Here is a 72,089-nt window from a genome sequence, read left to right as displayed (position 1 = left end):
AGACAGATAGTACTGATTGCTGCCCCAATATGTACCCCACAACCATTTAAAAACTCAAGTTTCAGCATTAGTTTGGACCTGACTCGGAGTCTAATAGGTGAACACGACGATAATGTAGCATGTCATCATATTAAGCGACGCATAACGTAAGCAGACACGGAAGAGTGCGACCTCTCTTGCGGACCCGTGTAGTCCTCAAGGTCATCTGCTCAGTTGATGATGGTAATGCAGTTGCCATGGCTGCCGGCGGCAGGGAAGAAGATCTGAGGCGGCGAAAGACAGTCTGGAGAGCGGATCCCTGCTGTGGTGAACCCTTCCATCGTTGGAGCAACTGAGCTGGGGTGGAACACGGCGCCGCAGGAGCAGGACAAACCACACAAGGTTTTCTTTGACACATATCTGTAACAGAAGTAATTGAGTAAGGGCTTGTTTGAATTTGAGGATTCTAACAATGCAGGGATAGGAAATAGACAGGAATAGGATAGGAATGCACGTGCAAAACAGAGAATTTAAAAACACAGGATTTCTGCCAATCTGGGTGTTTGATTCACAACAATTGGAAGATCACAGGATGCAAAAAAGCATGGTGAGATTAAGTCAAACCACAAGAAAATGTACAGTTATAATGCTATTATGCTACTATCTCTTAGTCTTGTGTTTGATGAATAGGAATATGAAAAGGAGGAGAAGTGGAAATTAGAATTCCTACGGTTTTTCTTTCAAGGAGACACTAAAGGAACAAATCCTACAGTTTTCCTTTGCTCCATTCCTTTGCACCAAATTCATGAAAAGTAGTACCATATGAAACTTTCCAATTCCGATGTTTTTCATTCACTTTTCCTTTCAAGCACTGGTGATTCTAGTAGGCAGGCTTGAGCAAGGAAAATCCTACACTAAAAAAATGTTTTTGTGCTACTTCTATTACTTTGAACCCAGGCCACTGCCATACTAGCTCAACTCCCAGGCCCATCGACAAATGCAGAGCTCAAACGCGTAGAGATAAATAATGATGGCGTTCAAGAGAGTCCATCACTGATAGCTAAGTTGCCTGGTACCTCACTGCTTGTCATATAGTAGGATAAAATAATCGTATTTCCCGTTACTACGAGTGCTCAGTGGACAATATATATAACATGTAGAGTAAAAAAGAGATGCAACAAGTGTACAACCTCTTTGGCGAAGCCATGTCGATCTCAGCGTGATTGGGTTGGCCAGTGAGGATGCTTCGGCTGACTTGGCTGTTGGAGGAGGGGAAGAAGATCTTAGGCGTCTGGAGATGGAGCCCGAGGTACTGCTCCGCTGTGATGGAGGGTTTCGTCGTTGCAGCAGCTCCGGTGAGTTGTACGACGCCGAGGCTGAAGCAGGACAAGAGAGACAACGAACAACGTTAACCTGAGTGGAATTCTAATAGCATCTCCAATACATGATGTAAAATACATAACCACAAAGTGCTAGATGTAAAATACATCAGCCGCTCATCTCTGAACTTAACTATCGAAACTGAATTTAACTGTCGAAACTTAACTTAACTGTTGAAACTGAACTTAACTGTCGAAACTGAATTTTGCTGTCAAAACTGAACGCACTAGCAAGGTGAGGCTACACGTCGGTCGACTGACTTTTTCATCTTTGGTCAGTCGATTTTGCAGCCGTTGGATACGAAATCAAGGGCCTGCGGTTCATCTTCAACCTCCACCCCCCTGAGCCGCCAGCCACCACCAGCCAAACAGCAGCCGCCCGCGGCCGGCGGTGCGCCGCCCCGCCCGCCCCGAAAACACTCCCCACCGCCGGTCCGCCGCCGCCCCGGCCATCCCTCTAGCCCCCCCTCCCCCCCCCCCCGTGCCGAGCTTTTTCTCCGGCGATCCCCACGCCACCGCCCCGCCAACGCCCCGCCACCGCCGGCGACCATCGCCCCCATCCTGAACCCTAAGATAGATAGTGGGGTACCTCTCCGGTGAGCCCCCCTCCCCGCTGCGGCTGGTTCTTCCTTCACCCCGGCGAGCCCCCCCCCCACCCCTTGAAAATCGACGGATCCAAAAGTCGATTCAGTCGACTGAAGTGTAGCTAAATCGGAGTAGCATCGCAAGCAAGAGCAAGAGCGAGAGCAGCAGCGCGAGCAAGAGCAATAGCAAGAGCAGACCAGGCAGGGGACCGAGAGCAAGAGCAGAGCAGCAGCGCGAGCGAGAGCTAAAGCAGCAGCAGCTCCTACTGATGTGGACGTCGCCGCCGAGGGAGCGACGTCGTGGAGGAAGTGCCCGGCGACGCCGCCATGGATGGAGCCGCGCCGTGTCGGCTCGGGAGCGAGCGCCGGCAGCACCGTGAGATCGAATCAAGAAGAAAATGCGGCGATTAGTGTACAACCTCTTTGGTGGCACCGATTAGGCTGCAGCTTCATCTGAGGAAACGGTGATGATGATGCTCTTCCGGTGGTGCAGGTGAAGACGGTGGTGTGGGAATGGAGGTGGCGCGAAAGACGAGGGGAACGTCGGGACAGCTCCTTGGAGGTGGAGGACGGGGTGGCTGAACCGGCGGGACGATGAGATCGACGACGAATCCTCATCCGGTACGGTGGATGAGGGACGTCGAGGTGTTGCTGTGGACGACGTCGTCGGGGAAGAGGCTCCGGCTGGGTGGCGGACGGAGCAGGGTGTGGGGTTTCGTCGTGGGTTTTCGCGGCCTTGGTGTACGAATGGGTGGGCGGATGGGATGGCAGTGGGGAACCATGGCTTAGAGGCGCGCTTGTCCGAAATGTGGGGTAAGTTACGAAAGTACCCCCACCGATTTGAGGCGGTTCTTTCGGTTCAGGGGTACCACGGGCATTTCGCGTGTCGGGATTTCACAGGAGGTGGGAGTTTTCGCGCGCGTTGTAATTTCGGAATAGCAAGGCGTGGGTTGAGATGGAGGGAGTTGTCGGAGCACAATGAGACAAAGATATATCTTAAATATTTCGGGCTAACAAGGCACGGGTTGAAGAGGCGGGAGTTTCGCAGCACGATAGACAGAGACGCTAGCTTGAATTTTCGGCATAACAAGGCGCGGCTTGAAATTTTGGAAGAACAAGCTTAACGTGTACCCAAAAAAGACAATTTGCACCTCAACACGCACAACACACACACAAACACCATTTAGACTAGAGTAAGGTACACGTGCATTGCACGCATGAGATTTGGCAACCAAATTATGAATAAATACCACATTATAGCATGCAAGCTTTGAGTCATATATGCATGATGTAGATGTTCGTTTAATTCTTATAGTTCATTTCATTCAAAATCATCTAGTTTTTATAAGAAAGCTAATCTATTTTAAGATTCATGGAATTGTGCGTCATAAGACATAAAGTAAAAACAAATAATGGCAAATCATGTAGAAAAACATTTGGGCAATTCTGATACGGAAGATTCTAGAACAAATAAGAAGTGCTTGTGTTTTGATGTTTGTGCATTATGCTTAAGTTCAAACATGGAGTCTTCTAGATTATACATGTGGCGAAATCTGGTGGAATCTAGATGATATCCAACGGCCAGTAGTGCTCAAATGTGCCATCTTTGGACCATCGGATTCGCCACATCCAACGACCATCTTTCAAAGTTAAAGTTACCCGCACACAATATAAAAAAATATAAAATATAATATATATATAGGGGTATAGATATAGATATGTGATGCGAAAGCCGCCCATCATCTCCAATTAGAATAGTGTGTCCATGCACGGATGCGACGTGGCCAAATGATGTCTGCCATCGGTATCTCAAATTCAAATCAGTCTGACCTTGTTCAATGTGTATACATTACAACATGCTCGTTTCCAAACCACACCGCGCAGATCTCTTCAAATATTTGAATTCAACTTTACATTGATTATGACCTCACCTATTCTTTTACACCCACACAGTAGTCTTCTCTTTATAATTGTACCACTAACTTTCTCTCGTGCATGCATGCACACACACTACCAGTCGGCATTATCCATCGCACGCATACAATCTTTTTCTTCAGGTCGGTCTCCCATGAAGGCACACACCCACACACATCCCCCTCTCCATCATATCGGGCATTCTTTATCTCTCACGCGTGCATGCGCAATGATCGATGTTCCTCTATGTATGTGTGTATATAGCTAGGTCTTTCATAGTTTTCCACACAAACCGATCAATCGATATATCCAGTGAGGTCTCACCCTCTTTCCCACGTCCACATCGATCAATCTATACCTCTCTATATAGGATTAACATATATAGCTAATACACCCACATTAATTATATATCCAACGTCCCCCTCTCATCATCCATGCCTTCCGCTTCATCTCTCAGACGCGTGCACAATGACGGAGACAGGGGGCAGTAAGGGCCCTGCCCCCCTCCCCCCCAACATCACTATATATCAAGGCTAATATGAATGTGATCATTAGACAATTGCTGCAAAAAATGGTTTAAGTTCATGAATTGACCCTCCTCGTAAAGGATTAGCAATGCTTGGCCCCCTAGCTCATTTGTTTTTCATGGCTCCGCCACTGCGCGCAACAGCGCACGTGTTCGCCCCCTCTCTCTAAATATTGATCTCGCACTTGTGCATTCCTTCATAGTCTCCCTCCACTCGGCCCCTCGCACCATCTTCTAGCCCCCCACCGGATTTTGCCACATGTACAATCTAGCAGACTCCATAGTTGAACTTAAGCATAATGCACAAACCTCAAAACAACAGTGGTTCTTTTTTGTTCTAGAATCTTCCGTATCATAACTGCCCAAACTTTTTTTCTAGTTGAATTGCCATTATTTGTTTTTACTTTATGCTTTACAATGCACAATTCCATGAATCATAAAATAGATTAAGGGCTTCTTTGATTCAAAGGATTCTCAAAGGAATTTTGGAGGATTCTAATCATTAGGAATTTTTCCTATCTTGGTTGTTTGATTCGTAGGATTGTAAACCATAGGAATTTTTCCATATGATTCATTTGCACTAGATTTCATAGGAAACATCCCGTCCACTCAAACCTCTTTGAAAGAATTCTGCGTTTTTTCTATGCACAATCAAACATTCGTACAATCCTGTAGGATTCAAGACGACATTCCACTATAATCCCATGTTTTTCCTATTCCCGTGTTCTTAGCTTTTTTATAAAAACTAATTGATTTTGAATGAGATGAACTATAAGAATTAAACGAAGGGATACATCAGGCATATATGACTCAGAGCTTACATGCTATAGTGTGGTATTTATTCATAATTTGGTTGCAAAATCTGATGCGTGCAATGCACGTGTACCTTACTAGTACTTCGAGTATGTGCAAAACACGTAAATTAGAATACCAATGGCACGCTACACAGTGTCTCTCTTACAGTTCATGAAGCCACGTGGCACATGTGGAGGCGTTGTCGCGACCTCCTTGCGTGGATTGATCATAGTGACGTGCTGCTGGTTCCAGAAGAATGTACTCGTCCTCCCTGAGCCATACTGGCGATACATGCACGCACGCCACGCACGCACTCATTCCCTCGCACGCACACGCGGGTAACGGGCGGACGCAATTTTGTACCAAGATCCACCCCATGTGATAATTTGACGCGTGTAAAGTCGTTCACTTCATTGATGGTCAATTAATACAGCGCATGCAAATTGAGTGGACGTGAGGGCGGAAGAAAGACATTATTACTCCACTGCGCGCATGCGAGTAGTTAAATTGTGGGTTGCTAGTAGTACTTCCATTGGTCTCCTTCGTATTTTGTGCCAATTTTTGACAGTAACATAATATTTACGCATTTGAGCAGTGTAGTACTTGAAATTTATGTTCCGCTAAACTCATCGGGAGCCGTTTCGAGCCTCGAAACCAATACCATCAATTAATCTTTACCTTGTTCCCATCACATTCGAAAGCCTGCTCACACCTACTAGTACGTACCAAACCTGAACGTGTTCCCACTATGCAGGTATTAGTACTAGTGCTAGTACTTAGGTTATAAAAAGGGGAACTACCTAACCGAAAATTACTCTACCTTTCCTCCTCATAAGTGCTTCTTCTTCGTCCATCGTTGCCATGGCCGGTGAGCAGAGCTCTAGGTCGAGAACTACTCGTAACAAGGGAGCGGCAACCAAGGCTGCGAAAAAAAGAGGGCTCGCCGCCACGCAGAGACCTCGAAAGATCTCTCACGGGCAGGCGATGGCTCCCAGGAGCGCCCTAGCCGCGGAGGCGAACATGCCGAGCCGGCGGAGCTGGAGTCGTTATCCCTCGACGGCATGCCCGATCAGCTCAATAAGCAGAAGGAGTTCATCCAAGGCTTGATGGAGTTGCTGAAGGAGAGCCTCGACGACATGCCCGCTGAGCTCAATCAGCAGGGGGAGTTGACCGCCGGCTTGGTGATGTTGCTGAAGAAGAGCATTGCCTCGGAGAAGAAGGAGACCGACGAAATCCTGCGACTTCAGGAGGACAAGGCGAAGCTCTGCCACGAGATCGACCTGTTGAAGGAGAAGAACGCCGGCTGGAAGAAGCTGCATGAGAATAGTAGTTCCTCGATGAAGATGCTGCAGGCCCTCGTCATGGAACAGAAGGAGGAGTTGGCGAAGCTCCGCATCGAGCACCCGGGTGCTGTCAAGGTACGTAATGCGGCCGTGGAACAGATGATGAAGGCTCGCGTCGAGAAATCCTGCGTCATGGACAGAATGAAGAAGATGGCGGAGGAGACGCGCAAGGAGATGGAGGTCGTGGAGGCGATGAAGAAGCAGTTATGACTCCGCGGCGAATTAGATCATTTGGGGTGATAATCTTCCTTCTTCTTTTGCTCTTGTGTTTCATCTTTTGCTTCGGGTGTTTCGCCGCACGTGTCACGCTCTCTGCGAGGCATGAATAGAACAATGTTTTTTTAGGGAATGAATAGAACAACGCTAACAATGAGATGACTAGCAAATTAGATCATTTTTTATCGCCATATGGCACTGGGCTGCCGTGTTTCGTGCTCCTCCATCGCAGTACTACTCCAGTGGAAAACTTGAGTATACCGCACGGTTCTTTGCTCCTCCTCGATCAGGTCGTCGGCGCATTTATATGAGCAGTCAAATCACAAGGCCCCACCTTCCAGCAGTAATGAGCTGTCAAATCACAAAGGCCCTCGCCTCTCGTGAAACCGACCAAGCTAAACTGCCCCGCCCTCTAGCCTTTTAAAAAATGTATACTTTTGTACAGCAGTAGTATCGATGGATTGCGCCATGGAGCAAAACTTGAAATTAAAAAAAAGGTGGTACATATAGAGAGCGCTCGTCGCCAAATTATGCATATAGTACTATTAAAAAGGCTAGTCACAATAATGGTGTCCAGCACAACCCACCCCTCAAATAAAACTAAGAGGGTGCTTGGATACGTTTTAGTCCCATGACTAAAAGTAGTAGGACTAAAACATGCTAGCCTCACCCATGCTTGGATCCAAATACTAAAAAGGCTAAAATCAAGTTAATGAGCATTTATTATCCTCCAAACCCTCCAATCCAGAACTCGCCTGTGTTAAAGGAGAGGAGTTAAATGAGTAGAGAGAGGACTAATCCACATTTTAGTAGGGGTACCCCTGACTAAAAAAATTTAGTCTCAAGACTAGTTTTAGCCCCTCTTTAGTCAGGGGTGCTTGGAACTTTAGCCTCTTAAAGAGACTATTTTTAGTCAGACTAAAATAAGTCCCTTGGATCCAAGCACCCTCTAAGCATCCTGGAATTCTTTGACAAAACTAAGCACCCTGAAATTCTTTGACAACTAAACTGCTGGCTATATGATGTTGACCATATATATTGTACGTATATAATGTGAAGAAACGAGTGGTAGTACTATACCAACTAAAAGATGAAATGTAAGACATACTAGTATGTACGTACTGAAGAGTTAAAGTAACAAGAAGAAACATAACATAGTTCTGCTGGGGGCTCAGCACAACACACCCCTCAAATTAAATTAAGCACACCTGAAATTAAACTTTGCAACTATTTCGGTAGACACTGCATTAGAACCACCATGAGCAACGACACTGCCACCTTACTCGGAGTCCTCGTCCACGTCCTCGACTTCGTCCTTGTCCCTCTTCCTCTTGGCCGATACTTCTTTGCTTGAACCGCACACTTGGCTGTTGCTCTTCATCCAACCCTTGTAGATATTGAAGCAAAGGTAGCCATCCATTGCAGCGTAGTGGATGTGGTCTATATCTATTACATTCCGCTGCCATGCATGACGATGAAACGTGTATGGAGGTTTCTCCAGTTTACCGTACGAAGGATGAACCATGGCTCCTGCCAGGGTCAGCATTGATGGCTGACGAGAGGACACCAACCGATTCTTCTGGAGGTTGAAGGTGTTGCCTACAATGAGGCCTATCCGACGCAGGACTTCTTTGTCGTTACCAAAGTCTACAGTAACGAATTTGACTAGGTTGCTCTCGAGGAAGTCCTTAAAATCCTGGCACTCAACGTCGGCATGGCATATGTGGTAGACCAAGCATAAGTCATGCACGCAAACCTGGATCATGGCGGGCTTCTTCCTCTGTTCGTCCTTTAGATCCTTCTCTCGTCCCAGGACTGTGGTGTACTCAACATCTAGCCCAGCAACCCACTCATCATCTAAGTCTTTGAACATGCGTCTGAAGCGAGAAAGGCATCCTTTCACCGTCGCGGAAGAACGGGTGTAGATGACGTCGAACTCATCGCCGGTGATGGTTCTAACCTTGCACTCACCGCCGATCGTGGAGATTTGGGATGCCATGGATTTGGGAGGAGGGTTAGGATTAGTGGAACTGCCGTAATGTGAATGGACGGGACGACTAGGAGCGAACCGCCGTAGTATTGAAGGACGTGCGGGGACGAGTAGGAGCGAACTGCCAGCGTGCGAACGGCAGGGTAGTGGCTTTCCATTCTCCCATGATACGGGCTTCCGAGAGCCCTTGGATCTGAGATCGAACGGTTGCATGGCGTGATTCTAGACCTATGGGTGAATATCCTAGCCTGGAGGGTTATTCTGCAAATTTTCAGCAACTTAGCATGCGACCGTTTGATCTCAGATCCAAGGGCTGCCAGCAGCCCGTATCATGGTCGCGCCTACCACGACCGTCGCGTCGCTCGCGCGGTCGCGCCCTTGGAGATTTAACACGGTGCGTTAGGCTATCTGATGTTGGCATGTCATACATCGTCATCACTTAGTCACTCATACTACAACAAGGTTGGCTATAAGGTTGGCTATAAGTGTAATTTTTTTACTCCTCTCTATCTCTTTCTTCGTACTCCCTCCGTCCCATAATATAAGAACGTTTTTGACACTAGTGTAGTGCCAAAAACGTTCTTATATTATGGGACACGGGGAGTACTAGTATTTATTGCATTTGCCAAGGAGTGACCTCTTCCAATGAAATGGTGTTGCTAAGTTTGCTTCATTTAATTAGCTATAGACTCAAAATTGTCTTTTCACCTAGGTACACGCGCTTAGCACCGTTTCTTCCTTGGGTCACCAAACTAGTCTCTCTCTTCTTGATTAACTTGCCACATCAGACTTTATGCCTATGTGGCAAGCTTAAGCACCTGTAGGAGCAAGTAAAAGTAAGTACAATAGTGCGCTTTACATGGCATTTTTGCATATGTGGAGGAAAGAGAGGCAAGGAAAAAGTGGAGAAGTGGGCTCTCATGCAAGAGCCAGCCTCTACTACATGGTGGAGCATTGGGAGAGGCACATGTATGGAGGTGGTCGGGAATCGGGAGACTCACGCCGGTCGTAGCGCCGCAGTTAAAATGATAATGGCAAGTCAAATCACAGGGCCCCACCTGTCCAGCAGTAACTCGCTGTCAAATCACACAGCCCTATGTTTGCAGCAGCCTACTCCCTCGTCTTCTCGCGTCTCTGTCGAACCGACTAGGCGGAACTGCCCCGCCTACCGCGCAGGAAAAGCCCCGCCCTCGACTTTTAAATAGTATACAGTATACTAATTTTGTATCCATGGATTGCGCCCGCGCCATGGAGCAAAGCGTCTAGAAAATGGCGGTACACATGTATGGAGTATACAGCACGCCCGTCGCATTCGCGTCGCACCCCAGACAGTCGGTCGGTCTGGCACGCTGCTCTCCGAATGGAACGCGCGTCATATTGCGTTTGCACACACATGTGGGACGGCAATTGAGAACCGACCATAGGCACACTCCCCGGCCCCGCAAGTCAGGTGACTTAATAGAAGAGGGAGACGGGCGATAGTACTAGAGAAGTGTTGTACTACGTTGGTGCCTGGACGATCCCTGCAAGACACGGAAGATCAGTTCGTCCATGCATGTGACCAGACTCCAGCAGACACGCCTGGATTGGCTATCGTCTACATATCGTGCAGGATGTGTTGTACATGGCTGTAGTTGTGGTGAGAAATCTAAAAAAAGGTTTCTTGTCATCTCGCAAAATTAGGTGTCATGTGCTTCGGATCACTGCGAGGGTTAAACAGCGACAACTGAGTTGGGCTAGTCATTGGGGGCACATGCACGAACAGTGACTACTCGGCTGCCATCTAGGTCAAGCCGGCTATGTTAATTAGGACATCTATCGATGGACCCCTTTTCTACGAGTTTATCTTTAATTTGAGCTTTGTTCCTCGTCTAGTTTGTCCGTCGGGATTCATGTTGTCTCCTTTGGGCAGTGAGGTTATGATTTCTTGTCATGTGGTATTTTTTCGTGTTATATGTTATAATCCGGCGCTTCAGATCAAAATGACGACAACTGCGCCTCCAGGCCACGTGCATGAAGACTTCTCGACAGTCATTGACGAGGTCAAGCCGGCTCCAGTAGACAAAAGAAAACTAGTACTACTCCACTATATAGGCAGGAGCCTCCGCGCTTGCTTGCTAGTGTTGCTCTCTTCACACTGTCTCAGCCTCTCCAGATCTAAACACGACAGCGGTGGCCACACTCTCTCTCTCTGCTCACCGCTGGTCACAGATCCAGCCGGATCCTCTCCGCCGGGGAAGGTGAGAAGGTGCAACGTTCACGCGGTCGTCCTCGGCGACGGCTCTTACCCACTGCTGGGCGCGTCCCGATCAGCCTGCCTTGCCGTTCTCTCCCAAGCACCGCTGGTGAGGGAGGGCCTCCGACCCCTTCTTCCTCGCTGCCGTAGTGTGGGCAGATCCGGCCTCCCGCCGCCCACCTAGCGACATCCCGGCAACCATCAGGTATAACTTCCTTCAAAACCGGCCTTGCTCTACTTCCCGAGCTCCTGACGTCGCTGCATTTGTATCTTTTACTATTTCTCAGGCCCCCTCGTAGATAGGATCGATCAGCTGTTCGAAAACCACCTAATTTTTTTTACGTTTAAGAGGTAAAACTAGTTCATGCACTCAAATCTAGTACTACTTGGTTCAAACAAGGAAGAAAGGGGGTGGGGGTGGGGGGATTTGTTACCTGAATCTAGGACTTCGTCGAAAGAGGAAATAATGGGGGCGAAAAGTAGCAGAGACTGGCTATCCAACTGGTCTCTAGGTCTAATAGGGAAATAAAGGGAAACGCAGTACAAACTCAATATAAACCCGATCTATTGGTTGAAAAAGGAAAGAAAGTGGGGACTGGGGGACAAGTCAACAGAGTAAGTCCAGCACTAGATTTGCTAGCCTCACACAGTATAAGGTGGCTATACCGAACAAAAATGGGACCAACCCAGATATCCTGTTCTGATGTTTGTTGCCCCGAGCCACTCTTATGTAATGCCACTAGTAAAATGTAGCAGTCGCACTGTTAAAAGTAAGGACACGTTAAACCAATGTTGTTTTCAATGTAATGCCTCCAGTAATACGAATCAATGGCACTTCTTTACATGTCCTGCTAAAATTTCCCATTAAGATAAGTTGGTTCTTTTCGTTAGAAATGCAACTGTCCTGGTCCGCCTACTCTCCCGTGCCCAAAGTAATGTCGTATTTAACGGTTGTCATAGTTAATCCTAATGCCCACACTAATATCTAGCAATGCCAGTGCTTTAGAGATTGAAGGATCGAGCATCTACAGGGTGCCGTTTGTGAGGGTGTCCTGCCAGAGCGAGCCGGTGGAGTCTTCGTCGACCGAGCCCAACTGCAAGAGGAGAAAAGCAGTTGGCCCGACAATGCTTCCCCGCCATTGTCTCCCTCGCCGTTCACATCGTCTCACGGGGCGGTTGTCTGCCGCCGAGGAATAGGAGGGGCTGCCCCCCCCCCCCCCCGCAGCCCAATAGTCGGGCAGGTTGTGAATTGTTAGGAGGAGCTTAGGGTTGTCAGTATTTGCAGGTTGTGAATTGTGTTTTGTGTTGTGTATTTTGAGAGTACTTTCAGATATGAATGTCTTTTGAATTTCAGATTTGCAGTATTGAGCATATGAAGTATTTTATGAATTCTAGAGATCTATTTTTAGCACTTAAAAAAATGTAGTTTCATAGGAGTATAAAAGTGCAGACAATGTGATTCTCAGAGAAGAAACTGCAAGTTTCAGTTTTAGATAAGAAACTGCAAGTTCAGTTTCAGATAAGAAACTGCAACTTTCAGAGGCAGAGCATTTATATTAACATGGCCTTTTCAAACAGGGTTAGCATCATGTTGGAAGTTTTATTCATGGTCGAAAATGGAACTACCAGCCAGTTAACATCATGCTGATCAACATTCATGCATAGCACATCTTCATATGATGCACAGTCAAAATGCCCACACAATTTCGAGTGTGCGAAACATAGAGAAAACGAGGGACGAAGTTTTAGCAAGTGTTGGACGTGGTTTTGGGCTGCCCCGTCTAGGCCTGCTCCCTGCTCCCTCCTCCCCGCGGCCGACTCTGCTGCCGCGCAGGCCTCACCACCCCACCGTACTCCCATCGCTGGCCTAGCCATCCCTCTACTCACCCACACCTGCTATTATTCTCCGGCGACGGCAGACGAACCAGTAAACCCTCATACATTCGTACTCCCCTCCGCGTGGGAAACAACTGCCGAGTCTTCCCTGCCTCCGTGTCGTTCCCTTCCTAGGCCTCACCGTCGTCCACCGCCCTGGTGCTCTCGGCGCGGCCTGGTCAACGTGGTCAACGACCGACATGCGTCTAAAGTGGACTGTACGTGGAGAGGCCGACAGCTGGGTCCACGGCCGCACGCAAGGAAATGCCTCCTTATTACGTGCAAAATAATGATTCCTCCACCTGACATCAGGGACCCACCGAAAGGGCCTCTGTATTTCCCAAAAAAAACGTTACCACCGCTGACAGCTCGGACCCACCAGCTATATCTTCGCACGCAAGGAAGTGCCTCCTTATTACGCACAAAAAATGAATACTCCCCCTGCTAGCTGGGACCCACCATGCTGGGAGGCTGACTTGAGGGCCTACTAAGTTGACTGGGATGGGGGCCTTTGTCAACTTTAGTCAATATGAACGATTCTAGCTCCAGTGACTGTACGATGTCCATCCAACGGCCGTAGTGCTTCTTCAACCTCTGGTCTTCTTGCTCCAGCCGCCCAAAGCAGCGCCGGTCGTGCCGCATGCTCCTGCCTCCCGTGGCCGGCTGTGCTGCCGCACAGGCCTCACCGCCCCCTACTATTCCCATCGCTGGCCAGGCCCTGCGGCGATGGCAACCTCACACCGCAGCCGAACCAGTGAACCCTCGTACTCCTCTCCGCGCGGGCTTCCACTGCCACGTCTTCCCCGGCTCCGCGTCGTCCCCTTCCTAGGCCTCGCTGTCGTCCACCGCTGTGGTGCTCTCCGCGCGGCGTGGTCAATGTGTTCAAGGAACGACTTCCATTGGAAGAGTACTGTACGTGGAGAGGCTGACAACTGGGTCCACGGCCACAGCCCAGTTTTTTTGTGATTTGCCAAGTAAGTCGCTTTGTCAGGCCTGTTGGGCTGCAAATCTTTCATGACGAGGAGAGCTTTCAATCGGCTGGCCGAGAAAATGGCCCATCAGTAATGAGAAATGGGCTATACATTTTTAAAACACATCAAACCGGCAATTAGTTTCAAATATCTTTTTTTTCATTTCGAGATTTTAAATTACATTAATTTTTATGCATGGAGAATTTGTTGGATTTTATATTGATATACATTTATTTTTAAAATCAGTTTGAATGTGAGTCGAAATTTCGGGATTAAAAACAGTTCGGACCGCACCGAAATATGCAAAATTTTGTATAATTTTTTAACCATGGCCACAATATGGGTTGTAATGCTAACAAAAAGAATATGGGCTCCAAAAAACCATAATAATTAGCAAATGGGCTGTAAATTATTAGAAATAATGGCAGATGGGTTGTATGCTGTTTTCCACAGATTTGAGGCTTTCCTAAAAAAAGGTTGACGCACAAGCAGTGACTATTGGATGGCCATCCAACGGCCGTCGTGCTTCTTCAATCTCTGCTCTTCCTGCTCCAGCCGCTCAAACAAGCGCCGGCGGGACTGCATGCTCCCTCCTCCCCGCGGCCAGCTCTGCTGCCGCGCAGGCCTCACCGCCCCACTGTACTCCCATCGCTGGCCTAGCCATCCTTCTACTCACCCACACCTGCTGTTATTCTCCGGCGACGGCAGACGAACCAGTAAACCCTCATACAGTCGTACTCCCCTCCGCGTGGGAAACAACTGCCGAGTCTTCCCTGCCTCCGTGTCGTTCCCTTCCTAGGCCTCGCCGTCGTCCACCGCCCTGGTGCTCTCGGCGCGGCCTTGTCAACGTGGTCAACGACCGACATGCATCTGAAGTGGACTGTACATGGAGAGGCCGACAGCTGGGTCCACGGCCGCATGCAAGGAAATGCCTCCTTATTACGCGCAAAATAATGATTCCTCCACCTGACATCAGGGACCCACCGAAAGGGCCTCTGTATTTCGCGAAAAAAACGTTACCGCGGCTGATAGCTCGGACCCACCAGCTATAACTTCGCACGCAAGGAAGTGCCTCCTTATTACGCACAAAAAAATGAAGACTCCCTCTGCTAGCTGGGACCCACCATGGTGGGAGGCTGACTTATGGGCCTACTAAGTTGATTGGGACGGGGGCCTTTCTCAACTTTAGTCAATATGAACGATTCTAGCTCCAGTGACCGTACGATGTCCATCCAACGGCCGTAGTGCTTCTTCAACCTCTGGTCTTCTTGCTCCAGCCGCCCAAAGCAGCGCCGGTCGTGCCGCATGCTCCTGCCTCCCGTGGCCGGCTGTGATGCCGCGGAGGCCTCACCGCCCCCTACTATTCCCACCGCTGGCCAGGCCCTGCGACGACGGCAGCCTCACACCGCAGCCGAACCAGTGAACCCTCGTACTCCTCTCCGCGCGGGCTTCCACTGCCGCGTCTTCCCCGGCTCCGCGTCGTCCCCTTGCTAGGCCTCGCCGTCGTCCACCGCCGTGGTGCTCTCCGCGCGGCGTGGTCAACGTGGTCAAGGAACGACTTCCATCGGAAGAGTACTGTACATGGAGAGGCTGACAGCTGGGTCCACGGCCACAGCCCAGTTTTTTTGTGATTTGCCAATTAAGTCGCTGTGTCAGGCCTGTTGGGCTGCAAATCTTTCAAGACGAGGAGAGCTTTCATTCGGCTGGCCGAGAAAATGGCCCATCAGTAATGAGAAATGGGCTGTACATTTTTAAAACACATCAAACCGGCAATTAGTTTCAAATATCTTTTTTTTCATTTTGAGATTTTAAATTACATTAATTTTTATGCGTGGATAATTTGTTGGATTTTATATTGATATACATTTATTTTTAAAATCAGTTTGAATGTGAGTTGAAATTTTGGGATTAAAAACAGTTCGGACCGCTCCGAAATATGCAAAATTTCGTATAATTTTTTAACCGTGGCCACAATATGGGCTGTAATGCTAACAAAAAGAATATGGCCTCCAAAAAAACCTTAATAATCAGCAAATGGGCTGTAAATTATTAGAAATAATGGCAGATGGGTTGTATGCTGTTTTCCACAGATTTCAGGCTTTCCTAAAAAAAAGTTGACGCACAAGCAGTGACTGTCGGATGGCCATCCAACGGCCGTCGTGCTTCTTCAATCTCTGCTCTTCCTGCTCCAGCCGCTCAAACAAGCGCCGGCGGGACTGCCTGCTCCCTCCTCCCCGCGGCCGGCTCTGCTGCCGTGCAGGCCTCACCGCCCCACCGCACTCCCATCGCTGGCCTAGCCATCCCTCTACTCACCCACACCTGCTATTATTCTTCGGCGACGGCAGACGAACCAGTAAACCCTCGTACAGTCGTACTCCCCTCCGCGTGGGAAACAACTGCCCAGTCTTTCCTGCCTCCGTGTCGTTACCTTCCTAGGCCTCGCCGTCGTCCACCGCCCTGGTGCTCTCGGCGCGGCCTGGTCAACGTGGTCAACCACCGACATGCATCTGAAGTGGACTGTACGTGGAGAGGCCGACAGCTGGGTCCACGGCCGCACGCAAGGAAATGCCTCCTTATTATGCGCAAAATAATGATTCCTCCACCTGACATCAGGGACCCACCGAAAGGGCCTCTGTATTTCGTGAAAAAAACGTTACCGCCGTTGACAGCTCGGACCCACCAGCTATATCTTCGCACGCAAGGAAGTGCCTCCTTATTACACACAAAAAATGAATACTCCCCCTGCTAGCTGGGAACCACCATGGTGGGAGGCTGACTTGTGGGCCTACTAAGTTGACTGGGATGGGGGCCTTTGTCAACTTTAGTCAATATGAATGATTCTAGCTCCAGTGACTGTACGATGTCCATCCAACGGCCGTAGTGCTTCTTCAACCTCTGGTCTTCTTGCTCCAGCCGCCCAAAGCAGCGCCGGTCGTGCCACATGCTCCTGCCTCCCGTGGCCGGCTGTGCTGCCGCGGAGGCCTCACCACCCCCTACTATTCCCATCGCTGGCCAGGCCCTGCGGCGACGGCAGCCTCACACCGCAGCCGAACCAGTGAACCCTCGTACTCCTCTCCGCGCGGGCTTCCACTGCCGCGTCTTCCCCGGCTCCGCGCCGTCCCCTTCCTAGGCCTCGCCGTCATCCACCGCCGTGGTGCTCTCCGTGCGGCGTGGTCAACGTGGTCAAGGAACGACTTCCATCGGAAGAGTACTGTACGTGGAGAGGCTGGCAGCTGGGTCCACGGCCACAGCCCAGTTTTTTTGTGATTTGCCAAGTAAGTCGCTTTGTCAGGACTGTTGGGCTGCAAATCTTTCAAGACGAGGAGAGCTTTCATTCGGCTGGCCGAGAAAATGGCCCATCAGTAATGAGAAATGGGCTGTACATTTTTAAAACACATCAAACCGGCAATTAGATTCAAATATCTTTTTTTTCATTTCGAGATTTTAAATTACATTAATTTTTATGCGTGGAGAATTTGTTGGATTTTATATTGATATACATTTATTTTTAAAATCAGTTTGAATGTGAGTCAAAATTTCGGGATTAAAAACAGTTCGGACCGCACCGAAATATGCAAAATTTCGTATAAGTTTTTAACCGTGGCCACAATATGGGCTGTAATGCTAACAAAAAGAATATGGGCTCCAAAAAAACCTTAATTATTAGCAAATGGGCTGTAAATTATTAGAAATAATGGCAGATGGGATGTATGCTGTTTTCCACAGATTTGAGGCTTTCCTAAAAAAAGATTGAAGCACAAGCAGTGACTGTCGGATGGCCATCCAACGGCCGTCGTGCTTCTTCAATCTCTACTCTTCCTGCTCCAGCCGCTCAAACAAGCGCCGGCGGGACTGTCTGCTCCCTCCTTCCCGCGGCCGACTCTGCTGCCGCGCAGGCCTCACCGCCCCATCGTACTCCCATCGCTGGCCTAGCCATCCCTCTACTCACCCACACCTGCTGTTATTCTCCGGTGACGGCAGACGAACCAGTAAACCCTCGTACAGTCGTACTCCCCTCCGCGTGGGAAACAACTGCCGAGTCTTCCCTGCCTCCGTGTCGTTCCCTTCCTAGGCCTCGCCGTCGTCCACCGCCCTGGTGCTCTCGGCGCGGCCTGGTCAACGTGGTCAACGACCGACATGCATCTAAAGTGGACTGTACGTGGAGAGGCCGACAGCTGGGTCCACGGCCGCACGCAAGGAAATGCCTCCTTATTACGCGCAAAATAATGATTCCTCCACTTGACATCAGAGACCCACCGAAAGGGCCTCTGTATTTCGTGAAAAAACATTACCGAGGCTGACAGCTCGGACCCACCAGCTATATCTTCGCACGCAAGGAAGTGCCTCCTTATTACGCACAAAAAAAATGAATACTCCCCCTGCTAGCTGGGACCCACCATGGTGTGAGGCTGACTTGTGGGCCTACTAAGTTGACTGGGACGGGGGCCTTTGTCAACTTTAGTCAATATGAACGATTCTAGCTCCAGTGACCGTACGATGTCCATCCAAGGGCCGTAGTGCTTCTTCAACCTCTGGTCTTCTTGCTCCAGCCGCCCAAAGCAGTGCCGGTCGTGCCGCATGCTCCTGCCTCCCGTGGCCGGCTGTGCTGCCGTAGAGGCCTCACCGCCCCCTACTATTCCCACCGCTGGCCAGGCCCTGCGGCGACGGCAGCCTCACACTGCAGCCGAACCAGTGAACCCTCGTACTCCTCTCCGCGCGGGCTTCCACTGCCGCGTCTTCCCCGGCTCCCCGTCGTCCCCTTCCTAGGCCTCGCCGTCGTCCACCGCCCTGGTGCTCTCGGCGCGGCATGGTCAACGTGGTCAAGGAACGACTTCCATCGGACGTGGACTATACGTGGAGAGGCTGGCAGCTGGGTCCACGGCCGCAGCAAGGAAGTGCCTCCTTATTACGCGGAAAATAATGATTCCTCCACCTGACAGCTGCGACCCACCGGACGGGCCACTGTATTTCACGAAAAAAACGTTTCCCCCTGACTGCTGGGACCCACCAGCTACATCTTCGCACGCAAGGAAGTGCGTCCGGGCAAAAAAAACGATTCGCCCCCCTGACTGCTGGGACCCACCAGCTACATGTTTGCAGGCAAGGAAGTGCCTGACAGTCGGGACCCACCTGGTCGAAGCGTACGTAGCATTGTCATTCTGGTCGCGAACGTGTACGTACATATATATTGGTGGATGTAGAGGCACGCACGTGTCATAGTAGAAGCGCTTACGTGTCGTAGTAGAGGCGCGCCCTTAGCATGTACACGTACGTACAGCGGCCAGGGTGCAAGAAAGAAAATACGGCCACGTATGTGTACATATGGGCGGGGTCTCAAACGCCTACTCGCACATACGTACGGCCAGGGCTCGTGTACATGGCTGGGTCGGAACGGAGAAACAGCGTCGTCGTCGTGTTCATGGGGAAGCAACGGAATGCGTCGTGTTCATGGGGAGGCAACGGAATGTGTCGTGTTCATCGGGAGGCAACGGAACGCGTGGGAGCCAACCGGCTGGGTCGGAACGGAATGCGTGGTCGTGTTCATCGGGAGGGCTTGGACGGAACAGGCGATGGAAACGAGGTCTGGCGTACCGCACAACGGAGGAAACAGACCTCCTACGTTCGGAATGGGGTCCTGTTGATCGGGAGGGGTGTGGCGTACCACAAAACGGAGGAAACGGACCTCCTACGGTCGAAACGGGGGTCCTGTTGATCAGGAGGGGTGTGGCGTACCGCAAAACGGACGAAACAGACCTCCTACGGTCGAAACGGGGGTCCTGTTGATCGCGAGGGGTGTGGCGTACCGCAAAACGGACGAAACGGACCTCCTACGGTCGAAACGGGGGTCCTGTTCATCGGGGGGTGTGGCGTACCGCAAAACGGGACTCCACGGGATACTGTTCATCTCCACCGTCGACCTCCTCCAGCCTCCACGGGCTACCGTCGACCTCCTCCAGCCTCCACGGGCTCCTGTTCATCCAGCCTCCACCGCGCGCTACTCCACCGGCTACTGTTCAACCACCCCTCCACGGGCACCCCTCCACCGTCTACTGTTCATCCAGCCCTCCACACGACGGGGTCCTGTTCAACCAGCCCTCCACGGGCACCCCTCCACCGTCTACTGTTCATCCAGCCCTCCACCACACCATGGGGTCCTGTTCATCCAGAGGCAACGCCACCGCTCACTGTTCATCCAAACCCCCCCCCCCTCCCGCAACGCTCACTATTCATGCCAGAGGCAGCATCGATCAGCTTCAGTTAGCAGCAGTAGAGAAGGAATCGCTCGATCGGGTTCAGTTAACAGCCATCGATCGATCGCTCGGGTTCAGTAACATGTAGCCTGCAGTGCAATCGCTCGGGTTCAGTTAGAGCCCAACGCCTCGCTCGGGTTCAGTTAGAGCCAACGCCTCGCACACACGCGCGTACGTGTACGAGAGAAACGCGCATCGCTCGGCCCCCGACCTCCCACCGTAACCGGGAACTCCCCGAAATTTTCCTCGCCCTCGCTTCTACCACGGTTTTTTCCGTCATGTATGGCCCAAAGAATGTCATGCAGTTGCGTCTCCGGCCCGCCCAGGACGAAAAGCCCATTTTCTGTCATGATTTTTTGTCATAGAAGTAGGAGCCCACCACATCTATGATGATACCGGGTTTTGTCAAAATTATCGTCATAGAAGTGTCATATGTATGACAGAAAAAAATTTCGTTCGGCCCAAAATGTCACGGATGTGTCTTTTTTTTGTAGTGCATGTGCTCATGATAAGCATATTTTGTATCTTCGGGGTTACTCTCCTCTTCTTCCTCTTCATCCTCTTCTTCCACACTAGCCTTGGCCTTCAAAGCAAGGTTGGGCTTCTTTACTCGTTGAGAATGCAACACCGCATTGTCGCCGGTCTTGTCCAAGATTCTCATAGCAACAAACTCATCCAACACTTCACTTGAGGACAAGGTATGAAAGTCCGGCCTTTGACGGATGACGGATGACATGGCCTTATGGTAGGGCATCATGGCCTTGAGAAACTTGCGCTTGATACAATTGTCATCTGTATCCTTGCTCCCATGATCTCGGAGTGAGACCGCGAGAGTGGTTAATCTCCGGTAGAGCTCACGAGATTCTTCATCTTCATTCATCGCAAACTCATCGGCTTCATCTTGCACCACTTCATAGTTGGAGCGTTGAATGCTTGCGCTTCCCTTGTAAATGGAAACAACATGTTGCCATGCTTCCTTGGCCACGGTGAAAGGTCGGAGATGCGCAATATCTTCGAGTGGAACTGCATCTTGGATGATGAAGAGAGCGGACTCGTTGAATTGATTATCAACGGCTTCTATAGGGGTGAAGTTGCTTGGGTCATGCGGGTAGAAACCTTGCTCAATAATTCTCCAAAGATTAGTATTACTATGATTTAAATGACGTTTAAAGCGATAGACCCAAGAGGCAAAATCCTCATTTTTCACAAACTTAGGAGGAGGGCCAACATGATTCAAATGAGTGGAGGGAACCGGTCCTCCATAAAAAAGGGGTGGTTCAACATGGGCAAAGATGATGTTTCCACTTCTACCACTAGACAAAGGAACTTTATCACCAGTAGCTTCCCCCTTGTCGGAGTTAGCATCCGTCACCTTGTTAGTGGGATCGACCACTTCCAATGGTGCGATGGATAATTTAAGACCATCAAGAAAATTCTTAAGCATGCCTTTGACCTCGGCCGTCATGGAGGTCTTCAATGTGTCCAAGGCCACATTGAACTCCTCACGAGAGACCGAGGTTCCCCATCAGCCGTAGACGAGGACGGATTCGCACCTGGGTGCTCCTCCCCACCATCTACGATGTCAACCATACTCTTCGGACGGCAAAGTCCTTAATAAAGAGACGAAGCTCTGATACCAATTGAAAGGATCGATATAGTTGACTAGAGGGGGATGAATAGGCAACTAACAATTTTTAGCTTTTCTTTACCAATATGAACTTTGCATCAAAGTAGGTTGTCTAGATATGCAACTAGGTGAGCAACCTATATGATGCAACAACAACAAGCACACAAGCAAGGGATACAACACAATATAAGCTTGCACAAGTAAAGGTAAGAGATTGTTGGGGAACGTAGCAGAAATTCAAAATTTTCTACGCATCACCAAGATCAATCTATGGAGTAATCTAGCAACGAGGGGAAGGAGAGTGCATCTACATACCATTGTAGATCGCGATGCGGAAGCGTTGCAAGAACGCGGGTGAGGGAGTCGTACTCGTAGCGATTCAGATCGCGGTTGATTCCGAGCTAAGCACCGAAGAACGGTGCCTCCGCGTTCAACACACGTGCAGCCCGGTGACGTCTCCCACGCCTTGATCCAGCAAGGAGAGAGGGAGAGGTTGGGGAAGACTCCATCCAGCAGCAACACGACGGCGTGGTGGTGATGGAGGAGCATGGCAATCCCGCAGGGCTTCGCCAAGCACCACGGGAGAGGAGGAGGAGGGAGAGGGGTAGGGCTGCACCGAAAGAGAGACGTTCTCGTGTGTCTTGGGCAGCCCAAACCTCAACTATATATAGGGGGGAGGGGGCTGCGCCCCCCTCTAGGGTTTCCACCCCAAGGGCTGGCGGCCAGCCCTAGATCCCATCAAGGGGGGCGGCCAAGGGGAGGAGAGGGGGGTGCCCCACTAGATGGGCCCTAAGGCCCATCTGGACCTAGGGTTTGCCCCCTCCCACTCTCCCATGCGCCTTGGGCCTTGGTGGGGGGCGCACCAGCCCACCTGGGGCTGGTCCCCTCCCACACTTGGCCCACGCAGCCTTCTGGGGCTGGTGGCCCCACTTGGTGGACCCCCGGGACCCTCCCGGTGGTCCCGGTACATTACCGATAACACCCGAAACTTTTCCGGTGACCAAAACAGGACTTCCCATATATAAATCTTTACCTCCGGACCATTCAGGAACTCCTCGTGATGTCCGGGATCTCATCCGGGACTCCGAACAACATTCGGTAACCACGTACATACTTTCCCTATAACCCTAGCGTCATCGAACCTTAAGCGTCTAGACCCTACGGGTTCGGGAACCATGCAGACATGACCGAGACGTTCTCCGGTCAATAACCAACAGCGGGATCTGGATACCCATGTTGGCTCCCACATGTTCCACGATGATCTCATCGGATGAACCACGATGTCGGGGATTCAATCAATCCCGTATACAATTCTCTTTGTCTATCGGTATGTTACTTGCCCGAGATTCGATCGTCGGTATCCCGATACCTTGTTCAATCTCGTTACCGGCAAGTCTCTTTACTCGTTCCGTAACTCACATCATCCCGTGATCAACTCCTTGGTCACATTGTGCACATTATGATGATGTCCTACCGAGTGGGCCCAGAGATACCTCTCCGTTTACACGGGGTGACAAATCCCAGTCTCGATTCGTGCCAACTCAATAGACACTTTCGGAGATACCTGTAGTGCACCTTTATAGCCACCCAGTTACGTTGTGACGTTTGGTACACCCAAAGTATTCCTACGGTATCCGGGAGTTGCACAATCTCATGGTCTAAGGAAATGATACTTGACATTAGAAAAGCTCTGAGCAAACGAACTACACGATCTTGTGCTAGGCTTAGGATTGGGTCTTGTCCATCAATCATTCTCCTAATGATGTGATCCCGTTATCAACGACATCCAATGTCCATGGTCAGGAAACCGTAACCATCTATTGATCAACGAGCTAGTCAACTAGAGGCTTACTAGGGACATGGTGTTGTCTATGTATCCACACATGTATCTGAGTTTCCTATCAATACAATTCTAGCATGGATAATAAACGATTATCATGAACAAGGAAATATAATAATAACCAATTTATTATTGCCTCTAGGGCATATTTCTAACAGTCTCCCACTTGCACTAGAGTCAATAATCTAGTTCACATCACCATGTGATTAACACTCATAGGTCACATCACCATGTGACCAACATCCAAAGAGTTTACTAGAGTCAACAATCTAGTTCACATCACTATGTGATTAACACTCAATGAGTTCTGGTTTGATCATGTTATGCTTGTGAGAGAGGTTATTAGTCAACGGGTCTGAACCTTTCAGATCCGTGTGTGCTTTACGAATATCTATGTCATCTTTGTGGATGCTACCACGCGCTATTTGGAGCCATTTCAAATAATTGCTCTACTATACGAATCCGGTTTACTACTCAGAGTCATCCGGATTAGTGTCAAAGTTCGCATCGACGTAACCCTTTACGACGAACTCCTTTTCACCTCCATAATCGAGAAAATTCCTTAGTCCACTAGATACTAAGGATAAATTCGACCGCTGCATGTGATCCATTCCTGGATCACTATTGTACCCCTTGACCAACTCATGGCAAGGCACACTCCATGTGCGGTACACAGCATAGCATACTGTAGAGCCTATGTCTGAAGCATAGGGGATGACTTTCGTCCTTTCTCTCTCTTCTGCTGTGGTCAGGTCTTGAGTCTTACTCAATACTCACACCTTGTAACACAGCCAAGAACTCCTTCTTTGCTGATCTATTTTGAACTCTTTCAAAAAACATGCCAAGGTGCGCGTTCTTTGAAAGTATCATCGGGCGTCTTGATCTATCTCTATAGATCTTGATGCCCAATATGTAAGTAGCTTTTATCCAGGTCTTCCTTTGAAAAACTCCTTTCAAACAACCCTTTATGCTTTCCAGAAATTTTACATCATTTCGGATCAACAATATGTCATACACATATACTTATCAGAAATGTTGTAGCGCTCCCACTCACTTTATTGTAAATACAACTTTCTAACAAACTTTGTATAAACCCAAAAACTTTGATCACTCCATCAAAGTGTAGATTCTGACTCCGAGATGCTTGCTCTAATCCATGGAAGGATCGCTGAAGCTAGCATACCTTTTAGCATCCTTAGGATCGAAAAAAACTTTCTGATTGTATCACATACAACCTTTCCTTACGAAAACTGGCAAGGAAACTTGTTTTGACATCCATCTGCCAGATTTCACAAATGCAGCTAATGCTAACATGATTCCGACGGACTTAAGCACCGCTACGGATGACAAAATCTCATCGTAGTCAATTCCTTGAACTCGTGGAAATACTCTTTGCCACAAGTCGAGCTTCATAGACGGTAACATTACCGTCCATATCCGTCTTCTTCTTAAAGATCCATTTATCTCGGATTTCATGGCTTCTAACCATTTGTCGGAATATGGGCCCACCATCGCTTCTCCATAGCTTGTAGGTTCAGTATTGTCCAACAACATGATATCTCAGACAGGATCACGTACCACTCTGAAGTAGCACGCATCCTCGTCGTCCTACGAGGTTTGGTGGTGACTTGATCCGAAGTTTCATGATCACTATCATAAGCTTCTACTTCAATTGGTGTAGGTGCCACAGAAACAACTTCCTGTGCCCTGCTACACACTAGTTGAAGTGACGGTTCAATAACCTTATCAAGTCTCCACCATCCTCCCACTCAATTCTTTCGAGAGAAACTTTTCCTAGAGAAAGGACTCGTTTCTAGAAGCAATTACTTTTGCTTCCAGATCTGAAGTAGGAGGTATACCCAACTGTTTTGGGTATTCTTATGAAGATGTATTTATCCGCTTTGGGTTCGAGCTTATCAGCCTGAAATTTTTTCACATAAGCTTCGCAGCCCCAAACTTTTAAGAAACGACAACTTAGGTTTCTCTAAACGGCGTCGTCTCAACGGAATTGCGTGGTGCCCTTTTTAAAGTGAATGCGGTTGTCTGTAATGCCTAACCCATAAACGATAGTGGTAATTCGATAAGAAACATCATGGTATGCACCATATCCAATAGGGTGCAATTATGATGTTCGGACACACCATCGCACTATGGTGTTCCAGGCGGTATTAATTGTGAAACACTTTCCACAATGTCTTAATTGTGTGCCAAACTCGTAACTCAGATACTCATCTCTATGATCATATCACAGACATTTTATCCTCTTGTCACGACGATCTTCAACTTCACTCTGAAATTACTTGAACCTTTCAATAATTCAGACTTGTGTTTCATCAAGTAAATACACTCAGCATCTACTCAAATCATCTGTGAAGTAAGAATTTAACGATATCCACTACATGCCTCAGCACTCATTGGACTGCACACATCAAAATGTATTACATCCAACAGGTTGCTCTCTTGTTCCATCTTACTGAAAATGAGGCCTTTCAGTCATCTTGCCCATGTGGTATGATTTGCATGTCTCAAGTGATTCAAAATCAAGCGAGTCCAAACTATCCATCTGCATGGAGTTTCTTCATGCATATATACCAATAGACATGGTACGCAAGTCTCAATCTTTTCAAAAACGACTGAGTCCAAAGATCCATCTACATGGAGCTTCTTCATGCGTTCTATACCAATATGACTCAAATGGCAGTGCCACAAGTATGTGGAACTATCATTACTATTTTATATCTTTTGGCACGAACATGTGTATCACTACGATCGAGATTCATTTTAGGTGCAAGACCATTGAAGGCATCATTCAAATAAACAGAGTAACCATTATTCTCCTTAGATGAATAACCGTATTGCGATAAACATAATCCAATCATGCTCAACGCAAACACCAAATCTTTATGGTAGTGGGAGCATGCGATGCTTGATCACATCAACCTTGGAAACACTTCCAACACATATCGTCATCTCACCTTTAGCTAGTCTCCGTTTATTCCGCAGCTTTTATTTCGAGTTACTAACACTTAGCAACCGAACTGGTATCTAATACCCTGGTGCTGCTAGGAGTACTAGTAAAGTACACATTCATATAATGTATATCCAATATACTTCTGTCGACCTTGCCTGCCTTCTCATCTACCAAGTATCTAGGGTAGTTCCGCTTCAGTGACCGTTCCCCTCATTACAGAAGCACTTAGTCTCGGGTTTGGGTTCAACCTTGGGATTCTTCACTAGAGCAGCAAATGACTTGCTGTTTCATGAAGTATCCCTTTTGCCCTTGCCCTTCTTAAACTAGTGGTTTTACTAACCATCAACAATTGATGCTCCTTCTTGATTTCTACTCTCGCGGTGTCAAACATCGCGAATAGCTCAAGGATCATCATAACTATCCCTGATATGTTATAGTTCATCACGAAGCTCTACTAGCTTGGTGGCAGTGACTGTGGAGAACCATCACTATCTCATCTGGGAGATTAACTCCCACTCGATTCAAGCGATTGTGGCACTCAGACAATCTGAGCACATGCTCAATGATTGAGCTTTTCTCCCTTAGTCTGTCGGCTTAAGAAACTTGTCAGAGGTCTCATACCTCTTGACGTGGGCACTAGTCTGAAATCCCAATTTCAGTCTTCGGAACATCTCATATGTTTTGCGACGTTTCAAAACGTCTTTGGTGCCACAATTCTAAACCGTTAGCATTACGCACTGAACTATCATGTAGTTATCAAAACGTGTATGTCAGATGTTTCGCAATATCTACAGACGACGCTGAGGTTCAGCACACCGAGCGGTGCATTAAGGACATAAGCCTTCTGTGCAACAATGAGGACAATCCTCAGTTTACGGACCCAGTCCGCATAATTGCTACTACCAACTTTCAACTAAATTTTCTCTAGGAACATATCTTAAACAGTAGAACTAAAGCGCAAGACATGACATAATTTGCAAAGACTTTTTGACTATGTTCATGATAATTAAGTTCATCTGATTAATGAACTCCCACTCAGATAGACATCCCTCTAGTCATCTAAGTGATACATGATCCGAGTCAAACTAGGCCGTGTCCGATCATCACGTGAGACGGACTAATCATCATCGGTGAACATCTCCATGTTGATCGTATCTCCTATACGACTCATGTTCGACCTTTCGGTCTCTTGTGTTCCGAGGCCATGTCTGTACATGCTAGGCTCGTCAAGTCAACCTAAGTGTTTTGCATGTGTTCCGAGGCCATGTCTGTACATGCTAGGCTCGTCAACACCCGTTGTATTCGAACGTTAGAATCCATCACACCCGATCATCACGTGGTGCTTCGAAACAACGAACCTTCGCAACGGTGCACAGTTAGGGGGAACATGTCTCTTGAAATTTTAGTGAGGGATCATCTTACTTACTACCGTCGTTCTAAGCAAATAAGATGCAAAACATGATAAACATCACATGCAATCAAATAGTGACATGATATGGCCAATATCATTTTGCTCCTTTGATCTCCATCTTCGGGGCACCATGATCATCTTTGTCACCGGCATGACACCATGATCTCCATCATCATGATCTCCATCATTGTGTCTTCATGAAGTTGTCACGCCAACGATTACTTCTACTTCTATGGCTAACGCGCTTAGCAATAAAGTAAAGTAATTTACATGGCGTTATTCAATGACACGCAGGTCATACAAAAAATAAAGACAACTCCTATGGCTCCTGCCGGTTGTCATACTCATCGACATGCAAGTCGTGATTCCTATTACAAGAATATGATCAATCTCATACATCACATATATCATTCATCACATCTTCTGGCCATATCACATCACAAGGCACATGCTGCAAAAACAAGTTAGACGTCCTCTAATTGTTGTTGCAAGTTTTTACGTGGCTTGTATAGGTTTCTAGCAAGAACGTTTCTTACCTACGTAAGACCACAACGTGATATGCCAATTTCTATTTACCCTTCATAAGGACCCTTTTCATCGAATCCGTTCCGACTAAAGTGGGAGAGACAGACACCCGCTAGCCACCTTATGCAACTAGTGCATGTCAGTCGGTGGAACCTGTCTCACGTAAGCGTACGTGTAAGGTCGGTCCGGGCCGCTTCATCCCACAATGCCGCCGAAACAAGATAAGACTAGTAGCGGCAAGAAGAATTGACAACATCGACGCCCACAACTACTTTGTGTTCTACTCGTGCATAGAAGCTACGCATAGACCTAGCTCATGATGCCACTGTTGGGGAACGTAGCAGAAATTCAAAATTTTCTACGCATCACCAAGATCAATCTATGGAGTAATCTAGCAACGAGGGGAAGGAGAGTGCATCTACATACCATTGTAGATCGCGATGCGGAAGCATTGCAAGAACGCGGGTAGGGAGTCGTACTCGTAGCGATTCAGATCACGGTTGATTCCGATCTAAGCACCAAAGAACGGTGCCTCCGCGTTCAACACACGTGCAGCCCGGTGACGTCTCCCACGCCTTGATCCAGCAAGGAGAGAGGGAGAGGTTGGGGAAGACTCCATCCAGCAGCAACACGATGGCGTGGTGGTGATGGAGGAGCGTGGCAATCCCGCAGGGCTTCGCCAAGCACCGCGGGAGAGGAGGAGGAGGGAGAGGGGTAGGGCTGCACCGAAAGAGAGACGTTCTCGTGTGTCTTGGGCAGCCCAAACCTCAACTATATATAGGGGGGAGGGGGCTGCGCCCCCCTCTAGGGTTTCCAGCCCAAGGGCTGGCGGCCAGCCCTAGATCCCATCAAGGGGGGCGGCCAAGGGGAGGAGAGGGGGGGCGCCCCACTAGATGGGCCCTAAGGCCCATCTGGACCTAGGGTTTGCCCCCTCCCACTCTCCCATGCGCCTTGGGCCTTGGTTGGGGGGGCGCACCAGCCCACCTGGGGCTGGTCCCCTCCCACACTTGGCCCACGCAGCCTTCTGGGGCTGGTGGCCCCACTTGGTGGACCTCCGGGACCCTCCCGGTGGTCCCGGTACATTACCGATAACACCCGAAACTTTTCCGGTGACCAAAACAGGACTTCCCATATATAAATCTTTACCTCCGGACCATTCCGGAACTCCTCGTGATGTCCAGGATCTCATCCGGGACTCCGAACAACATTCGGTAACCACGTACATACTTTCCCTATAACCCTAGCGTCATCGAACCTTAAGCGTGTAGACCCTACGGGTTCGGGAACCATGCAGACATGACCGAGACGTTCTCCGGTCAATAACCAACAGCAGGATCTGGATACCCATGTTGGCTCCCACATGTTCCACGATGATCTCATCGGATGAACCACGATGTCGGGGATTCAATCAATCCCGTATACAATTCTCTTTGTCTATCGGTATGTTACTTGCCCGAGATTCGATCGTCGGTATCCCGGTACCTTGTTCAATCTCGTTACCGGCAAGTCTCTTTACTCGTTCCGTAACTCACATCATCCCGTGATCAACTCCTTGGTCACATTGTGCACATTATGATGATGTCCTACCGAGTGGGCCCAGAGATACCTCTCCGTTTACACGGAGTGACAAATCCCAGTCTCGATTCGTGCCAACTCAACAGACACTTTCGGAGATACCTGTAGTGCACCTTTATAGCCACCCAGTTACATTGTGACGTTTGGTACACCCAAAGTATTCCTACGGTATCCGGGAGTTGCACAATCTCATGGTCTAAGGAAATGATACTTGACATTAGAAAAGCTCTGAGCAAACGAACTACACGATCTTGTGCTAGGCTTAGGATTGGGTCTTGTCCATCACATCATTCTCCTAATGATGTGATCCCGTTATCAACGACATCCAATGTCCATGGTCAGGAAACCGTAACCATCTATTGATCAACGAGCTAGTCAACTAGAGGCTTACTAGGGACATGGTGTTGTCTATGTATCCACACATGTATCTGAGTTTCCTATCAATACAATTCTAGCATGGATAATAAATGATTATCATGAACAAGGAAATATAATAATAACCAATTTATTATTGCCTCTAGGGCATATTTCTAACAGAGATAACCAAGAGTGGAGCCGGTGGAGACGAGGATGTGTTACCGAAGTTCCTTCCCTTTGAGAGGAAGTACATCTCTGTTGGAGCAGTGTGGAGGCACAATGCTCCCCAAGAAGCCACTAGGGCCACCGTATTCTCCTCATGCCCTCACACAATGCGAGATGCCGTGATTCCACTATTGGTGCCCTTGGAGGTGGCGACCGAACCTTTACAAACAAGGTTGGGGCAATCTCCACAACTTAATTGGAGGCTCCCAACAACACCACAAAGCTTCACCACAATGGAATATGGCTCCGCGGTGACCTCAACCGTCTAGGTTGCTCATACACCCAAGAGTAACAAGATCCACAAGGGATTAGTGGGGGGGATCAAATTTCTCTTGGTGGAGGTGTAGATCGGGGCCTTCTCAACCAATCCCTAGAAAATCAACAAGCTTGATTGGCTAGGGAGAGATATCGGGCGAAAATGGAACTTTGAGCAACAATGGAGCTTGGGGAGGGAAGAGGTAGTCAACTTGGGGAAGAAGACCCCCCCTTTTATAGTGAGAGGAAGAATCCAACCGTTACCCACTTATTCAGCCCGCGACATGCAGTACTACCGCAGATACCCACGGTACTACCGCAATGACATGCGGTACTACCGCTGGGCAGTGCGGTACTACCGCTTGTGTGGCAGGGGCCAGACGATGCCCTGTTGTCTAAAGCAATGAGCGGTAGAACCGCCGGAGCGGTGCTACCGCAAGGCAGGGTTCCATCTGGGCTGGGAAGGCACGGACTAATAAATTTACATCCGTGGCTACTTCCGCTGAGTTTCGGTCTGTGCAAAAATCCGGCACGGTACTACAGCTCACAGGGAGCGGTACTACCGCGTAGGGTGCGGAAGTAAAAAATTACTTCCGGCCCTACTTCCGCGCATGTCACCGTTCTGGGCTAGAGGCCACGGTACTACCGCGTGCTAGGAGCGGTACTACCGCACGACGCGGTACTATCGCACGACGTGGTACTACCGCTGCCACGGGCGGTACTGCCGTGGACCATTGTGGTACTACTGCTCCCTTGAGCATGATAACCCACAAGTATAGGGGATTGCAACAGTTTTTTCGAGAGTAGAGTATTCAACCCAAATTTATTGATTCGACACAAGCGGAGCCAAAGAATATTCTCAAGTATTAGCAGTTGAGTTGTCAATTCAACCACACCTGGATAACTTAGTATCTGCAGCAAAGTATTTAGTAGCAAAGTAGTATGGAAGTAACGGTAACAGTGGCAACGAAAAAGTAACTAAGCAAAGAGCAATATGTGAAAAGCTCGTAGGCATTGGATCGGTGATGGATAATTATGTCGGATGAGATTATGCATGCAACAGTTATAACATAGGGTGACACAGAACTAGCTCCAATTCATCAATGTAATGTAGGCATGTATTCCGAATATAGTCATACGTGCTTATGGAAAAGAACTTGCATGACATCTTTTGTCCTACCCTCCCGTGGCAGCGGGGTCCTATCGGAAACTAAGGGATATTAAGGCCTCCTTTTGATAGAGTACCGGACCAAAGCATTAACACTTAGTGAATACACGAACTCCTCAAACTGCGGTCATCACCGGGAGTGGTCCCGATTATTGTCACTTCGGGGTTGCCGGATCATAACACATAGTAGGTGACTAATGACTTGCGAGATAGGATCAAGAACTCACATATATTCATGAAAACATAATAGGTTCAGATCTGAAATCATGGCACTCGAGCCCTAGTGACAAGCATTAAGCATCGCAAAGTCATAGCAACATCAATCTCAGAACATAATGGATACTAGGGATCAAGCCCTAACAAAACTAACTCGATTACATGATAAATCTCATCCAACCCATCACCGTCCAGCAAGCCTACGATGGAATTACTCACGCACGGCGGTGAGCATCATGAAATTGGTGATGGAGGAAGGTTGATGATGACGATGGCGACGGATTCCCCTCTCCGGAGCCCCGAACGGACTCCAGATCAGCCCTCCTGAGAGAGTTTAGGGCTTGGCGGCGGCTCCATATCGTAAAACGCAATGAATCCTTCTCTCTGATTTTTTTCTCCCCGAACATGAATATATGGAGTTGGAGTTGAGGTCGGTGGAGCTCCAGGGGGGCACGAGGCGAGGGGGGCACGCCCCCCACCCTCGTGGACAGGGTGTGGGCCCCCTGGTCTTGATTCTTTCGCCAGTATTTTTTATAAATTCCAAAAATATTCTCCGTGAAGTTTCAGGTCATTCCGAGAAGTTTTATTTCTGCACAAAAATAACACCATGGCAATTCTGCTGAAAACAGCGTCAGTCCGGGTTAGTTCCATTCAAATCATGCAAGTTAGAGTCCAAAACAAGGGCAAAAGTGTTTGGAAAAGTAGATACGATGGAGACGTATCAACTCCCCCAAGCTTAAACATTTGCTTGTCATCAAGCAATTCAGTTGATAAACTAGAAGTGATAAAGAAAAACTTTTACAAACTCTGTTTGCTCTTGTTGTTGTAAATATGTAAAGCCAGCATTCAAGTTTTCAGCAAAGATTATGAACTAATCATATTCACAATAACATTTAGGTCTCATGTTTTCTCATATCAATGGCATAATCAACTAGCGAGCAATAATAATAAATCTCGGATGACAACACTTTCTCAAAACAATCATAATATTATATAACAAGATGGTATCTCGCTAGCCCTTTCTGAGACCGCAAAACATAAATGCAGAGCACCTCTGAAGATCAAGGACTGACTAAACATTATAATTCATGGTAAAAGAGTCATAGTCATACTCAATATAAATTAATAGTAATGGATGCAAATGACAGCGGTGCTCTCCAACTGGTGCTTTTTAATAAGAGGATGATGACTCAGCATAAAAGTAAATAGATAGGCCCTTCGCAGAGGGAAGCATGGATTTGTAGAGATGCCAGAGCTCGATTTTAAAGCAGAGATAAATAATATTTTGAGCGGCATACTTTCATTGTCAACATAACAACCGAGAGATCTCGATATCTTCCATGCTACACACATTATAGGCGGTTCCCAAGCAGAATGGTAAAGTTTATACTCCCCCACCACCAACAAGCATCAATCCATGGTTGCCCGAAACAACGGGTGCCTCCAACTAACAACAGTCCTGGGGGAGTTTTGTTTGCAATTATTTTGATTTGGTTTGAGCATGGGACTGAGCATCCCGGTGACCAGCCATTTTCTCATGAGTGAGGAGCAGAGTCCACTCCTCTTGAGAATAACCCACCTAGCATGGAAGATACAGACAGCCCTAGTTGATACATGAGCTATTCGAGCATACAAAACAGAATTTCATTTGAAGGTTTAGGGTTTGGCACATACAAATTTACTTGGAACGGCAGGTAGATACCGCATATAGGAAGGTATGGTGGACTCATATGGAATAACTTTGGGGTTTATGGAAGTGGATGCACAAGCAGTGTTCCCGCTTAGTACAAGTGAAGGCTAGAAAAAGACTGGGAAGCGACCAACTAGAGAGCAAAAACAGTCATGAACATGCATTAAAATTAATAAACATTGAGTGCAAGCATGAGTAGGATATAATCCACCATGAACATAAATGTCGTGGAGGCTATGTTGATTTTGTTCAACTACAAGCGTGAACATGTGCCAAGTCAAGCCACTTGAATCATTCAAAGGAGGATACCACCCTATCATACCACATCACAACTATTTTAATAGCATGTTGGCACGCAAGGTAAACCATTATAAACTCCTAGCTAATTAAGCATGGCATAAGCAACTATAATCTCTAATTGTCATTGCAAACATGTTCATTCATAATAGGCTGAATTAGGAACGATGAACTAATCATATTTACAAAAACAAGAGAGGTCGAGTTCATACCAGCTTTTCTCATCTCAATCAGTCCATCATATATCGTCATTATTGCATTTCACTTGCACAACCGAACGGTGTGGATAATAATAATAGTGCACGTGCAATTGGACTAAGCTGGAATCTGCACGCATTTTAATACACAAGAGAAGACAAGGTAATATGGGCTCTTTGTTAAATCAACAATAATGCATATAAGAGCCACTCAACATTTTCATTATGGTCTTCTCCTCTCGACCCCCAAAGAAAAGAAAGGAAATAAAACTATTTACACGGGAAAGCTCCCAACAAGCAAAAGAAGAACAAGAAATCTTTTTGGGTTTTCTTTTAATTATTACTACTACAGACATGGAAAGTAAACTAGCTAAAAGCTACAACTAATTTTTTTTCTTTGTTTTTCTTAAGGTTTTTCAATCACACAAGAAGAAGGCTAGAAAAAGGAAAATAAACTAGCTTGAATAGTACAATGAAAAAGTATGAGCACCGACAACTAGAATGAGTGTGTGAACATGAATGTAATATCGGTGAGAAATACGTACTCCCCCAAGCTTAGGCTTTTGGCCTAAGTTGGTCTATGCCCATGTATCAAAGTTGTAGCTGGGGTCGTACTGAGATGCAGCAGCTATTGCCTCGTGAGCTACAGCTTGGAGGTGAGCTGCCTCTGTCCCCCTCTCGTACTCGGTCGCCTCCTCCCTAGTTATAGTATATCTCCTTTTTGCCTGGAAGTCAAAGAAAGTAGGAGCAGGGAGAGCAACATGGACAGTGCGGCGCCTGTCAAACATTAGTCGGTATTGGAGGAACTATTTGTTCCTCTCAACAAACTGATGGCGAACCATAGCATTATAATCTAAATAAGCAGGAGGCAATTCCATATCATTTTCATGTATGGGTATCTTAAGAAAATTAGCCACACGGGTTGCATAAATCCCACCAAACAAGTCTCCACTTAAACTATTATTATGCAACCTATGTGCAACAATGGCCCCCAAGTTGTATTGTTTATCTCCTAATATGGCACTCTTGAGAACACTAAGGTCAGGAACACACATGTGACATGCCTCGTCCTTGCCGTTAATGCATCTACCTATAAAGAGAGCAAAATAATGCATAGCAGGAAAATGAATGCTCCCTATGGTAGCTTGTGTTATTTCTCTAGATTCCCCCACAGTGATACTAGCAAGAAAATCTTTAAACTCAGATTTTCGAGGTTCACTAGCACTACCCCATTGCGGGAGTTTACAAGCAGTATTAAAATCTTCTAAGTCCATTGTATAAGATTTACCATAGAGATCAAATAGGACAGTGTGAGAATTGCGTGAAGATGTAAATTTGAACCTTCTCACAAAAGAATCAGTTAGGTGATAATACTGAGGGCACTTATCTAGCATGAAGCCCTCGAGTTCAGCATTACGCACATATGCGTCAAATTCCTCCTTAATTCCTGCTCGGATCATAAAATCTTCTGACAGCCATTCACAAGGCCGCACTTGAGCTTCTCTTGGTAGTTCATGGTCCGGCTCACGTATTGCGGTCCTGGGTCCTTGCTTCCTTGAAGAACCACCTTGGTACATTTTCCTAAACATATTTCTTCCTCTGAAAAATTTCTGAAAATTTTAGTAACTCAAAATAAAAGTGAACCAAACTCAACAAAATTGATAGCAACTACTCCCACAAGTGCCTAGAGACTATATCATGCATTAGAACTACTTGGGACCAAATAAATTTGACATGCAAGCTCAAGAATAGGGTCACCTAAGCAGCAAAAATTTGCAATGAATAAAGCACTAGAACAAAAACTAATTGGACCATTGGAGGAGTCACATACCGAAAAACAATCCCCCAAAGCAGCTTTGTGAATGGAGCTTTGAGCAAGGAGATCGAAAATGGCAGCAAGATGATCTAGAACTCGTGCTTGAGCTAGTGGATGATTTTTTTGGGAGGAAGGAGTGTGTGGGTGCAGGAATAAGTGGAGGGGGGCCACCAGGGGCCCACGAGGCAGGGGGGCCGCCCAGGGGGTGGGCGCGCCCTGGACCCTCGTGGCCAGGTGCTGGCTCCCACTGATGTGTTCTCAGTGCTAAATATTCTTAAATATTCTAGAAAAAATCATATTTCAATTTCAGGGCATTTGGAGAACTTTTATTTTCGGGGTATTTTTTATTGCATGGATAATTCAGAAAACAGACAGAAAATACTATTTTTGCTTTATTTAATCTAAATAACACAAAGTAAAAGGAGGGTACAGAGGGTTGTGCTTTCTAACTTCATACATCTCATGCTCATCAAAAGGAATCCACTAACAAGGTTGATCAAGTCCTGTTAACAAACTCATTCCGAATCGCATGAAACCGAAGAATTTTCGAATAACACTAGGTTACCTCAACGGGGATATGCACATCCCCAACAATAAGAATATCATATTTCTTCTTGACAGTAGGAAGAGGAAATTCAAAACCTCCAATAATAATCGATGGAATTTTTCCAATAGAGTTGATACTGTGGACTTGAGGTTGTTTCCTCGGAAAGTGTACCGTATGCTTATTACCATTAACATGAAAAGTGACATTGCCTTTGTTGCAATCAATAACAGCCCCTGCAGTATTCAAAAAGGGTCTACCAAGGATAATCGACATACTATCATCCTCGGGAATATCAAGAATAACAAAGTCCGTTAAAATAGTAACGTTTGCAACCACAATAGGCACATCCTCACAAATACCGACAGGTATAGCAGTTGATTTATCAGCCATTTGCAAAGATATTTCAGTAGGTGTCAACTTATTCAAATCAAGTCTACGATATAAAGAGAGAGGCATAACACTAACACTTGCTCCAAGATCACATAAAGCAGTTCTAACATAGTTTCTTTTAATGGAGCATGGTATAGTTGGTACTCCTGGATCTCCTAGTTTCTTTGGTATTCCACCCTTAAAAGTATAATTAGCAAGCATGGTGGAAATTTCAGCTTCCGGTATCTTTCTTTTATTAGTAACAATATCCTTCATGTATTTAGCATAAGGATTCATTTTAAGCATATCAGTCAAACGCATACGCAAAAAGATAGGTCAAATCATTTCAGCAAAGCGCTCAAAATCCTCATCATCCTTTTTCTTGGATGGTTTAGGAGGAAAAGGCATGGGTTTCTGAACCCATGGTTCTCTTTCTTTACCGTGCTTCCTAGCAACAAAGTATCTCTTATCATAACGTTGATTCTTTGATTGTGGGTTATCAAGATCAACAGCAGGTTCAATTTCTACATCATTGTTATTGCTAGGTTGAGCATCAACATGAACATTATCATTAACATTATAACTAGGTTCATGTTCATCACCAGATTGTGTTTCAGCATCAGAAATAGAGATATCATTGGGATTCTCAGGTGTGTCAACAACAGGTTCACTAGAAGCATGCAAAGTCCTATCATTTTTCTTTTTCTTCCTTTTAGAAGGACTAGGTCCATCAATATTAGTTCTCTGAGAATCTTGCTCAATTCTCTTAGGGTGGCCTTCAGGATACAAAGGTTCCTGAGTCATTTTACCCCCTCTAGTCATAACTCTAACAGCATTATCATTTTTCTTATTATTTAATTCATTGAGCAAATCATTTTGAGCTTTAAGCACCTGTTCTACTTGAGTGGTAACCATAGAATCATGTTTACTAATGAGTTTAAGTTCACCTTTAACTCTAGACATATAATCACTCAAGTGTTCAATCATATAAGCATTTCGTTTCAATTGTCTACCAGCATAAGCATTGAAGTTTTCTTGTTTAATAATAAAATTATCAAACTCATCTAAGCATTGGCTAGCAGACTTATAACGATGAATATCACCTTCATCAAATCTATAGAGAGAATTTACCTTTACTACCTGTGTCGGGTTATCAAGACCGTGTATTTCTTCAACACGCGGCAAATTAAGACCATGTATTTCTTCAATAGGAGGTAAATTATTAACATCTTCAACTTTAATACCCTTTTCTTTCATAGATTTCTTTGCCTCTTGCATATCTTCAGGACTAAGAAATAGAATACCCCTTTTTTCGGAGTTGGCTTAGGAGTTGGTTCAGGAAGTGTCCAATTATTTTCATTAGTCAACATATTATTCAATAGCAATTCAGCTTGATCAACAGTTCTTTCCCTGAAAACACAACCAACACAACTATCCAGGTGGTCTTTGGAAGCATCGGTTAGTCCATTATAAAAGATATCAAGTATTTCATTTTTCTTGAGAGGATGATCAGGCAAAGCATTAAGTAATTGGAGAAGCCTCCCCCAAGCTTGTGGGAGATTCTCTTCTTCAATTTGCACAAAATTATATATTTCCCTTAAAGCAGCTTGTTTCTTATGAGCGGGGAAATATTTAGCAGAGAAGTAATAAATCATATCCTGGGGACTACGCACACAACCAGGATCAAGAGAATTAAACCATGTTTTAGCATCACCCTTTAATGAGAACGGAAATAATTTAAGGATATAGTAGTAGCGAGCTTTCTCATCATTAGTGAATAGGGTGGCTATATCATTTAATTTAGTAAGATGTGCCACAACAGTTTCAGATTCATAACCATAAAAAGGATCAGATTCAACCAAAGTAATTATCTCAGGATCGACAGAGAAATCATAATCCTTATCAGTAACACAAATAGGTGAAGTAGCAAAAGCAGGGTCATATTTCATTCTAGCATTCAAAGATTTTTCTTTCAGCTTAGCTAATAATTTCTTAAGATCATATCTATCATTGCAAGCAAGAAAGTCTCTAGCAGTTTCTTCATCCATAACATAGCCCTCAGGCACAACAGGCAATTCATATCTAGGGGGAGAATCTTCATCATCACTTTCATCAATATTATCAGTTTCAATAGTTTCATTCTCTCTAGCCCTAGCAAGTTGTTCATCAAGAAATTCACCTAATGGCACAGTAGTATCAAGCATAGAAGTAGTTTCATCATAAGTGTCATGCATAGCAGAAGTGGCATCATCAATAACATGCGACATATCAGAATTAATAGCAGAAGCAGGTTTAGGTGTCGCAAGCTTACTCAAAACAGAAGGAGAATCAAGTGCAGAGCTAGATGGCAGTTCCTTACCTCCCCTCGTAGTTGAGGGATAAATCTTGGTTTTTTCATCTTTCAAGTTCCTCATAGTGACCAGCAGATATAAATCCCAAGTGACTCAAAGAATAGAGCTATGCTCCCCGGCAACGGCGCCAGAAAATAGTCTTGATAACCCACAAGTATAGGGGATCGCAACAGTTTTCGAGGGTAGAGTATTCAACCCAAATTTATTGATTCGACACAAGGGGAGCCAAAGAATATTATCAAGTATTAGCAGTTGAGTTGTCAATTCAACCACACCTGGATAACTTAGTATCTGCAGCAAAGTATTTAGTAGCAAAGTAGTATGGAAGTAACGGTAACAGTGGCAACGAAAAAGTAACTAAGCAAAGAGCAATATGTAAGTTCGTAGGCATTGGATCAGTGATGGATAATTATGTCGGATGCGATTATTCATGCAACAGTTATAACATAGGGTGACACAGAACTAGCTTCAATTCATCAATGTAATGTAGGCATGTATTCCGAAGATAGTCATACGTGCTTATGGAAAAGAACTTGCATGACATCTTTTGTCCTACCCTCCCGTGGCAGCGGGGTCCTATCGGAAACTAAGGGATATTAAGGCCTCCTTTTAATAGAGTACTGGACCAAAGCATTAACACTTAGTGAATACACGAACTCCTCAAACTACGGTCATCACCGGGAGTGGTCCCGATTATTGTCACTTCGGGGTTGCCGAATCATAACACATAGTAGGTGACTAATGACTTGCAAGATAGGATCAAGAACTCACATATATTCATGAAAACATAATAGGTTCAGATCTGAAATCATGGCACTCGGGCCCTAGTGACAAGCATTAAGCATAGCAAAGTCATAGCAACATCAATCTCAGAACATAATGGATACTAGGGATCAAACCCTAACAAAACTAACTCGATTACATGATAAATCTCATCCAACTCATCACCGTCCAGCAAGCCTACGATGGACTTACTCACGCACGGCGGTGAGCATCACCAAATTGGTGATGGAGGAAGGTTGATGATGACGATAGCGACGGATTCCCCTCTCCGGAGCCCCGAACGGACTCTAGATCAGCCCTCCCGAGAGAGTTTAAGGCTTGGCGGCGGCTCCGTATCGTAAAACGCAATGAATCCTTCTCTCTGATTTTTTTTCTCCCCGAACGTGAATATATGGAGTTGGAATTGAGGTCGGTGGAGCTCCAGGGGGACCACGAGGCAGGGGGCGCGCCCAGGGGGCAAGCGTGCCCCCACCCTCGTGGACAGGGTGTGGGCCCCCTGGTCTTGATTCTTTCGCCAGTATTTTTTATAAATTCCAAAAATATTCTCCGTGAAGTTTCAGGTCATTCCGAGAACTTTTATTTCTGCACAAAAATAACACCATGGCAATTCTGCTGAAAACAACGTCAGACCGGGTTAGTTCCATTCAAATCATGCAAGTTAGAGTCCAAAACAAGGGCAAAAGTATTTGGAAAAGTAGATACGATGGAGACGTATTAGAGCAGTACTACCGCACGCCACAAAACATTAGCACTTGGAAGCCTTCATCTTTGCAACAACAAGGGAAACGACCGGTGCTCCAATGAAGCGAAGGAAAGGTGGTCCAAAGGAACAGATGTGTGCGTGCTGATTCTACCCTAACCTTTCCAAAGCGGACCCCCTCTTAATAGTACGGCTTTTTTAAGACTCAATTCCACCGAAAAGAAACATAGAGAAACGCCGTCTTCGATAGGCTCCGAGGGGCACCGAATCGTCTTGTGCCTAGACATGAGATATCTGAAATGCTCAATGCACACGATTAGTCCGCAAATGCATTGTCATCAATCACCAAAACCACTCAGGGAGAAATATGCCCTTACGCATGTAGAGAGATAGGTTTGGCAATGCAACTCACGGTAGTATTGGTCGGGTGCATTTGCACGTATATATGGTGTACAATGTGGGCCTCAACCTCTACTATACAAAGACTAGGAGGTGGGCCAGGATATACAATATACATGCAAAACCAGATATTCAACATGTATAAAATAAAGAAAAGCACGTGAAGCTTTCTCAGAACCGATAGAAGGTTCAACAAGCCGGTCTTGAAAGCTCCCGAAACCACTCACTGACGCACTTATTACTTTATTTATTGTTTCCTCTAAGGCCCTTCCCAGTGCTCCAAGGTGTACCGGTGCTAAGAGTGCCACATAGGCAAAAAAGTGATGTGGCCGAGCAATTAAGAGGGGAGAGAGCATTATGGTGACCCCAGGAGGAAACGATTCTAAGCGCGTGGACCTATGCAAAATGACTATCAACCAATGCATGAAGGTGTTTTGGTGTTAAAACATTAAATGAGGGAGGTTTAGCTACAAAAGTTAAGCACCAATGCATTGGGGAGAGTAGTTGCTAAGCTTTTTAATGCATTTAGCACCCTACCTTAGCACCAAAGCATTGGAAGAGGCCTAAGGTGAGATAGACGGATGTTTCACAATAAGCAAGGTATAGTTTTCCGTCAAGGAAACGAGATCTCCTAATTGGCACTTATAGCGCAGCAAGGTTAATAATACATCCATCAATCGACTATAGGAAGTTGCCACATTATTTGTAACTAACCTAGTCACGTATAGTAGTAGTAAATTATAAATATGTATTATTTTAATAATCACCGGCCCATCTTACAACCTTATAAAGTGTCTTGGAGCTTGTGCTATAGATGGCTCTTATGGCCTTCTCGGAAGTCCTCCAATTGCTCAAAACTCCACAAATCCAGCTTCTTTTCGTGGCTTCTCGCTCCATGCAGCATTTCCTTTCGTTCAGGAGTTAAATCAGCTTCTACATCGTCATCTTGGGCTAGCAGCAATTGTTGGGTTGTCTACGATCATACTGGGCCGGTTGGAACGAGCCTAGATGGCTGCCGAGGGGAGACGTGGTACATGTTCGTAGCGACAGTTGGCTCTCGAGGGGATGAATCGTTTTCTTTTGCGTTGCTGGATGAAACGTTTTGTTTGGCGGTGGCACTTTGGCTGTAATATGGGTGAACCCTGATTCTCTTTTTTGTGAAGCTGGCCCGACCTCGCTCTTGATTTTTGCACTAGGATCCATCGTAACTTCCTGAAGCTAGCTTTTGGCAGCTATTCCGTTCGGCTCAGCTCCGCACGAGAAGTTTGTGAAGCGTGGAGTGGGAGGACTTTAGAACACACCCTTAACCTACAACTCACTTCCCTTCTCTCTCATTTTTTGGAGGGGTTCCTTCTCTCTCATCTTCTCAAAACAAAGGTATATGGTATTTAAACTCTTATAGACTGCCTAAGATATTGTACTTGTTGTTAGGCTTGTGGTGCTCACTTGTGTGCTATATGGGCGACGGCCCATGAGCGCATTTGACCACACATTTTAGGGCATTGCCATTGACAATTGACCGTGAAAGGTGAAAAAACAAACAGATGAACTTGAAAAGAGTACATATCGTTTTAAAATAATTATAAATTTGAAAAAATCACGAAAAATGTTCTTAAGAAAAAATTTCAGAAAATTGAAAAAGATTTTGCAATTGGAAAAAAGTCACGAATCTAGAAAAAGTTTGCGAATTTGAGAAAAGTTCATGCATTTGAAAAAAGAAAAATGGGAAACAAAAAATATGAAAAATAAAAAGGAAAAATTAGGCCAAAAATCTAGAAAGTTTATTTTTAGTATTTTACACTAAATTCTTTTGTTTTCGATGTTCAATCAAACCATCTTTTTTAAAGATGGAATCTTCCTCTGGGCTCTCATATTCGTCGTGTGAGTCTTCCTCTAAAGTCCCATATTTTGCCTCTGCACTTTCACCGGGCTCTTCCGAGTCTTCCTCTAGAGTTTCATATTCATCCTCTTGGGTCCTATATTTGCTCTTTGGGCTCCCATATTCCTTTTCTGAGTCTTTCTCTAAAGTTTGTCTCCAAAAAAAGAGTCTTTCTCTAAAGCCCTATATTTGTTCTTTGGGTTCCCATATTCATCTTTTAGGGTTTCATATTCATACTCGTCCTAAAAAAGAAACGAATAAACTGATGGAAAACCCTATCTGTCGCTCTCTGCGGCGAACTGTCGGGCAATCGCACAGAGCAGCGACGCGAGCGACCTACATGGGCCAGCCCACTTCCATATATACACAGTGCATCCAATCGGTCTTGGGAACCTTCCCCATGAACCGTTTTTTTTCTTGTGTTGTTTCTTTTTTGGTTCTTTTGGTTTTCTATTGTTTTTTCTTTTCCTTATTTTCATTTCTCTTTCTCTTTTTTTCGGTTTCTTTTTCTTTTTTCAAGTTTATTTTTCTTTTTATTAACGTGTTCAGAAATTTAAAATTTAAGCATTTTTCAAAAATTTGTTCAAATTTCCAAAAATGTTCTTGTTTTCAAATTTTGTTCCAAAATTCCAAAAATATAGAGAATTCAAAAAATACTAGAATTTCGAAACTTGTTCACATTTTCAAATTTTGTTCATAAATTCAAAATTTATTCAGAAATTTCAAAAATTGTTTTCCAAATTTTGTTCGTGTTTTCAAAAATTGATCATTTTTCAAAATTGTTCGGAATGTTAATTTTTGTTCTGGAAATTTGTTCGGAACCTTAATTTTTGTTCTTATTTTTCCAAAATTTGTTCATCATGTTCGTGTTTTCAAAAGTTTGGAGTTAAAAAATTGTCCATGTTAATTTTTGTTCTCCTTTTTTCTTTAAATTTTTTCATATTTGAGAATGTGTTCCAATTTTTTAAAGTTTGTTCATCTTTGCGAAAAAGTTATCATTTTTTTAAAAATTGTTCACAGATTCAAAAGATGCTTGCGTATAATAAAATCTTTGCGGAGTTCAAAAAATGTTAGTGTTTCCAAATTTCGTTTGGAATTTTGAAAAATGTTTTAAAAAATTGTTCACATATTATAAATATATTTGGGATTTCAATTTTGTTTTTCTTTGAAAAATGCGGAATAAAAATGGTTTGGAATTCCAAAACTTATTTTGATTTTTGAAACAATATTCGGCATTAAATTTTATTTCCAAAACTTTCAAGAAACGTTCGTAAATGTGTAAAGATTATTTTAAATGTGGTGCTGAGATGAGCTTAGACAAATCTCGTTTCCAGTAAAACAGCAGTAGCCTAGGACGCGTAAGTCGTGTGTACGATTCATGGCAGCCCATTCGCGGGTCCTCTGTGCGCGTCTGCGTGCCGTTGGACGCAAAGAGCGTCCAATAGGAGCTCCCTAAACTGACGGAAGGCTCTTCACAGGAACGTAGGAGTAGGCCGAGCAAGGGAAACGGCCTGCTGGTGACTATAGCTGACAAATAAAGCCCATAAGCCGAGAAGAAGCCCACACACGCCAACTTGGACTGAGGGGCTGCCAGGGCAAACCCGCCGCCGCCGCCGTACGCAGGGAAACCGCAGCAGCATCAAGGGCAGCCGGCGGCACCGCGACTCCAGCCTCCCTTTTCCTCCCAGCTGACCTAGCTTTCTCGCGTGCTCAGCGATGGGCGTCGAATCGGCGCAGCCAACCCCCGCCGCCACCGCCGAGCAGGCCCAGGATCTCATCGACGTAAGCCCCAAACCTCCCCTACTTCCCTTGCTCGTATGCTCTGTTTTTTCGCATCGGGGTGGACTGTTACTGACGGGAGCGGTGGGCTTTGATTGTGCTGCTCTGCCAGGCCGCGAGGTACGACGAGCTGGAAGACGTCGTCGCCCTCTTCTCCGCCGGTGTCCCCCTCGACTCCGCAGATTCGCAAGGCCGAACGGGTTGGTTTGGTTCCCCCTGTTCAAGTTCGACTGTCTGCGTTGCTCTTAGTTTTCTGTTCAGATACTTTTCTTATGTTATTATATGTCTGTGTGGTGTATGAAGCTGCCATGTATACATATTAGGCTGTCTGCCATACGAAGTTCTGAGCACATCAATACACTATCTGGGTTGATTATAAAGTTATGATGTCTCTGGCTTGAATTAGAGTAGATCAACAGAAGCCCAATGTATAATGAATAGATTGTCTTTTAATTTCTCTTGCAAGTTTCTTAAAAATGGAGTACCAGGATATCTTTTCCATGTTGTTCTTCTTATTAAGCCACCAAGTGCAAGCTACATATCGTAATTTAACTATATAAACTCTCTGAAAACCGACATCTTTCAGATTCATTTGAAATTCAGTGACAAACTTGATAATTCAACCAAACATTCTTGTAGACTGCTTTCGTTTTAGATTGATCTCCTAGACTAAATAGTGAGGTACCTAACCATTTCCTCATCACTGTCAGCTCTTCATATGGCTTCTGCCAATGGGCATCTTGCTGTGGTGGAGTACTTGATTCAGAATGGAGCGGTAAGAAGGCTGCTGTTCTTTTATGTCTGTTTACATTATTGAGTTGCAGAGTAGAGTTCACCGTAGATTGTATTCACAGCTCAGTGTTAAATATATACACGCCGAAGCACATAACGGCAGCTAGGTTGTTACCAACAGAATCTGCTATACAGACGGGAGCATGGGCTTTGTGCGTGACACCGGAAACGGTCACTCGCGTGGAGCTGTAGACGTGGCAGCCGACTCCCCCCCCCCCCAGGCCGCAGTCAAAACGGGATTTGCGAGGATGTAAGTCATTGAAGACGATCCTCGGTAAGCCTTTGGTGAAGATACGTGTGGACCTTGGCATCGCCAATGCTACATGTTCGCGAACGAAGTGCAGGTCGACCTTCACATGATTAGTGGTGTTGAACCGGGCCGCTGGAGAGGTACATTGTTGCAGAGCACAACGGTGGCTCGATGGAGCTCAATGAGACGCTAATGGAGCCAGCAAGACTTGGCGACGACATTTGCCATGACGCGGTATTCTGCTTCTACGCTAGAACGAGACACAATGGATCGGTGACAAGCTTGCCGTCGGTGGTGGAGAGTTTGGCGCGGGCGTCGAGGGGGTGGAGATGGGTCGACGGTTGAGCATGCCGGCACGGTCCAATATCTCAAGCGCATTCTAATGATGCGAGAAAAATAGACCGGCATAGAAGCGTTGGAGTTCACGCCGAGGAAGTGGTGTAGGTCGTTGAGGTCAGTCATGGTGAACTCAGGATGGAGCGAGCCGCTGACAAAGCGCAGTAGGCTAGAGGAGCTCGCCATTAGGATTATGCCATCCATGTATAGCAGCGCATAGGCAGTGGACGAGTCGTGATGGAGGATGAAGAGTGAGCTGTCGCTCCTGGAGGCGGTGAAGCCGAGCGTGAGGCGATGTATGGTGAAGCGAGCAAACCAAGCCTGAGGCGCCTGCTTGATGCCGTAGAGGGAGCACTAGGGTTTGCATACGGGCGGTTCGTTTCGATGAAGCTGGTGAGTTGGGCGCTATAAACGATCTCATTGAGAACCCCATGAAGAAACGCATTCTTCACGTCGAGTTGATGGATCGGCCATGAGCCGGTGACTACGAGGCTGAGGGCGAACGGAATCGTGGGCGGCTTACAGATGGGGCCGAAGGTCTCGGAGTAGTCCACGCCCTTGTGTTGCGTGAAGCCTCGAAGAACCCAATGTGCTTTTTGACAAGCAAGAGAGCTGCCGGAGTTGAACTTGTGCCTGTAAATCCACTTGCCACTTACAACATTCTCACCTATAGGTCGAGGCACCAAACACCACGTATTATTCTGTAACAGTGCCTTATATTCCTCGCGCAGTGCATCATATCAGTTTGGATCCTCAAGGGCAGAGCGATATGAGGCAGGTATGGGAGTGAGACGTCATGGCGATGTCAAATGGCTCTTTATGAAGGGGAAAAACTGATTTTCGGCGGGTGCGCATGCTATGACTATTTTGTGGAGAAATAGGGGTGGCTTTGGGAGAGATAATGGGGAGACGCGACAGGTCACTAGAGGTAGGGAAAAGGTAACAGGGGCTGCGTAGGGCCGCGGTATGTCGGCTGCAGCGGGAACGCGTGTAGAACCGTGTGGCGAAAGGCGAGGGGGATGCGGGTGTGGTGTGTGTGGGTGGGGTCCGCGGGGCGGGAGCAGGAGAATCTAACAGGGGACGTGCGTGATTTGAGAGCCTGGTGGGTGCAGGCGGGCTGGCAGTCGAGCAGATTATGACTTCGGTTCTCTCTCTCTCTATGTACAGGGCGATGGACCATATTGACCGCTATTACGAGCCTTTGGAACAGGATGTCGCATGGTGACATTCCGACGTAATCGTCCTCTAGATATACGGTTCCATCTCCAACGAGCTCTATGATGTCATCAAGTCACTAGATAACACCGCCATCTCCTACGACAACCAACCTGGTCGCATGATTTATCTTGACGTCGAGTTCCGCAACACCACCCAAGGTGATCTGCGTATCGATGAATACAACCACCCGGCTCAAGGCCCTGGCCGACACCCTCGGTGACGTTGATGAGCCAGTGACAGCTCGCACGCTGACTCTCCAGATGATCTGCGGCCACTCGCGCCGCTTCCAGATTATGGCTTTCGTCCTTCCAATGCAGGCCCCCTCCCCAGCTTCGTCCAGGCGCTTGCGTCTCCTGCTGGAGGTCACCCTCGACACCCGTGACCGCACCGAGGGCACCTTCGTGCTCGTCATTGGCATCTATTGTAGCGGTGACAAGTCCAACAACGCCAGCTCCTCTAGTGGTGCCTTTGCTGACCAGGGATCCTCCCGCCACTTCGGGCGATCATGGCCGGTCCAGTGGCTCCAGCTTCGGCGGCGGCGGTTCCAACTACTGTGCCGTGCCTGTGGACATGGTCCCGGCAATGGTGGTCGTCGCCAGCTGCTGCAGCAAGGTGGTCAAACGCCTTGGATGGGGTACTTTGATCCTCAGAGTGCTCCCGTCCCGCCAACTGGTCGCGCTCTTTGGTTCCCACCGAACGCCGCTGGCTTCCTTGGGCCACACCCTGGCGCCTCTGATTAAGCGTGCCCGGTCTTCTACTTGGGCCCCAACCTACGCTGTAGGCGTCTCCCCAGCCGTCATCTACTCCAAAAGTCAGCATGCTGAACGCCTCCATGAGCAACCTCTCGCTCTAGCATCCGGGCGCCGCCTATTGGTACCTCGACACCGACGCCTTGTCTCACATCTCCGGGAGCATAGGTAACCTCACCAAAATTTATGATGTTTTAGTGCAGCATCTTCTTCACATCATGGTCGGCAACAGATCCTCTCTCCCTATCTCATGTCGACAACACCCATCTTCCAGCAACCCCTTCCACCTCATGTTTTAGTTTCTTCTAACATCATTATATGTTTCATTTTCGTACGCAAGTTTACTTGTGATACTTCTTATTCCATTGAATTTGACCCCGCTGGTTTTGCTGTGATGAACCTAGCCAGCTGGACGCTGCTTATGAGATCCAATATCCTTGGCCCACTATACCCATTCTTCGGCTCCGGTGCCATCGCTCTCACCACCGTTGCCAGACAGCGGTGCTGTAGCTGTTGGATCTCATGAGCAGCGTCCGGGTGGCTAGGTCCTTCATAGAAAACCAGCGGGATAAAATTCAATGGAACAAGAATTATCATACTAGTAAACTTGCATATGGAAATTAAATTCTAAACGATGTTAGAAGAAACTAAAATATGATGAAGGTGGAAGGGTGGGGTGGAAGATGGGTGTAGCCGAAGGGAGAGAGGATCCGTGGCTGACCAGGATGTGAGGAAGATGCTCCACTGAAACATCATAAATTTTGTTTGAGGTTACATGTGTTTCCCGAGATGTGAGACGAGGCGCTGGTGTCGAGGTGTCAATCGGCGGCGGCGGGTTGCTGGCTTGGTCCCACGATGGTGTAGGCGGCGGCTGTGGAGGCGCATATGGCGTCAACTGTGGGCCAGAGTAGAAGACAGACTGGGTACGCTTGAGCATGGCGTTGGGGCGTTGCCTGAGGACGGCGTTCGGTGGGAACCAGATGGGGGGAAGGGAGCACTCCAGGGAGCAAAGTAGCCCATCTAGGGCGTCTGACCACCTTGCTGCTGCCGCTGGGGACGGCCCCGTTGCCTCGGCCACGGTGTGGTCGTCGGAGTCGTCGTCGCTGGACCGGCCACGATCGCCCGGAGGGACTGAGGGAGCTCGATCAGCAGAGGCACCACCAGAGTTGCCGCAAATGCCAATGACGAACGTGAAGGTGCCTTTGCGCCTGGACAAAGGTGGAGAAGGGGGTCTGCATTGGCAGGACGGAGGCCATAATTTGGAAGAGGCGCCAGAGGCCGCGGATCATCTGTAGAGACAACGAGTGGTCGGTCACTGGCTCGACGACTTTATTGAGGGGGTCTGCCAGGGCAATGAGCCGGCGGTAGTATTCGCCGTTGCGCAGATCGCCTTGGGTAGTGTTGTGGAACTCGGCGCTGTGATGGATCACGCTGCCAGGTTGATTGTCGTAGGAGTTCAGCTGGCTCCGGGTGCGAAAGGCGGTGTTGTCCATAGACTTGATGACATCATAGAGGTCGTCAGAGATAGCCGTATATCCAGAGGAGGATGGTGATGTCGGTCTGGCGCCATGCGACATCCTGTTCCAGGGGCTCCGATTAGTGGTGAATGTGGCCCTCGGCATACATAGAGAGAACACATCTCATAATCTGCCGCCATTTGGAGAAATTGTTGGCGGCAAGATCCAGCTTGAGAGTTGAGGAAGTGCTCGATGTTCAGCTGGTGCATGGAAGGCAGGCTGGAGAATGAGGCGCTAGGCCGGAGCATGCTGATCGATCGGCAGGGCGATGGCGTAGGAGGGAGCCGTGGCTACCTGCATGATTGGTTGTTACAACAGAATCCGCTATACGGACGGTAGCATGGGCTACCTGCATGATTCCGGAAACGATCGATCGGTGGAGGAGTGGAGGTGTAGACGTGGCTGACGACTTGTTCCAACATATTGTACCAGATAAAATATATTCAGTACTTTTGTTTTGAACTTTGTTCCTCTGGGTAGATGAAGTTATCTTATGGATGTGAACTGAACTTGCGTATTTCATAAGAATTCCATGTTATAGTGATAACCGTTGTTTTATGACTGTGCAATTGGACTACAGAATGTTAACTCTACAAACTTGGAGAAGAACACGCCTCTCCACTGGGCATGCCTCAATGGACATACAGAGGTATTTCAGTTGCCTCACTATTCTAATAGTGGTTTTCATGCACCGATCTAAATACATAATGACACGAATGCTTATAAAAACAACCTTCCAGGTAATCAAGGCTTTGATATGTGCTGGGGCTATCGTAAGTGCGCTGAACAGGTATGTTAAAATCTAAATGACCACACCAGAAGAAGTGGTGGTTTGATTGTGAAATACATTCTGCAGGATGTATTAGATCTTTCTTACTTAGTGGTGTCTGTGTTATAAAGACATAATTTGGTATTCTGCAGCCATGAGAAAACCCCTATGGATGAGGCACTGACCCTTGGAAAGATGGAAGTGGTCGATGCAATCGGTGCAGCAGTAGCTCAAGCAGAGCTCAATGGTGTTACTGTCTCCTAAGCAGATTTGACATTCTCCTTGTGCGATGGATGACGATGATCTGCCACCCTCGTCTTTTTTCGCCACCGTTTCTTCCCGTCTGTGTCGCTTAAGATGCTGATATGCTAGTATGTGGGGCATCAGGGTGTGTTGAGCCAAGAGTTAACTATCATCTGTGTCTGCAATCACCTGTTAGTGTCAAATGCCCTGAAAGTCTGGCTGCTGACTATGTGTGCAGCAGTCAGATGTACTATCTTGTTCTATAAGGTTGCAGGTGTCTGGTAAGGCCATCGACTTGTGCTGCTGAACTAATTCATTTCTCGCGCAATCTCCTAGATAGATGATCCCTGTGTTTACAGTTTACAGTGAGCTGACATTTGCATTTATGGTTTCTTGTGTTTGTGTTGATCCCTTTCAGCGTTCAAATACACAGTATCAGTTATCAACTTATCCTTATGTTTCTGATGTTATTATGTATACTTGTGTTGCTTGTTGAGTTGCAAACTGAATCCATGAACTATATGGCACGATGGCCTCCCACTGTACATCTGGGCCATGTATCTGAATCATGTTTGTGCCCCTCTGAAAGCAACAGGATAGAGCCCGCTGCCTAGCAAACTCAAGACACCACCCAGAAAGATCATGGCAGTCCACGAGGCAAAAATACCAGTCATGGTTGGTTGGCCCATTTCTTTGTCAAAATTCAACCTCCAAAAAAAAGGCAGATCCTTCAGACTGTGTGCCCACTCTCACTATGTCGAATTCAGGTCGCTGTGGCCTATATAGCTACACCCGGTCTCACTCTCACTTTGTCAAAATCCAAGGGGCACTTGCGGCAGGCGTGTTTTGCCAGACTGACGCACCACTCGCCAACCGGGTCAAGTGTTTAGGTCGCTCTCTTGATCTGATCGGCCAACCAAGGTCAGTGTCGCGGCTAGAACAAGACGACAAGGAGGAAGGAGAGCTTCTGACGGAAGAAACTTATTAACGAGGGGCCACAGGGCAGACGACGACATGCCGTCGGCGTTCGTAATAAAGGTCACGGGCTCACGGCAGGGAGCCCGTCGCCTTCCTCGCTGCCCCGGTTACTTCCGGACACGAACGCGACGGCGGCGACGAGGGTAATCACATCCACACAATCGATGCCGCTGCCGCGGGTGGCCCGTGATGCAGTCGTCGGTCGGTCGAGCCGCACCATGACCATGTCACGTAGGAACACGCCGCCCGGCGGCAACGGCGCCGCCCCGATGCCAGGCGCGTCACCTGATCGATCGGTTTTCGTCATGAATGCGCGATGTGGCAGTGGCACCGCGGAGGTCGACGCAGTCGGCGGCTTGACGTCCTCCGTTCATTTCTCTCTACGTACGACTGTATGTATGTAGCAGGACATGGACACGGAGGGCGGCAGCAAAGCAGTTACCACTCTGCTGATCTGCTGCTGCTTTGACGTTTATCTCCTCGACTCGGATCGCTGCTGCTTTGACGTTTATCTCCTCGACTCGGATCGCTGCTGATCACCAGGGAAGAGCACTGCTGAAGCCTGAGGGCACACGTACTTGGGCGCAGTGATATATGTGCCTGCCACCCCATGACGCACGTACGTACGAACCGATTCAAGGCAGCGTACTCCGCCGTGCCCGTGCGGCACATGCAGCATGCTACGTGTCAGGCGACACGTGCACGTTCCAGGCGCATGCATGCAGGGGCACTCCACCGCCGGCACGGCACGGTGACCCGATCTCTCTCGTGGCCGGTGCCGTGTTGACTTGGCGTCCACCCGTCCGGCCATTGCGACTGTAGTGCAAGCAAAGCGGCGACGCCATTCCAGCAAACGCACGCGCCGTGTCTCTGGTGTTTGTCTCCTGACGAGAGAGAAAGAGAGGGAAACCTACTTCAGAATGTTGCGCTGGTTATTTTCGTTCTGACAGTGATGGCTAACTGATGTCTGTTAGTTGTCCTGCTGTAGGATTATTCCTTGTGCTTTACAGAGTTAGTGGCTATCTAATTATGCTGCCACATGCATGCGCCTTCGTTCTGTACAGAGACGGGCTGCTCCGGCCAGAATTGATTACACTTGCCCAGCTAATTGTAACTACTAGCTGCTCCTGCACACGGCTCTAATTTGTAGGCTGCTCTTTCGGCAGTGTGCGTGCATGTGTCACACATAGTGTCAGTACTCAGTAGACACAGCTTTGGACGAGAAAGCTAAGCAACCCCCCAGCTTCGATTCCAAGAGTGCAATCAGTGCGACTTCCTGAGATGATTAGGCTAACTTCACCGCGCGACCCCAAACGGACGTCCGTTTTGTCCTGATTCTGTCTGTTTGGGTAGGGCAATGAGGTCGTGTCCGGGCGTGTCCTGGGATGCAGTGGCCGTGCGCCCAGCGCGCGGCCGCATCGGTTTGCCCCATCCTGTCCGTCAGGGCCAAAAATGCCTATATTTTCATCAAAACTAGTTTGCACGTCCAAATATTTATCTGAAAATTAAAATAGTTTACAGCCCAATTGAAATTGTCTTTAATAAAATAATTTTACAACCAAATCAAAATTGTCTTGACTGAACATAAAATGAACCAATACATCTATTGGTTGCCAATGTGATCCCACACGTGCTCAACCAAGTCATTTTGAAGATTCAAATAAGTGTGCCAATCACGCATCTCACGGTGGAATTAGACAAACTGTTCAAATGTGGCCGGGTCTTGGTGCAGGGGCTCAATATTTTCACCTTGATAATCAAATCCTTGGTCGAAGATACTCTCATCACGCTCGTCCTCGACGATCATGTTGTGCATGATCACACAAGCAGTCATCACCTCCCAAAGCTTCCTTTCATCCCATGACAGTGCAGGGTTTCGAACGATACCCCATCGGGATTGAAGCACACCAAAAGCACGTTCCACATCCTTTCTAGCACTCTCTTGCATTTGGGCAAATCTCTTTCTCTTCTCACCTTGGGGTTTCGATATTGTCTTCACAAAAGTTGACCACCGAGGATATATACCATCAGCTAGATAGTATCCCTTGTTGTACTGGTGGCCGTTGATCTCAAAGTTGACAGGTGGGGAGTGGCCTTCTGCAAGCCTCGCGAAGACTGGAGAACGCTGCAGCACGTTAATATCATTGTGAGAACCTGTCATGCCGAAGAAAGAATGCCATATCCAAAGATCCTGTGATGCCACCGCTTCTAATATGACAGTGCACCCGTTGACATGCCCCTTGTACTTGCCAAGCAAATGGACAGTTCTTCTACTCCCAGTGCATACAATCTATGCTGCCAAGCATGCCTGGAAAGCCTCTAGCTGCGTTGGTCGCCAACAATCTCTCTGTATCAGCGGCAGTTGGCTGCCTCAAGTACTCTGGGCCAAACACCTCGATCACAGCCTGGCAAAACTTGTACATTGACATCAGACATGTTGTCTCACTCATACGCACATACTCATCTACCAGATGACCTGGAATTCCATATGCAAGCATGCGGATGGCCGCGGTGCATTTCTGGTAAGAGGAGAATCCAAGCTTGCCAAGGGCATCCGTCTTGCACTCGAAGTATGGGTCATGAGCAACCACTCCCTCTCGGATACGATTGAACACATGCCTTGCCATACGAAAACGGCGACGAAATTTATCCGGCTTGAAAAGCGGGGTGTTCGCAAAGTAATCGGCATGGGCGTGGCCTCTCTCCCTGTTGCGGTTCAGGTTGGGAGCACGGCCAGGGACTGACCCCCTGTACCGAGGAAGCTGCCGTTGAATGTGGTCGTGAACGACCAGTGCAGCCACCACAAGATCTTCATCATGCGACGACGAATCGTCTGATGAACAAAGGAAGATGGAAGAAAAACTCGTCTCCACTGTCCATACCTTTGTGGGCAAAATGTCGAACACCTTGCGGTCGTGGTGGCGAAGAGGCCGCGATAATCACCTCGACACGGCAGGGGTGGTTGCCGGCCGGCTACTGGCCGCTCTGGAGCTCTCGTCAGAAGCTGCCGCGGCCGCCGTGGTACGTCGCCGGCGGTCGTGTCCCCTCTGCCACCGGCAAAGACGGTGACGGCCAAACCTCCTCCGATCGACGGCCAAAACTACGGCGAAAGCGCGGGCGTGGTGGCGGCCATGTCGAGACGTGGTTTGGTATGGACGGCCGGGGACTGCGCGGTGAGGAGGCGGCCGGAGAATAGCGGTGGTGCCGGCGGCGGGGCGGGGCGGGAGAGAGAGGGTGGAAGCGTTGGGAGCGGAGGACTGCTAGTGTCCTCGACAGGCGGGCCACGGGGGACAAGGGCGTGCGCCGAGGCCGTCCGCGCGCGTCCGTTTCACCCCAAACCGAGCGCAAGTTTGGACCGGGGATGGGTCGAAAACGGACGGAATCTGGACATTTGTCCGTTTAAGGCCGCGCTATTCGTTCGTTTTACCCCAAACGGATGCACCGGACAAGATAGGGTCGCGTGGTGGAGTTGGCCTTAGTACTTCCTGACGGAGATACAAGCGTCCTGACGGGTCATTGCGACTGTAGTAGTACTACCTGACGGAGATACAGTAATACTACTAGCACTACAAAATTCGCCGCAGCATGTAAATACAGACTTCCATGGCGATCTGCAAATTTAAGCACGTACGTACCCTTCAAAACGTTCACGCGCAAGAACAGGGCAATGCCGCTCACGAATGTACGCTTAATTGGATCTGCGTGCAAGCTCGTGTCAGTGCACCGTGCGCGGTGAGACCGTGAGGCGGTGAGGGGACATGATTTGCATGCCATGCTTCATTTTGCGCGTTCGCCCCGCTTCCAAGTCAAAATATGTGAGCTTAGTTATAGTTTCTCCGGGCAGATTAGCTTGGTTTGAACTAATCACATGTTTATGCGGGATGCCCGCCTGCACCCCTAGCTAGGACCACAGGCAGACACGAGCGGAGCAACGGCGTAACTCCCCGTCGCACGGCGCCACGCGACGCTGCACGGTGCAGGCGGCGACACGCACGCGGGCCCCGTCACGGGCAGCTCTAATAACTCCGTAGCAGCTCAACAATGGATGGAGTACGGATAGGAGTAGCTGACAACGATCTCCTAGTAGCTATAGTCCCTCCCTACAAGATCCACGGGACAAGCTTAATGGAGGCCTTTAAGGAATGACGGAAGGGATCCAACCCACACGAGATCGATCACTCCGCATGGCAACAGATACGTCGTACTCATACGGCTACTGCATGCATGCATGGATACATGCGTATATATGGGCATGTGCGTGTGCGGTACACGGCAGATACCACGTAGGAGAGCTCTTTTTTTAGTAAGATAGCCAGTAGTGCAAGATCTTACGGATACGTATGCGCTCTGGCTACGAACATAAATCAATTATGACCACCATAGCTAGGAAAATCACGTACACAAGCGAGTGTCTTTTGTACCGGTGCCTGCATGCAAGTGGGGAAGAGCTAGCTGGCTCGACCTCGCCATCTGCAGTGAACAATTGACGGAAACTCTGAAGCCGTGCGTAGTAAATAGTGATCGCTTAAGTGCACGCGCCGGCCTTCACGTCCGTGCGCCTGCCGGCCTCCAAGTTATCACCGCCACCTCCATTCTACGACCGTCCTCCGCCCTTTGCCACGTATCATTGCTCGCTTTCGTCTTTACACAGCTCCATCGCCATGCACTGCAAGTCTGCAACACCACGGAGACCCCCATGCCATGCATTTCCAAAGCTCGATCTGCACAGGAGTACATTTTTCCCCCATGCCGGGGAACAGGGCGCCGATTATACTATACCACAGGAGACGGTTGATTATTTTCAACGGCCCGTCGCAAAGATCAAAAGTTTCAGTTCCCAAGAAGTCACTCCATACCACTAGAGCTTGGCAAGATGCGGCGACAAACGACCAAGTTTACGAGCTTGCTCAACATGGTTGGCGAGCAACGACGTTCATGTCGGGCGTTTGTGTCGTTCGAGTTAGGAACCGGACCGTGTCCCATCCTTGCCGTCCTGTTGACTGCACTGCACGTACGTGGGATCCCTGATTAACAAGGCCTACCATACGTGCCTGTCAAGAAACAAAACAAAAAACCCATCGAGATCACAGTTCTGTAGCAGGAAAAAAACGAGGTTGAGAGCAAAACAAAAGGCGGAGTCATTGTGTCTGCCTCCCTGTCATGTACTCCTCCCTACATCCTTTGCTTAATTATCGGGCTAATCTTGACACCACGCGGCCGCCCGGGGTCGCCGCTACACGATGGACCACACTGTCAATGTCACCCCCATGAAGTGCCATGGGTATATTATATGGAAGGTTCGAGTCGTAAAAGAAGAAGTGCGTTCGTGCAATGGACACTAGAAAATCAAGAATGTGGTCATTGTCGTGTCCAGGAATCGGATGCAGTCGGTTTCGTCATAAACATGCTTGCACGACTTGGGGAGGTGACATGATCGTGCTGTTTTTCTAAGCAAAGTGAGGTTCACTTCCAGATTCTGTTCATAGGCTCAACTAAAGCAATCCATGGACCGAGATTTTGCTCAGCACAAAAAAAAGGTTTTGCTCAGCAAAACAGTTATCCTAGTGACAATGAGTAAATTCCAATTTTACCCTTAGTTGGGACATTGTGACGATGTTTATCACTGGTTGCATCCTTGTGATGAATGTAATCCCATTTTACAATTTTTGCTGCAAAAAAAAAACATGGCAGTCAAATAGGTGGCTCGTCTTAACTAGTATTTGACGCAGGAGCCGTGCGGTGCAACTAAATTGCCTTTTTTTCCCTCCCAAATAACTTGATAAACTTGAGGGAAGCTGGCATGTATTTGGTAATGCCCCTAATGAGTACCGTACGAGTTGTTTACCGAGTTACTACCTTTGTTTCTAAATATAAGATGTTTTGACAATTTGAATTTAGAAACAGTGGGAGTAGCTATCTTTTGATCCTAACAAGTGGATGTTATTTCTCAGTTTCAGATATAATAGAATGGGCTAAAAAGTTGTCATCATGTCACATGATATCTATTTTCATATAAGATGAGGGGTTATCACATTTTCACAATATTAAGTGCGCTTTTTTTACTTGAAAATGTTGGTCCCTTCATTTTTCCCTCTCACGTTTGATTTTTCTTTTGCTGCACTTTTTTCTGGGAGGCCTCGTACAAGGGAATGGAGGGAGTATTATTTGACGACAGGAGTCGTGCGATGCAACCAGTCGTACCTATTCGGCAAAATTGACCTTTTTTCCCTGCCAAATAACTTGATAAATTTGAGGGAACCTGACATATACTCCCTTTGTAGCTTTTTATAAGATGTTTTTTTAGTCCATGACAGTGTCAAATAACATCTTATATTAAGTTACGGAAGCAGTATTTGGTAATGCGCCTAACGAGTATGGTACGAGTTGCTTACCCAGTTAGCTTTCTTCTAATCCTAACAAGTGGATATAATTTCTCAGTTTCAGAAATAATATAACTGGCTAAAAAGTTGTCAACATGTCACAAATAAAGGTAAAATGTGATATCTATTTTCAGATAAGATGAGGGTTATCACATTTTCACAATAATATGTGCGCTTTTTTACATGAAAATGTTGCTCCCTTTTTTTCTCTCTCATGTCTGATTCAATGTTTTTTGCTGCACTTTTTTTTCGGAGGAATGCACGCCATATGTTGGAAGCTAGCTAGGCAGAAGTAGGGAGGATGTCAGCTGGGCCCCCGCAAAATCCTAACAGGTGGACCCACAAGAGCAACCAACCAACGGAGGCGACATCCGCTTTAATCACCCGTCTTTTCACGGGGATAGGTCGATAGGACAGGTAGGGCAAGGACATCCACAATTAAGGAGATGGATGACCCAATCTTAATCATTAACCCCAAAGTAAAGCGCGATTAAACTGCTAACCCCAATATCTTTTGTTTGGCCAAGTTGGTTACGATCGGCATGATGGCCCTAGATGTACTCTGCTGGCCATTAGCCCGGCCACGTGGGGCCCCGCCAGTCACCACGGTGCACAATTGTAACACGCTCTCCTCCTCCTCCTCCTTTGTCTATATCACGCGTGATAAAACTAGGGTGTAGTTAGTGTTAACCGATCCCCAAGTGGGGAGATTTCATCACCCCTGGAAAGGAGAAGCAAAAAAGTAATCTACGTGGTGGGAAGTGGGAGCATGATGCATGACCTGGTGGCGTTTCTTCTAGCGAAGGACCACCGTCTCGTCAAGCGTGGATTTCTAACCACTCCATTAGGATAAGTGTTGGACTTGGAGTGTGTTGGAGACGCTGTGGCCTCTGGAGTTAGGCTATGTGATGATGCCAACGTCGTCACATGCTGCTAATCCTGCATGCATCCTGCCTGTTGCCCTGGCGCACCGCACAAATAGTTGTTCAAGTTGCGCACTAGTCCCGGCCAAAAGGTCTCAGATTTTGCTCGTGGACGTTAACGTACTCATCCACCTGATCGACGTAACAGTTGTGTGTAGCCAGCCAGCCGTAGTTGACAAGATCCGCATGCCGCTACCGGGCAGAGGAAATGCAATATAATTATTCCTGCGCAGCAGCTTGGAGCAAACGTTTTGCACTTTGCGGCAGCAGGTGGTGGTAGCCTGGGCCTGGGAGGAGACGATGCATTGTCGGCGTCGCTGTCCGGCGGTACGTGGCCGGGAGGGCAAATTTGACAATTTTGACCTATAATCGAAAGCAGATCACAGAATGAACTGGTTGCGAAACTATTTCACACCCCTGACCCTTTTGTGTAGCGCCTGCCACGCCGGCGCCACACCCTACGGTGCAGCGCCTAGCTCCGGGGCGTTGCACCACTGTCCACCGTGGCAGCCCACGGGCCCGCACCCAGCAGTGCAACGCCTCCGAGCTAGGCGCTGCACCTGTAATGGGCAGCGCCTAGCCGCTAGGCGTTGCACGTGTAATGTGCAGCGCCTAGCGGCTAGGCGCTGCACTGTGACTTATATGCAAACGCGTCAGCCCTCTCCTCCCCCACCCTCCCCATTGGCAGTTACAGAAAAAAGGGCGGCGGCCATCTGCACTCCCCCTCTCAATCCCCTCTCCCAAATCCTTCCGATCCGACGATTTGGTCCGTGCATTTGTTCACCAATCCATCGTAGAAGGTACTCTCCTCCGATCCCCTTCTTTCTATCCATAGAAAATATTATATTTTGAAGATTTGGGGAACCCTTGTTTGAATCTTGCATGTATTAGATTTGGGCAACTTTTGTTTGAATCTTGCGTATATTAGATTTGGGGAACCCTTGTTAGATTAGAATGTGGTTTGGATAGATAGGTTGACATGTTATTTATATAGTTTGGATACATAGATTGACATGTTTTTTGTATGGAGAAGTAGATTGACATGTTATTTGTATGGAGAAGTAGATTGACATGTTATAGTTTGGATACATAGATTGACATGTTATTTGTATGAAGTAGGCCCAAGTAGGGGAAGCACCATATGCTTTGGATCTTGCATGTAGTAGGCCTACTTTAGTTTTTTTGAATTGAAAAGATAATCGTGTTGACAAGAATGCTTTGTTGAAATTGTTAGGATGGTTTGGCTTCTCGATGATCACTGGGACCATCAACACCGGTCGTACGCTATGTCGGTGCAGCAGCGGGTAATACTGAAAGTGGCCGGTGTTATGAATTTCGTATGCTTGTTCAAACACAAATGCCCCATATGTAATGTTATGATTTGTTTGTTTGTAGGAGCTTGCACCTCTGAAGCTTCGGTCTCACGGGATCAGCCTTGGAGGGATGAGCTATGATGAGCGGTACACACCTTATGTTAGGGAGGCAGGACTTCTCCCTTTCATTGAGTTGGTCCGCCGGTCGACGCCACCCAACAATGCTGCAGCACTCACCGCGCTTATTGATCATTGGAGGCCGGAGACACACACTTCCCATCTTCGGACCGGGGAGATGACCGTGACGCTGCAGGATATCGCTATGATCACCGGTCTTCCTATCGATGGCAATCCTTTATGTATGAACACCGATTCTGAAGGGTGGCGCGCGCAGATGCAAGCCCTTACCGGTATGGTTCCTCCGGAGCCTCGGGAGCCAGAAAGGGAAGATAAGAAGAAGGAAAGAGTCGCAGCGGGCGCTACTTTCACGTGGATATCATCGCACTTCGCTCATTGCCCCGATGATGCTAATGAGGACATGGTGAAGACTTATGCTCGTGTCTACATGTGGTACGTGGTATCGAGGACAATGTTTGCTGATGGCACAGGCAAGAATGCTCCATGGATGTGGCTGAAGGCGTTGACCGTCTTCCATAGCAAATGGAGTTGGGGTTCGGCGACACTAGCTTACTTGTATCGACAGGTATGAAGTTGTTTCCTTTTCACTTCATTGATACATTATCAATGCGCTCTTGCGGCAAATTTGACCATGTTCTTTTTTATGTGCAGTTGGACGATGCCAGTTGTAGGCACACTGGAGGTATTGGTGGTTGTCTGCTCGCACTTTCCATATGGAGCTGCGAGCGTTTGCCGGTTGGACGACCTAAGACCGTGAAGTACGAGGATTGGGACGATAAAGACGACCCACTACGGCTCCCCACTTGGGCTTACAAGTGGGATGTGTTAAATGAGACGACGGATGATCCCTCTGTAATGTACAAGTTGTACAAGAGCGAGCTGGACGCGATCACGCCTGAGCAGGTGAACCGACCTTGCATAAGTGATTATCATGCTTGTATCTTCACTCGATATCAATTTTGCATTCAATCCCATTTTGCAGGTGGAATGGGAGCCGTATGGAAAATGAGAGAGTTTTGGTAACCCTATAGAGTTCAGGCTTAATCCGATGTGCATTAGGGATAGGGATCTCTGGCATATGCGGTGCCCACTGATATGCAACTGGGCGGTTGAGCTTCACCTGCCACATCGGGTGTTCCGCCAGTTTGGTTTGTTCCAGCCACACCCGCCGGAGTGGGAGGACACGGACAAGTTGCTACACGCGTAAGATATAATTAACCTTGAGCACTTAGCAGCTTCTCGACGGTTTCGATGATGCTAATATCTTGTTTCTAACTTGCAGGTTGGATAGGAAAAAGCAGCGGAAGATCAAGGATTGGGCCAGCCATCACAGGAAGTATGTCGTGCAGTTCGCTCTTAGTGTGGAGCAAGCAAGGGCTGGAAAACGAGCCCAGCTTCGTGAGCACTGCCCGATCGCGTTCAACAACTATCTCGCATGGTTTCTTGCAAGTACCCGCGTGGAGGTATGCCAGCCGGCGTATGCTGAGGAGATTCTGGAAGAACCCACCGTTTTTGATGAGGTAGCCCAGCACCAGTACAACGCATTAGTCAGGAAAGGCAACTCGGTGATCCCTTCAGCTCCAATGATGAACTTTGTGGTTAGCCCTTTTTGCTTTTCCATTCGCACTTTTCACATCTTCGCTTGCCTAACACTTTGATACCGTTTCTGTTCATAGCGTGCCCAGATCAAGAAAGCAGCTGACGAGACCGAGACTATTCTGGAAACAACCCCGGCTGGCAAAAGCGATGGGCAGGGTGCACTTCGAGAATTCATTAAGGTTCATATCTCCTTCAAACTAGCACTTAACATTTGTTGGTACGTTCCATGTCTCATTCACTTGTACATGTTGCAGCGCCAGGGCCAAAAGTTAAGGTGGCTATCAAACCTTTTCGGTTGTCGTGACCCCGAGTATGTATCACCAGAACGGTCTAGGTCGGCGACACCATCAGATCCCGCTTCGGGGCAGAGCCATGGTGAACCTTTCACGGATGAGGATGTGGGTGGGGTCACCCAAGAGGTATGGCATGACGATATATATCCATTTGTTGATGCATTGCTAACTATATCCTCACACACGGTCTTTCCATATCTTTTGTTGATGCATAGGTTGCTGATGATATGACCTTGGGGACGTACCGGGCTCGGTCTGCATACGAGTTGAAGCCTAGGAGGGGAATCAACAAGTACACACCTGAAGACTTCACCCAAAGAGGCAAAAGGACGGTCGGCACCTCGCGGATGGCGGCTTTGGATGACTATTTTGATGACGATGTCGAACCGGAGGCGGAGCCGGAGCCGGAGCGGGTTCCTCTTCCTAGGAAGGTGAAGAAGATAAGCGTCAAGAGGGGGGGAGGACCCAGCAAGCGTGGAAAGCACTAGTCATCTTAGTTTTTTTATAATGTTGAACTTCGAGTGCGATTTGTTATGTCGTTGAACTTGGAGTGGTCGTACCTTTTATGTCGTTGAACTTGGAGTGGTGGTAGCTCTATGGTAAACTGGAACTTATTGTGATGGTCATTTCTATGAAATGAAGTCTTTTGTGAACCCTTTGTTTCTTATACTAATTGTTATACTTGGAGAAATGATGTCGTACCTGAATGTTTGTTATACTAGTTGTTGAACTGTGGCTGAAAAAGACCCAGTAGAGGGGGGGAGGAGGCACAATAGGTAGGCCTCTAGTTTCAGGCAAAAAAATTGCTAAGTGTTTGTGCAGCGCCTAGCACGGAGGCGCCGCACTCTATAGTGCAACGCCTAGCTCGCAGGCGCTGCACTATAGTGTGTGGCGCCTCCGTGCTAGGCGCTGCATATGTCTGTAACTAGCCAAACTTCTGTTGCTTTCTGGATAGCTACAGACATATGCAGCGCCTAGCACGGAGGCGCCGCACTCTACAGTGCAACGCCTAGCTCGCAGGCGCTGCACTATAGAGTGTGGCGCCTCCAAGCTAGGCGCTGCATATGTCTGTAACTAGCCAAACTTCTGTTGCTTTTCTGAATAGGTACAGACATATGCAGCGCCTAGCTTGGAGGCGCCGCACTCTACAGTGCAACGCCTAGCTCGCAGGCGTTGCACTATAGAGTGTGGCGCCTCCGTGCTAGGCGCTGCATATGTCTGTAACTAGCCAAACTTCTGTTGCTTTTCTGGATAGCTACAGACATGTGCAACGCCTAGCTTGGAGGCGCCACACTGTATAGTGCAACGCCTAGCTCGCAGGCGCTGCACTATAGAGTGTGGCGCCTCCGGGCTAGGCGCTGCATATGTCTGTAACTAGCCAAACTTCTGTTGCTTTTCTGGATAGCTACAGACATGTGCAACGCCTAGCGCTCAGGCGCTGCACGATAGAGTGTGGCGCCTCCGTGCTAGGCGCTGCACATGTCTGTAGGTATCCAGCAACCAACAGAAGGTATGCCTCCAGTTTCAGGCAAAAATTTCGCTAAGTGTTTTGTGCAGCGCCTAGCTAGGAGGCGCCACACTATAGAGTGCAGCGCCTAGCCCGCAGGCGCTGCACTGTACAGTGTGGCGCCTCCTAGCTAGGCGCTGCACTGGTCTGTAGCTATGCAGCCAGAACAGAAGGTACTTTACAGTTTGAGGCACTTGGACTTGGACTTAGTGAATTTTTTAGCTATCCAGAGAGCAACAGCAGCTAGGCGCCACATGGTAGATTGCAGCGTCCAAGTACTTCACGACACATAGTAGTTCATAACACATACTACTTCACGACACATGGTAGTTCGTACAACCAAATCAAGGAGGACACATAGTAGTTCACCGCACATAGTAGTTCTTACAACCAAATCGAGGAGGAGACATAGTAGTTCACGGCACATAGTAGTTCACAACCAAATCGAAGAGGAGACATAGTAGTGCACAAGCAAATCGAAGAGGAGACATAGCTCTATTGCGTAGAGGAAGGCCCCTTTCCCTTCTTCTTCTTCCTCTCTTCTTCCTCTTCCTCCTCCCTTTTTCTTATGAGGTGAGCCTCCTTAACCACCCTCTCCATGAATATCTGCTTGTCCCTCTCTTCTTTTTCAGTTGCAATTGCCCAAAGCTTCATGGTTCTTTCTTCAAAATCCTGTTGACGCTTCTTCTGTGCCTCCTCAACTTGCCTCATCAACGCTTGCTCCCTAGCGCGCATCGCATTTGCCGCACTCTGTTTTCGCTTCCTCTCCTTCTCAAGCTCCTCTTCCTTCTTCTTCTTTAGCTTGGCTGCATCCTCCTCTCTAAGCTTCTTCGCCGCCTTCTCCCACCATCCGGCCATCTCATCCTCGCCATCCTCCTTCATCGTTGGTTTGTTGGGTTGGGAAGCCGCCATACCTACAATGAGTGGAACATAATGGTTAGTAAGGACAATAAGAACAAATGGAAGCAAATATGAAAAAGAAGAACATATGGAAAAACAAGAACATATGATACATTATAGTAAGTGAGGAACATACGGAAACGGTCCATCTAGGTATCCAAACATTCCTCTATAACGAACTTGCGCTTGTCCATCACCACGGCCAAGTCCACCAACAAGGCCAAGACCATCACCAAGGCCGAGACCATCACCACGGCCATTACCACCACGTCGAGCTCTTCCACCACCACGGCCGAGACCACCACCACCACCTCTACCACCACCACGGCCTCTTGTAAGTCCAAGTTGCCGACCTCTTGGTTGGCTAGGCACTTGTTGGCTACCACTTGGTTGCCTTGGCACTTGTTGGCTACCACTAGGTTGGCTAACACTTGGTTGGCTAGGCACTTGTTGGGTACCACTTGGTTGCCTTGGCACTTGTTGGCTACCACTAGGTTGGCTACCACTAGGTTGGCTACCACTTGGTTGGCTTCGCACTTGTTGGCTACCACTTGGTTGGCTACCACTAGGTTGGCGACCACTAGGTTGGCGACCACTAGGTTGGCTACCACTTGGTTGGCTCCCTTGTGTAGCTCCATGTTGGCTTGTGCTTGCATCATTTTTCTTGGACCTTTTCCTTGGTTTCGTACATTTTCTTTTGTTGTGGCCATGACCTTTGCACTCCCCACAACGGGAGCTCTCACGAGGCTCTTGGAATTGGTCGTTGCCCGCTTCGCGGCGCCCACCATGGCCCCATCCGTCCATGTCGCCTCTAAGACGCTTTGTCTTACGTCTACCCCATTTAACAACCTTCAACTCCGGATCCGGCCATAGTTGAACTCCATGATACTCCGGCCATTGTGATTGGTCAAAGTATGGGTGAAAGCGGGGAGCCCATGTTTTCTTGACCGTCATGATTGAGAACTGGGACTCCCTCACGGTGCGTGGGTGATTGATGTCCACATTCCTAACGCGGCCGGCGGCATACAAATGTGAGCATGGGAGATGAAGCAACAATGGCCTCCCGCAAGTGCAATCACATTGTGTTAACGACACCTTGAAAGCCCGACCTCCATGTTGCCAGCCATCGTTTGTGGTTCCTCCTGGCTCTTTCACTTCGTACTTCCACTCCTCATTGTCATATATATAGCTTCTTCTGAGTCCGCCTTCCGTGATTGAAATAGCAACCATTCATCAACTTTGGGTGGGAACTTGTACTTGTACTTCTGAGTCTTGGACGCACAATCCACGGACAACCGCCACGGCGTCTTGCCACTCCTTGTTGGACCTCCTTTCCACGACCTCTAACACCACCACGGCCTCTTGTAAGTCCAAGTTGGACCTCCTTTTCATCTTCACATGCACATGCAACCGTGTAGCGCACATTGACGTCCGAGTGCACCACCTTGTGTGGACGATAATGCGTAACCGAGTAGTTGTCGAGCCACATCTTCAAATCCAACAAGCTGTCGAACTTAGAACCTTTAGCAATCCGGTTCTTGTCGTCTACCAAATCACGGTGAGAGCTTGGCCTAACCCCAAGAGCTACACATTGGCCACCATCTACCACGGCTTCATCCGCGAGACTAACATCCTTGAACAATGTAGTCCGATGATCCCGACCAAATACCTTCTCGAAAGCTTCGGCCTCCTTCACCGTGAACCCCTCCGCATCAACTTGTTCATCGGGACCATCGTCATCCGAGTCCGATGCATATGCACGGGAAAAAGGGATGGAATGGTCCATTGTCTCTTGCAAATGATATTTGTCGAGATCACCCACATTGTTGTCATGGAGATCAACTTCATTGTCATCGTCCGCATACTCATCGTTGTCCTCTTGCAAAGATTCATCTTGGTTGTTTCTACACGGGCTCAATGTTGGCCTCACTTCTTGGGTCAAAAGAGGTTCAACAATTTCATCTTGCTTCAAGGGTGGGGGGCTACTAGCAACCAAAGGGGAGGGGTTCCGGTTCAAGTCCAAATGCAAACTTGACTCAACCTTCTTCGTTGCAAATAACTCAAGAGCCTTGTCTAGTGATTCGGCCACCGTCTCCTTGTATGCAACCCAACGTTGCTCCGAGTTTACACGCATTGTCTTCCAACGGATGTGCATTCCAAAACCAACATTATGCCTTCCCTCCAACTCAATGATATCACTAGGGTCCATCCAATTCAAATCTTTCCTAACTTGTTGCAAGAGCTCCGCATAGCTAGGACTACTATCAAACACAATGTCAAGCTCATCCGGGTCCGGTTCTTTATTGCCTTTCAAAAAGGCGTCTTTGTCCCCATGATGAACAAACACACATGTTCTTCCCATCCCTATAAGGAACACAAGGTAACATTGCTTCCATGAGTACTAATCCATGGATTAACACCGAATACAAACCCTAATATATATATGAAACAACAACCCTAACCCTAACCATAACCCTAACCCTAAACCTAACCCTAACCATAACCCTAGCCCTAAACCTAACCCTAGCACCAACATAAGAACACCCATAAGAATAACCCTAGCCTACTAACAAAGCCTAATCATAGAAATTGGCAAACAAACATCTCACATCTCCATGCAAATCTCTAGATCCAAACTAAACTAGGGTTTCCCCAAACTACCAACAAATGAGCAATGGGAGAACTTTACTTCGATCAAAACAAGGGATCGGAGATTATTACCTTGAGGGAGGGTTTGACTTCGAAATCCACGGACAAATTCTTCAAATTTGCAAGATTTGGAAGAAGATTTGAGAGGGGGGGAGAGTGGGAGAGGGGGCAAAGCTCGGGGAGAGAGTGAGAGAGTGTGTGGTGGGGGGGGGTGGGGGAGGGGGGTCCAGCCAAGTGGCTGGATAAGTCACAGTGCAGCGCCTAGCCGCTAGGCGCTGCACATTACACGTGCAACGCCTAGCCGCTAGGCGCTGCACATTACAGATGCAGCGCCTAGCTCGGAGGCGTTGCACGGCTAGGTGCGGGCCCGTGGGCTGCCACGGTGGACAGAGGTGCAACGCCGCGGAGCTAGGCGCTGCACCGTAGGGTGTGGCGCCGGCGTGGCGGGCGCTACACAAAAGGGTTAGGGGTGTGAAATAGTTTCGCACCCAGTTCATTCTGTGAATTTATTTCGTTTCGAGGTCAAAATTGTCAAATTTGCTGGCCGGGAGGCACAGTGGTGGTGCCGTCTTGTGGGGGCCAGGCGAAAGGAAAAGGGGAGGGGAGGCAGGAGGGGGACAGGGGGATGGCGCGGTGTTGGGCGTGGCGGCGGCAGGGGACACTGCTGCTGGGCGCCACAACGGGTCGCTCCATCTCCCGTCTCCGTGGGGGCGCTGCTGACAACGATCACCCGCCCATCACCATTGCGTCCATTCGCCCGTGTACCCCGCCGATACAGGCGCAGAGCGGCCGGGGGCCATCGAATTCAATACGCCCTGGCTGAACGAGCGCTGGTACGTGCTCCGTTGGGGACGTCGATGGATACGTGCATGGTTTGGTTTGTGCTCCTCGCGCGTTGTGATGCTGTGATGTGCGTGCTGAGTTCGGCCGCACGGCTAAGGTGCGAGCTACGGCGTCCTACATATGTATGTACACGTATATGATGCGTGTCTGGCCCGTGAGAGCAACTCCAATGGGGTGACCCATTTTATCCGTTTGGGTCATCCGAACAGTAAACTTAGCCCAACGAGGCGACCCAAACGGACGCGCATGTCCGCCTCCTATCCGTTTGTCATCCGCCCCGACCCAAACTGAGCCCAAATTTGGGCCACAAAATGGGTCCGTGACGGACAAAAGCGAGTGCTCCCGTCGTCCGCTGCTACCCTCTCGTGTCCGCCCTAGGCCCTACTAGTCAGCGACACCACACGGTTCGATCGACAGGAAACTGCAGGCGAGATCGCCATGAGCTGTTGTCCCGAGCTGCCGTCCTCGACGGCGAGCGCCTCCGCTTCCTCCGTTGTCCTCGCCGGCGAGGCCTCCTCGAAGCGCCGTCGCACGCTGCAGCTCACGCGCGCCGCGGGCCCGCTCGACGGGGAGGTGCAGGCAAGATCCAGACCCAGTCCAGCGCCCCCACGAGCTGCCGTCCTCGACGGCGAGGCCTCCGCCTCCTCCATTGTCCTCGCCGGCGAGGCCTCCTCGAAGCCCCACCTCAAATCCCCGCTGCTGCTGGTGGTGGTAGTGGTACTAGCCCGTCTCTCTCCTCTGGCGGAAGTGGAAGGGCAAAGGCTTCTCTCCCCAGGCAGGTAGCACTCGCGGCGGAGAGCGAGGGAGGGGGGCGGACGCACGGGCGAAGACGCTGGAGAGAGCGCGCCACCCATCGGCGGCTGCGCTCCCGTCGCCAAGCTGCAGCCCACGCGCGCCGGTCCGGCGGGTTGGAGAACTCGGGGAACTGCAGGCCGGTGGCGGAGGCCGCGGCGGCGGACCGGTGGCGGCCGCGGAGGAGCGTGGCGTCGAGGGAGGAAAGCTACGTCTTTATGCACGCCGGCAGCCTCGCTTGTCCGCTTTTTGGTTTTGCGCGTTGGGTTTATCCACAGGCTGTGCGTGTCTGCCGCATGTCCGCTAGACGGACGGGCGACCCAAACGGACAAAATACAGACAAAATCTGTGTCCGTCTGGATCGCCCCATTGGAGTTGCTCTGAGTGTCTACTGCTAGGTTACGGATGTATACTACTACTCTCAATTTGCACACAAATTACAAATAGAACCAAAGTTATTAGGCCCAGTAAACCTTTTGAAATGTTTGCTTGCTCCCACTAGTAGAAAAGAGGGCTTTGGTTCAGGCCGGGTCAGCCCATTAGTCCCGGTTCAGTCCAGAACCGGGACCCATAGGGGCACTGGTCCCGGTTCGTGAGGCCAGGGGCCTGCCGGGCCTCGTGGGGGCATTGGTCCCGGTTCGTCTGGCTCCTTTGGTCCCGGTTGGTGGGACGAACCGGGACCAATGGGCCTCGCTCCTGGCCCACCACCATTGGTCCCGGTTGGTGGCTTGAACCGTGACCACAGGCCGCCCTTTAGTCCCGGTTCATGCCACGAACCGGGACCAATGAGGTGCCTATATATACCCCTCGCCCGCGAGCAGAGCACTCCAGTGCTTTGTTTTTCTCTGGCCGGCGAGGGGAGGGTTTGTGGTGCTCTACCTCACCTCCTATGCACATGAGGTGTTCGATGAAATGCCCAAGCCACACTAGTTAAGCTTTCTCGTCTCGAAGCTCAACCTCAAAGCTCCATTTTCCTCGAGATTTGTCTAGGTTTAGCGGCCCGTCACGTCCCATTCCCGTCTTCAGCGCCGTCGATCGCCCGCGCCGATCTCGTCGCCGGCACCACCGTGGTGAGCCTCTTGTTCTTATCTTCTTTCCGAAAGAAAAAAAATTCTTACTTTAGATAGATACTTGTCTAATTTTCTTACTATTTTATTGCTTGTTATTATATAGTGCGATGGTTTTGGTATCCGCCCCCGTCGGCCCTCGTCCTGTCTATGATTCGGATGTGGTATATATTATCTTTATAACTATTGGTTCATTTATTGTTTATGAAAATTATGCCGACCAACGTGACATAGATTTTATTTATCTAGGAGGTATGTGAACCGGAAATTCCAACCGACCCTATTGTCGAGAAGTTAAATTTAGTTGAAGAAGAAAACAATTTCTTGAAGGAAAAAATAAAAAAATTGAGGAGGAGAAGATGATATTGGAGTTGCATGTTGCGGATGTCGTCGATGATCACAAGATCAAGATGGATGCAATGCGCTTGAAGATTAGAAAGATCAGAAAATATGCCATTCATACCGAGGTTTGGTATCATTATGCCGCTGGATCAATTGTTACCTTGGTTGTGATTATGATCGCATTTGTTTTCGCACTGAAATGTTTTACATAGTTTCAATGTATGGTTTAATTAATTAGATGCTCTGGAGAGCTATATGTTGTTAGATGAGAACTATGTATGTACTTTGGTTTTAATGTGATGATGAACTTCTATTAATTTGGTCACTGAATTATCTATTCATGATGTTCTGTAATGGTTTTTGACACACTTAATTATATATAATGCACGCAGATGAACCGGCAATGGATGTACGGTGACAGACACACCTCCGAGTACATTAAGGGCGTGCATGATTTTCTCGAAGTGGCTGAGGCAAACAAGCAGAATGGTTTTATGTGTTGTCCATGCCCTAAATGTGGGAATACGAAGTCTTACTCTGATCGGAAAATCCTTCACACCCACCTGCTTTACAAGGGTTTCATGCCACACTATAATGTTTGGACGAGGCACGGAGAAATAGGGGTTATGATGGAAGACGGCGAAGAAGAAGAGGACGATGACAACTATGTGCCCCCTGAATATGGTGATGCTGCAACGGGGGAAGCTGCTGAAGATCAAGAGGAACCAGACGATGTGCCCAATGATGCTGCAACGGGAGAAGCTGCTGAAGATCAAGAGGAACCAGTGACCGATGATGACGATCTCCGCCGGGTCATTGTCGATGCAAGGACGCAATGCGAAAGTCAAAAGGAGAAGCTGAAGTCCGATCCCATGTTAGAGGATCACAAAAAAGGGTTGTACCCCAATTGCGAAGATGGCAACACAAAGCTCGGTACCATACTGGAATTGCTGCAGTGGAAGGCAGAGAATGTTGTGCCTGACAAAGGATTTGAGAAGCTATTGAAAATATTGAAGAAGAAGCTTCCAAAGGATAACGAATTGCCCGACAGTACATACACAACAAAGAAGGTCGTATGCCCTCTAGGATTGGAGGTGCAGAAGATACATGCATGCCCTAATGACTGCATCCTCTACCGCGGTGCGTACAAGGATTTGAACGCATGCCCGGTATGCGGTGCATTGCGGTATAAGATCAGACGAGATGACCCTGGTGATGTTGACGGCGAGCCCCCCAGGAAGAGGGTTCCTGCGAAGGTGATGTGGTATGCTCCTATAATACCACGGTAGAAACGTCTGTTCAAAAACGAAGAGTATGCAAAGTTGATGCGATGGCACAGTGAGGACCGTAAGAAAGACGGGAAGTTGAGAGCACCCGCTGACGGGTCGCAGTGGAGAAAAACCGAGAGAAAATACCGGGCTGAGTTTGCAGGTGACCCAAGGAACGTATGGTTTG

The 72,089-nt window shown here is 48.1% G+C and overlaps 3 protein-coding genes across 3 annotated transcripts; 2 read left to right on the top strand and 1 right to left on the bottom strand.

Moving 5' to 3' along the window:
- The first annotated feature begins 44,817 nt into the window (after positions 1-44,817).
- LOC109733242 (uncharacterized) lies at positions 44,818-51,366 on the top strand. Its single transcript, XM_020292443.4, has 6 exons — positions 44,818-45,039; positions 45,149-45,236; positions 45,747-45,811; positions 50,479-50,547; positions 50,639-50,688; positions 50,820-51,366. Exons 1-6 carry the CDS (start codon positions 44,974-44,976, stop codon positions 50,929-50,931), a joined length of 450 nt encoding a protein of 149 aa, XP_020148032.1. The 5' UTR covers positions 44,818-44,973; the 3' UTR covers positions 50,932-51,366.
- A 2,215-nt stretch (positions 51,367-53,581) lies between these two features.
- LOC141040767 (uncharacterized) lies at positions 53,582-54,515 on the bottom strand. The gene is given in 2 exon segments (XM_073506885.1): positions 53,582-54,151; positions 54,153-54,515. Coding segments are annotated over 2 exon segments (933 nt in total).
- Positions 54,516-60,899: 6,384 nt separating this feature from the next.
- On the top strand, positions 60,900-62,514 carry LOC141040766 (uncharacterized). Its single transcript, XM_073506884.1, has 4 exons — positions 60,900-61,845; positions 61,925-62,240; positions 62,319-62,458; positions 62,496-62,514. Exons 1-4 carry the CDS (start codon positions 61,691-61,693, stop codon positions 62,512-62,514), a joined length of 630 nt encoding a protein of 209 aa, XP_073362985.1. The 5' UTR covers positions 60,900-61,690.
- Positions 62,515-72,089: the final 9,575 nt, after the last annotated feature.

The sequence above is a fragment of the Aegilops tauschii genome, chromosome 2 (assembly GCF_002575655.3).
Source record: "Aegilops tauschii subsp. strangulata cultivar AL8/78 chromosome 2, Aet v6.0, whole genome shotgun sequence".
Classification (NCBI taxonomy): domain Eukaryota; kingdom Viridiplantae; phylum Streptophyta; class Magnoliopsida; order Poales; family Poaceae; genus Aegilops; species Aegilops tauschii.
This window is presented reverse-complemented; position numbering and strand designations above follow the sequence as displayed.

Coding starts and splice junctions, on each gene's coding strand:
- LOC141040766 (XM_073506884.1), top strand. CDS start 61,691: ATGTGCATTAGGGATAGGGATCTCTGGCATATGCGGTGCCCACTGATA. Junction 61,846..61,924: donor ACGGACAAGTTGCTACACGC/GTAAGATATAAT, acceptor TCTAACTTGCAG/GTTGGATAGGAAAAAGCAGC. Junction 62,241..62,318: donor CTCCAATGATGAACTTTGTG/GTTAGCCCTTTT, acceptor TTCTGTTCATAG/CGTGCCCAGATCAAGAAAGC.
- LOC109733242 (XM_020292443.4), top strand. CDS start 44,974: ATGGGCGTCGAATCGGCGCAGCCAACCCCCGCCGCCACCGCCGAGCAG. Junction 45,237..45,746: donor AGATTCGCAAGGCCGAACGG/GTTGGTTTGGTT, acceptor CATCACTGTCAG/CTCTTCATATGGCTTCTGCC. Junction 45,812..50,478: donor ACTTGATTCAGAATGGAGCG/GTAAGAAGGCTG, acceptor ATTGGACTACAG/AATGTTAACTCTACAAACTT.